At 43.4% G+C, this 71,185-nt stretch overlaps 3 protein-coding genes across 3 annotated transcripts; 2 read left to right on the top strand and 1 right to left on the bottom strand.

Annotated features, from left to right (window-relative positions):
• Positions 1-10,945: 10,945 nt before the first annotated feature.
• Positions 10,946-22,726, bottom strand: rrp15 (ribosomal RNA processing 15 homolog). Its single transcript, XM_084338957.1, has 5 exons — positions 22,602-22,726; positions 18,777-19,108; positions 18,486-18,583; positions 13,202-13,379; positions 10,946-11,847 (listed from the first exon to the last, which is right to left on the bottom strand). Exons 1-5 carry the CDS (start codon positions 22,654-22,656, stop codon positions 11,674-11,676), a joined length of 837 nt encoding a protein of 278 aa, XP_084195083.1. The 5' UTR covers positions 22,657-22,726; the 3' UTR covers positions 10,946-11,673.
• Positions 22,727-29,664: 6,938 nt separating this feature from the next.
• Positions 29,665-33,862, top strand: LOC311247990 (uncharacterized protein; the record flags this gene model as incomplete). The annotated part of the gene is made up of 2 exons (XM_084338959.1): positions 29,665-29,898; positions 32,352-33,862. Exons 1-2 carry the CDS (start codon positions 29,880-29,882, stop codon positions 33,860-33,862), a joined length of 1,530 nt encoding a protein of 509 aa, XP_084195085.1. The 5' UTR covers positions 29,665-29,879.
• A 2,376-nt stretch (positions 33,863-36,238) lies between these two features.
• On the top strand, positions 36,239-59,364 carry LOC311247989 (alpha-N-acetylgalactosaminidase-like). Its single transcript, XM_084338958.1, has 9 exons — positions 36,239-36,359; positions 47,398-47,551; positions 48,703-48,843; positions 49,143-49,354; positions 49,808-49,902; positions 51,185-51,346; positions 52,247-52,444; positions 54,354-54,494; positions 57,263-59,364. The coding sequence occupies exons 2-9, from the start codon at positions 47,400-47,402 to the stop codon at positions 57,713-57,715; spliced, it is 1,554 nt and encodes a 517-aa protein (XP_084195084.1). The 5' UTR covers positions 36,239-36,359; positions 47,398-47,399; the 3' UTR covers positions 57,716-59,364.
• The last annotated feature ends 11,821 nt before the right edge of the window (positions 59,365-71,185 follow it).

Below are 71,185 nucleotides of genomic sequence, written 5' to 3'. Positions count from 1 at the left end.
CGGCTGTGTGCGTCTCTCACTCAGCTGATAAAAACAGCTCTCCTTCTTCTCAATGCAGCAACTGCAGACCCGTTTTTTACGCGCCGCCTTCCCTCCTCCTCCTCATCCCGTCGAGTTGGGGAACTAGTGTTGAGACGCCACCCGCTCGCTGCTCCTCTTGACTTTACGCACGACGACTGTGCCAGTGGAGGTTTATAAAGGACTCTCTTTACCACGTGTTCCCGTCCCCTCGTCTTCAAACTGAGGTTGTGGTCATCGTCACTCTCGGTCGGACCGGGGGGGACCCCTTCTTCTATATTCCAGATTATACGAAGAGACGATTTATTGTAAATGAGTGCTGTGTGTTACTGTGTGCGTGCGTGTGTGTGTGTGTGTGTGTATGGCCCACATTGGCCATGCTGCGCACATTGACGCATGGTCCTAAAGCCAGACGGGTATTATGGTTCCTCCAAAAACGCACACAGGGAAGTATCTCATATATCTCATGTTCTTCTGGCACAGATTTGATCCACATACTCCACATTTGTAGATCTGGTATGTCATAAATGTATAGATGTAAGCAGTACTGTCCTAGAGGCAAATCTTTCCTGTGACAAAATGGCATCCAATGTAATAAAAAAAGTCAACCAACGAACTAGATTCTTGTACCGGATCTCCTCTCTGGTAAACAAGAATACCTTGAAGACTCTAACAGGAGCACTCATTCAAGGGTACTATGACTATGCTTGCACCTCATGGTACCAAAGCACCTCAAAGGCGCTTAAAACAAAATTACAAACATCACAAAACAAACTGGTCAGACTACTACTTGACCTTACCCCCAGAACCCACCTCACCCCTGCCCACTTTGACAACCTAGGATGACTTAGAGTAGACGACAGAGTACAGCAACTTGCAATGGGCCTGGTCTACAAGATACACTATATGACTAAGGTACCCATGTACATGTCAAAATACTTCCCAAAGGTCAGTGAATACCACAACCACTACACCAGAGGAAGCTCAACAAATCATGTTAAACCCAGATTCGGCTCAAACAAGGGACTAAATACGTTTCGCAATTATGCCACATCAATGTGGAACGCCCTACCCAAAGCTGTAAAGGAATGTGAATCCTTACCCACATTCAAAACCGCTCTTAACGAGCACCTACGGGAGACTGCAATTGGAAACTGGCCACCGTAAATGCCCAAAACCCCCACCACCTCCTAAAAGACAGTCTCCTCCCCACCGCATGTATTATTCCCTCCCCGCCGTATGTATATCTCTCTCCCACCCACCCACCCCCTCCTAATGTACAGTCCCCTCCCCATCATATGTATATACTCTGTCAGGATCTAGGGGTAACAGTACTGTATATTTGAATACCGTTTATGTCACAAATGTATCAGTACTAAATACCTATATGTCCCTATGCCATAAATGTCATGTATGTTGTGTATGTCATAAATGTCTATATGAATTGAAAATGGGGGACCCTGATGGAAACAAGACGAAAGTCTTTCTCTGGTCTGCATCCCCTTAACAATTGTGTGTATTGAGCCGTACTGTATTGTACCCATTCTGCAATCTGTTCAATAAAGTTTTCATTCATTCATTCATGTCTATCTGTATGTCGTGAATGTCATGTATGTTATGATGAATTGAAAATGGGGGACCCTGATGTAAACAATACGAAAGTCTTTTTCTGGTCTCTGTTAAATAAAGTTTTCAATCAATCAATGCTATCCTTATCTACATTTCCAGGGAAACCCATCTCTCTCTTTAACTGTAGTATGTTGTATTTTATATATGGAAAATGTCGTTTATGAAATAAAGGGGATACTTTAATTAGAACCAATATACATAATCAGACATATAGGCCTACGCCGTATAGCATCTCTGAGAGCATTATATAGGAATGATTTAGTCTAAAAGCACATACAATGAAACATTACCTTAATACATAACTTGCTCCAGATGACATCACTGTATGAAGCAGGTGGGTGGGGCATAGGGTGGATAATAATAGACCTACATGCGATAGAACATCAGTACAGAATGTATCGAGACAACTCATTTGACAGTTTCACCGTTTGAGGAAGAGCTGGAGAATGAATAGTAAAAAATCTGCCCCGTGAGGCCGTATAAACATTAGCCTGAATTCTGACTGACTGCAAATATCAAAGCAGTAATAACCAGGACGGGCAGAATCACAGACCTCCTCCGCAGACTCTATCTGTGTTGAGCAGGGAGCATAAATAATAATAAGCTATACTGATATGATTTATAGTTAGGTGTGTGTGTGGGGGGGGGTTACACAGTTCCTTTACTTATGTAAATGTGGAATACCCGGATATAAAAAATAAAAGACCTCCATTCAGAATTCTACTTACGTTTTTGATACTGAACGTATAGGCTACTTAAGTGTCACAAGTAAAAGTGCACATACTGTACATACTGTACATGCATTCCAATGCTTGTTGGGACCGTTGACCCCTAAAGGCTATGTTAAAAGTGGCAGGTGGTCCAATAAGGCGGGCTCTGATTATGTCCTCTTGAAGTTGGCAGGCTTAACATTTGAAAAGTACATCATTAAAAAATTAAAAAATTAAAAATCACATCAGGCCTATCCCATGTTTTGTATACAAAGTTTGTATACATAGTTTTAAGCTATAGGCTAAAGGTCTATATCCGCTTCCATTCATTTGTGCTAAGCTATAGGTTAGCTTGCAGCTTTCTACTGAACGCACAGAGAGGAAATTGGTGTCTATCTTTATGTCCCCATAATATTGGCATGTTCCTATAAGGTTATAGGGTTGAGGTAGGGAGTGGGTCTAAACACAATGAGATGTCGGGACTTCATTATCCTTACACCGTCTGTAAAGTATTGGATCATGTAATAAATAACTCAAGACCCTGCCCCTCCACCACCCCCCCCCCCCCTTCCACCACTCCATCTTTTAGTGTCTCCTATCTCTCTCTCTCTCTCTCACACACACACACACACACACACACACACACACACACAGTCCACCTCCCTGCGTATGCCAGGGTGATTTACATCAACACTCCTAAGAAAATCCCAATTTTTTTCATCATTTGCCAAGGCCGTCCCTGCCTTCCCTCTCCCTCTCCCTCTCCGCCTCTACCCAACCAAAGCCAGCCATCCATCAGTGGTGACAGGCCCTCTGAAAACCCTCTGGTGTAAACCAGATGTTGTCACTAAATCAGTACCAACACAGACACATGTATTATAAGGCCGGCAGAGGTGTGGGCGCACGCACGTGCACGCTTGTGTGTGTGTGTGTGTATGTGTGTGTGTGTGGGGGGGGGGGGGATCAGGGTAGCTATGCTGGGGCAGTTACTCCCAACACCTGCTCAGCACAACTGTGAACGCGAGCTCAGTAACATCCACACAGAAAGCCCTCTCCTCCTACCAGAGCTCAGTAACATCCACACAGAAAGCCCTCTCCTCCACCAGAGCTCAGTAACATCCACACAGAAAGCCCTCTCCTCCTACCAGAGCTCAGTAACATCCACACAGAAAGCCCTCTCCTCCACCAGAGCTCAGTAACATCCACACAGAAAGCCCTCTCCTCCTACCTGAGCTCAGTAACATCCACACAGAAAGCCCTCTCCTCCTACCTGAGCTCAGTAACATCCACACAGAAAGCCCTCTCCTCCTACCAGAGCTCAGTAACATCCACACAGAAAGCCCTCTCCTCCTACCAGAGCTCAGTAACATCCACACAGAAAGCCCTCTCCTCCCACCAGAGCTCAGTAACATCCACACAGAAAGCCCTCTCCTCCTACCAGAGCTCAGTAACATCCACACAGAAAGCCCTCTCCTCCACCAGAGCTCAGTAACATCCACACAGAAAGCCCTCTCCTCCTATCAGAGCTCAGTAACATCCACACAGAAAGCCCTCTCCTCCACCAGAGCTCAGTAACATCCACACAGAAAGCCCTCTCCTCCACCAGAGCTCAGTAACATCCACACAGAAAGCCCTCTCCTCCTACCTGAGCTCAGTAACATCCACACAGAAAGCCCTCTCCTCCTACCAGAGCTCAGTAACATCCACACAGAAAGCCCTCTCCTCCTACCAGAGCTCAGTAACATCCACACAGAAAGCCCTCTCCTCCTACCAGAGCTCAGTAACATCCACACAGAAAGCCCTCTCCTCCACCAGAGCTCAGTAACATCCACACAGAAAGCCCTCTCCTCCTACCAGAGCTCAGTAACATCCACACAGAAAGCCCTCTCCTCCTACCAGAGCTCAGTAACATCCACACAGAAAGCCCTCTCCTCCTACCAGAGCTCAGTAACATCCACACAGAAAGCCCTCTCCTCCACCAGAGCTCAGTAACATCCACACAGAAAGCCCTCTCCTCCACCAGAGCTCAGTAACATCCACACAGAAAGCCCTCTCCTCCTACCTGAGCTCAGTAACATCCACACAGAAAGCCCTCTCCTCCACCAGAGCTCAGTAACATCCACACAGAAAGCCCTCTCCTCCACCAGAGCTCAGTAACATCCACACAGAAAGCCCTCTCCTCCTACCAGAGCTCAGTAACATCCACACAGAAAGCCCTCTCCTCCACCAGAAGTGGCTATATTTCATCTAGAAAATGTGTGTGAGTGCACTGTGTACATGTGTCTGTGGGTGCGGGAGAGAGGGGGGGGGGGGGGGGGGGTGTAGAGCCCATCCGCCATGATCCCAGTGACCCTGCAACAGCCTCTCTGGACCTGCTGTAAAGGTGTCCATTCTATTCCACTATATTTATATCCTCACGATTGAGTTTAGGTCTTATTTATTTATGTACTGTATGTATTCAGTGTCATTTGTTTGCAGTGATTGTAGGGCTTTTATTTATTTTCGGACATCACAATGCCGATCGTTGAGGCATGACTATAAATGTAAAACGTTATTTTTTAATAATGATACAAATATTGTCGAATTTATTATTGTAATTATAAATGGACGTCTATACAATCGGCATGAACGCAATCGCCATGATTTCTCCTGAATTAAGTTAGGAACACGGCGCACACCAGTCTGTCCGACTTACGACTGCTTTTCCGCACTTTCCGTAAATCCTGCTCTTAGCTACGAGCAAATCCCAGAGAAGGAACCGTTGGAGAATGCCGAAATCGCCACGAAAAGCTTGTAAGTCGAGTTATGATGAAATTTGCTCGTAACTTTTCAGGTAAGTCTGTTCACGAATGAGGACCATTCTTATTTAACCAAGCAAGTAGACTAAGAACACACAGTCAACGAGAGACGGGTCCATGAGCGTTCTTTGTTCACTCTTGTGTTTGTTGTGTTGCAGCGCAGGGCACTACAGTCGTGGAGGCTCTACTGCTGACAGCCTTATCAACATAGTGCTGCACTTCCTGGTTTAATAACAGTCTTCAGGTGCTCAGAGAGAGAGAGAACTAGATACAGAAAGAGAGTGAGAGACACACACGTTTTTTTGTTTTATTTGCACTACAAAGAGTGTATACTGTATCTGTATGTCATGTATGTCTTAAATGGCATGATTAGATTAGTAGATGATTAGATTAGATTCTTATATCTGTATGTTGTGTATGTCATACTCATAAATGTCATTATGAATTGAAAATGGGGGACCCTGATGTAAACAAGACGGAAGTCTTTCTCTGGTCTGCATCCCCTTAACAATTGTGTGTATTGAGCTGTACTGTACTGTACCCATTCTGCAATCTGTTAAATAAAATGTTCAATCAATCAATCACTATATATTTGTTATTTATTTTTGGTATATTCAAGCATAATTTAATGTTGCCCAGTTGTGGCCTGTTGAGGGGCAATACATAAAAAGTTCCAAAACATCTATTGTTTGTATTTGTATGATCCACTATATAAATATAGTAATTATAATATCTACATACATGGCATTTGATTGGAGGCTAGTCTCACTTTGTCCCACAGCAACATTCAAATAGTTTAGATTTGTGTACGTTGTTTATGTTAAGAATTTACTTGAAAGTAACACAATAGTTACTTTCTGAAGTAACTAGTTACTTTTATAATTTGTAACTGAGTAAGTAATTTAGTTACTTTTTGGAAGAAGTAAATAGTAACTGTAACTAGTTACTTTTTTTAAGTAACTTGCCCAACACTGCCTACTATTGACCTACCGTACTATAGTCCATTCATGCTGAGTGAATCCGTTCCCCCTGCAGGCACATTTGTGTATTCAACTTTTTTGGGGGAATAAACTGATCGAATATTTATCGAATCGAATCATGGTCAAATGAAGATATTTCATGATGCATTGAATCGTTGCCTGAATAATCGTAATCTAATCGAAGTGGGTTCAAATCGTTACACCCCTAAGAACACATTCTTATTTAACCAGACTAGTAAGAACATTCTTATTTAACCAGACTAGTAAGAACATTCTTATTTAACCAGACTAGTAAGAACACATTCTTATTTAACCAGACTAGTAAGAACACATTCTTATTTAACCAGACTAGTAAGAACACATTCTTATTTAACCAGACTAGTAAGAACACATTCTTATTTAACCAGACTAGTAAGAACACATTCTTATTTAACCAGACTAGTAAGAACACATTCTTATTTAACCAGACTAGTAAGAACATTCTTATTTAACCAGACTAGTAAGAACACATTCTTATTTAACCAGACTAGTAAGAACATTCTTATTTAACCAGACTAGTAAGAACATTCTTATTTAACCAGACTAGTAAGAACATTCTTATTTAACCAGACTAGTACGAACACATTCTTATTTAACCAGACTAGTAAGAAGTTAAGAACACATTCTTATTTAACCAGACTAGTAAGAACACATTCTTATTTAACCAGACTAGTAAGAACATTCTTATTTAACCAGACTAGTAAGAACACATTCTTATTTAACCAGACTAGTAGACTAAGAACACATTCTTATTTAACCAGACTAGTAAGAACACATTCTTATTTAACCAGACTAGTAAGAACATTCTTATTTAACCAGACTAGTAAGAACACATTCTTATTTAACCAGACTAGTAAGAACATTCTTATTTAACCAGACTAGTAAGAACACATTCTTATTTAACCAGACTAGTAGACTAAGAACACATTCTTATTTAACCAGACTAGTAAGAACACATTATTATTTAACCAGACTAGTAGACTAAGAACACATTCTTATTTAACCAGACTAGTAAGAACACATTCTTATTTAACCAGACTAGTAAGAACACATTCTTATTTAACCAGGCTAGTAAGAACACATTCTTATTTAACCAGACTAGTAGACTAAGAACACATCTTATTTAACCAGACTAGTAAGAACATTCTTATTTAACCAGACCAGTAAGAACACATTCTTATTTAACCAGACTAGTAAGAACATTCTTATTTAACCAGACTAGTAAGAACACATTCTTATTTAACCAGACTAGTAGACTAAGAACACATTCTTATTTAACCAGACTAGTAAGAACACATTCTTATTTAACCAGACTAGTAAGAACACATTCTTATTTAACCAGACTAGTAGACTAAGAACACATTCTTATTTAACCAGACTAGTAGACTAAGAACACATTCTTATTTAACCAGACTATTAAGAACATTCTTATTTAACCAGACTAGTAAGAACACATTCTTATTTAACCAGACTAGTAGACTAAGAACACATTCTTATTTAACCAGACTACTAAGAACACATTCTTATTTAACCAGACTAGTAAGAACATTCTTATTTAACCAGACTAGTAAGAACATTCTTATTTAACCAGACTAGTAAGAACACATTCTTATTTAACCAGACTAGTAGACTAAGAACACATTCTTATTTAACCAGACTAGTAAGAACACATTCTTATTTAACCAGACTAGTAAGAACACATTCTTATTTAACCAGACTAGTAGACTAAGAACACATTCTTATTTAACCAGACTACTAAGAACACATTCTTATTTAACCAGACTAGTAAGAACATTCTTATTTAACCAGACTAGTAAGAACATTCTTATTTAACCAGACTAGTAAGAACATTCTTATTTAACCAGACTAGTAAGAACACATTCTTATTTAACCAGACTAGTAAGAAGTTAAGAACACATTCTTATTTAACCAGACTAGTAAGAACACATTCTTATTTAACCAGACTAGTAAGAACATTCTTATTTAACCAGACTAGTAAGAACACATTCTTATTTAACCAGACTAGTAGACTAAGAACACATTCTTATTTAACCAGACTAGTAAGAACACATTCTTATTTAACCAGACTAGTAAGAACATTCTTATTTAACCAGACTAGTAAGAACACATTCTTATTTAACCAGACTAGTAAGAACATTCTTATTTAACCAGACTAGTAAGAACACATTCTTATTTAACCAGACTAGTAGACTAAGAACACATTCTTATTTAACCAGACTAGTAAGAACACATTATTATTTAACCAGACTAGTAGACTAAGAACACATTCTTATTTAACCAGACTAGTAAGAACACATTCTTATTTAACCAGACTAGTAAGAACACATTCTTATTTAACCAGGCTAGTAAGAACACATTCTTATTTAACCAGACTAGTAGACTAAGAACACATCTTATTTAACCAGACTAGTAAGAACATTCTTATTTAACCAGACCAGTAAGAACACATTCTTATTTAACCAGACTAGTAAGAACATTCTTATTTAACCAGACTAGTAAGAACACATTCTTATTTAACCAGACTAGTAGACTAAGAACACATTCTTATTTAACCAGACTAGTAAGAACACATTCTTATTTAACCAGACTAGTAAGAACACATTCTTATTTAACCAGACTAGTAGACTAAGAACACATTCTTATTTAACCAGACTAGTAGACTAAGAACACATTCTTATTTAACCAGACTATTAAGAACATTCTTATTTAACCAGACTAGTAAGAACACATTCTTATTTAACCAGACTAGTAGACTAAGAACACATTCTTATTTAACCAGACTACTAAGAACACATTCTTATTTAACCAGACTAGTAAGAACATTCTTATTTAACCAGACTAGTAAGAACATTCTTATTTAACCAGACTAGTAAGAACACATTCTTATTTAACCAGACTAGTAGACTAAGAACACATTCTTATTTAACCAGACTAGTAAGAACACATTCTTATTTAACCAGACTAGTAAGAACACATTCTTATTTAACCAGACTAGTAGACTAAGAACACATTCTTATTTAACCAGACTACTAAGAACACATTCTTATTTAACCAGACTAGTAAGAACATTCTTATTTAACCAGACTAGTAAGAACATTCTTATTTAACCAGACTAGTAAGAACACATTCTTATTTAACCAGACTAGTAGACTAAGAACACATTTATTTACAGCGATCACCTGGGGCACTAGATGCCAGGGGAGGGACACACACACACACAGGAGAACTGCCCGGTACAAACGACAATCTTCGACAGTTGGCCAATGTGCCGCATTAAGTGCCTTGCTCAGAGACACTTCAGCAGGAGTCGTCGTGGCAGGAGGGGAGGACATTATCTTCCTGCCGGTCTGAGGATAGAACCGGTGGTGACCTTCCTATCACAAGCAGCACGCCTCTGGAACCTTCAGGCCCCGCCCCCACTGTGCTACAGGTCAGACAACAGTTGGTGTTCTGTGACCTCTACACAGCAGCCACAACCACACCGCTGTACGTCACACCGGTGTCCTCGGCACCACCACCCAATGTATGAAGAGTGACATAATGCGGTCTAGTCTACTACTGTCGTCGACGTAGACGGTTATGTGAGCCGCCCCTCACATGTTGTTGTCATCGTAACCCCCGGCGTCTCGTCGTGTCTCACTGCGGAACTCGTGAGTCGCTGAAATGTGGCTTTGTTTCCACTGAGACATTATCCCCTGTGGCACCTCGTGTTGTATTTGAGGAATAACAAAGCGTATCCGAGTCAATGAGCGCGGCGCGCCGAGACAATGTCGTCTAAGAGTGTTAACGGCTTCACGGTGGTCTCGGTCACCAGTGGGAGGAGGGGCCAGAGACCGAGAGAGAGAGAGACACAGAGAGAAAGGCAAAGAGAGAGATGGAGAGAGACAGAGATGGAGAGAGAGAGGCAGTGGATGAGATGACATAGGGCCCATTCTCAAGCTGTGTGTCAACAGCGCCAGGAGGAGGCGGGCGGCAGCATTCCATAGTGGCAGGCCACGGTGTTGCCATGACGAATGAGCGGCGCTCTACCACACGGCGCAGACAGGGTCTGGCCCCCGAGACGAGCCGGCAGCATTCTCTCCTCCTCACGGGCGATAAGGAGGCTCTCGGCAAATATTTCCACTCGCCGTACCTACCGGGGCGACGCCGGCCAGACGGGGAGGGAGGGAGAGAGGGGAGAGAGAGGAGGAGAGACAAGAGAAAGAGACGAGTCAGCGGAACCGTCGACGCCACACACATCGCCGTGCCGACCGGGGGGGGGGGCGTTGGGTGGAGGCGAGGTTTTGGGTGGGGGCGGGGGTGTCGTTAAACGGAGAGGTTTGTGTGCAGTATGACAGCTATTCCTACCGTCACACTGACACAGCTGGCCCGCGGCTCGCTCTCCGCCTCCTCACACGTTTCCTCTCTCTCTCTCTCACGGAGGTCACGGAGAGTTTAATGTCACATGACAACATTCCCTGATGGGGAGGGAGTATATAAGACAGGCCTGTCCGGTGGAGCGATAATAACTGGGCTAAAAAATATGATACTACCGCATCGGAGGAGAATATCTCCCAGATACCAAATGGCGACGCGTGGGGAACATGTCATATATACGTCGTCATCATGGCTTTGTCGGTTCATTATTTAGCATCGAGTGCGTCGACCACTTTCCCTCCTTCAGACCAACTGTGTGTCAGTATAATGGGGGCGTTTCATTCTGTTCCCGCTCCTTTTCGTCACAAATCATCATCACAGACTCGGAAAACATCAGAAAAACGTCATTCTCGTCATTTATGAAATACTGAAGAAGAAGAACGCTAGATCCCTTGAACAACAGTGAACAATTTATGATCGATAACTAATAGTTTTTTTGGCCAATGACTCAAAACCAGACGGGGTCCAAGACGTCTGCTGTACAGTAAAAGTAATCCGTCAGACTGAGTAAATATACTGTACACAGAGACTTTGAAACAACATGCTGAGTAAATATACTGTGTACACATATTCTGTACAAATATTCTGTCATTTAAAACACCTAACGTGGCTTCTTCCCTATGAAGGACCCGAGTTAACAAAAAGGTACTTTTTACTTCTGTCGTTTATTTTTAAACCGGTTACAAAATAGGTCTATTTACAGTTTGAATGGACATTCAGCAGAGAGACACACGATCGGAGAGTCCCAACACACCGAAGACAGATCAGTGCCCCACAGTATCGCCACCACGGAGGGACAGGACGTCCACACACACACCCTGGCTCCTCTCCACACCGACGGGTGGATAGACGACAGCAGAGACCTTCCACTCTGGGCCTGTAGTGTCCTCACCTCCTCTTCTCTCGTGGATCAAGAACAACAGGCCAGGTCCACAGCAGGCACACAAAGGTTCCGCACACAGGCTCTCTCTCTCTCTCTCTCTCTCTCTCTGGGGCGAGTCCAGCGACACGTCATACACACACAGTCACGTTGTTATCGTGGACAGGCTCGGTCCGTCTGTCTCAGTCCGAGTCGCTGTCCCCCACGGCCGCCGCCGCCTCTGGTGTCTCCTCCGCGTCGCCGTCCTCCGCGTCGCTCTCCTTGTCCCAGTCCTTCATGGCGGCGCCCATCATGAAGTCGTCTCGGAGCACGCTCCAGGCCGGCTTCTCGTCCTCCTCGCCGGCGCCCGCCTGGCCCTGAGCACGGCGGCACAAACACAAAGGTTCAACCAGGAGGGGTCGAGGGTCGAGGGTTTATAAATAAATAATCTACACGCCTGAATAATGTACACTTTACGTTCAACGTCCACTGAATTGCTGGCCTTTTTAGTAAACCAGTATTCAAGTGTATATAATATAGTCAAAGCTTCTCGACTAGTACCAAAGGACAATAGTGCCACCGTGTGGACGTTTCGTGAAGTTTCTTTTCACTGAAAAGTTTCAAGGATTATGTTCTGTTGGCGTGGAGACGGTGGCAGAACTGGCATTATTATTACTTTAGTCGCCAATCTTTTCATCATCTCTCCCCAACATCTCTCCCCCAACATTGAAACAGCCTAGAGCTCGAACCACACTTAGAAGTACGTCTGTGTCGGTTAAAGGAGTGAAACTCTGGAACAATATACCGGATGAAATAAGTGAGTATTTTTAAGTTTAAAAAGATGTTTAAAAACAGGGTTCTAAAATCTTATAGTAAAATTTAACCTACACTCTGTTTTTCTCTACCATGAAACTCTGGTATTGCAGATGAATTTTTGATTTTCCTACGTTGGCTTATGTTCTTTTCAGGAACAGTTTTTGTTGATTGTTGTTTTTTTTGTTTGTTTGTTTTATCTTGCAAACTTTAACTTGTTTTGTTCTTTTCTGGATCGGTTTTTGTAGATTTTTGATTAATTTTTTTGTTTGTTATATTTTGAAAACTTTAATTGTTTTGAAAAAACATTTGAATTAGGGGTCAAACCTATCCTTTTCGTTTGTTTATTTGTAAAAAAAAAAAAATCGAAAAATTATTTGTTTGTTTATTTATTTGTAAACATTCGAAATAAAATAATTCATTCATTCATCCAAACACACGCCTCGCCACATAACAGCCTCCCTCTCTCTGATTGGGGGGCCAGGGTCGGTCTGGAGCTGGAGGAGCGACCACCGGTATTATTATGAGATTTTATTTGTTTACTTTATGCCTAATCAGGGTTCCTGCCGGTTTCAACAAGTTACATTTAAGACTTTGAACAGAATAAGTAATTTCCTAATCCAATTAATTTTTTCAAGACGATATGTAACCTTCTGAAAAACCGCCCAACGTGCCACACTAGACATATTTAGCAAAACATTAAATATCTTTGGAACCGTTTATGACAAGACTTGCTTTAAAATGTATCTTGATATCAGGACGAATGACTTGAACGTGTCTCAGCGTCGCCCCCCGCAGGCGTCTACCCGGCAGCACAGCGGAAGTTCCAGTATAGAATTAGCTAGAATCTTGAAACACGTTTTGGGAGCTCTGTTTTAGGGAGAGGCTCATTTGCACTGGCTCTGCCAGTCGACTCACCGTCGGCCTCTCCTTCTTCACGGGGACGTCCGTGCCTCTCAGGACGTTGATGAAGTCCTTCTTGGAGATGGAGGACAGCAGCTTGGCCTTCTTCCTCTCGGAGCCGCCCACCTCCTTCACCTTCTCGTCCACTTGCTTCTGGTGTTTCCGCACGGCGTTGAACAGCTGCACCACCCCCCTGAGGGCAAACGCACACAGAGAGAACGCATCATCAGACCTGCACACTTCTGAGGTCGTGGAACTAATGCAGATTCATTTAGCAGCAGAAGCACACGGGCAACGGACTTAAAAAGGACCATACGACCTTTAGGTTCTTTTTTTTTTACTAATCAGCACACATATTCTACATCACCCCGGACCATTTTGCTAAGCATAGCTTAGTTTAGGGGATTTTTTCAATTCTGCTTTATCTTTTTTTCTTCTTTAAATGTGAACATTATGGTGATAATCCAAAGAATTGTATAGAAGAAACCTCCCCGGCATGATCTCTCGATTGTTTTTAACAAACTTTGCATTATGGAATCTGCTGCTGTCAACTCTCAATATGAGGTCCAGAGAGCCGTCACCATCAGTGAAGCAAGCAATCATTCTGCTGAAAAACCAAAACAAACCCATCAGAGAAATAGAAAAACATTCGGTGCGGCCAAATCAGCTGCTTGGTGATTTTTATATATGGATGACAGAATAATTATTTCCCTGGTGAAGAAAAACCCCTTCACAACAGTCGGCCAGATCAGGAACACTCTGCAGGAGGCAGGCGTATCTGTGTCAAAGTCCAAAGTCTAAATTGTTTAATTTCAAATCCATTGTGATGGTGTACAGAGTCAGAATGATTATACTGTATTTTTTTTTTATGTATCAAATATTGCTTTGAAGGTTAACTTCTGCTTTGAGTGAAGCTTAAAAGGAACCATTGTGGTTTAGATAAAAAATATTTTAAATTAATGATGACAACAACAACAAAAAAGAACAAAAAAAAACAAGCACATTCTCTTTTTTGAGTGATCGTGTATGTATAAAATAATGAAATCAATATTTGTATCATTGTTATCAAGGTAAACTTTAATGTGATTATTAATAATGGTTTCCTGCTCATTCATACCTTTTTTTTGGTGATTTACAGTACCTGGTTATACAGTTCCTGCCTGGTTATACAGTACAGTACCTGGTTATACAGTACAGTACTAGGGCTGAACGATTAATCGATTTTAAATTTGGAATGATGCAATTATCACAACAACAAAAATCGCATTTTTTTTTAAACCAGGAAGTCCCATTGAGATACAAGATCGGTTTGGGAGAGGGGGAGGTAAGGGTTTTAGATTGTGTGTTGTGAAGTTTAGACTTCAGAGAGGGAGAGTGAAGTACAGAAAAAAAGGTACCGTTGGGTACCAGTATCGATTCCCAAGTAAAAAGAAACATTTTCAGGCTCGGTGTCCCGAAAAGACCCACCGCGTAGGCCAGATGCAAGCCGCATTTTACAATAAACCTCTGTGGGGCTGCTTAAAAAAAAATATATTATAATCGCAAATTTAATCGCAATCACAATATCTGTCCGAAAAATCACAATTAGAGTATTTCCCAAAATCGTGCAGCCCTATACAGTACCTGGTTATACAGTACCTGGTTATTATATAGTACAGTACCTGGTTATACAGTACAGTACCTGGTTATACAGTATAGTACCTGGTTATACAGTACAGTACCTGGTTATACAGTATAGTACAGTACCTGGTTATACAATACCTGGTTATACAGTACAGTACGTGGTTATATAGTACAGTACCTGGTTATATAGTACTGGTTATACAGTACAGTACCTGGTTATACAGTATAGTACAGTACCTGGTTATACAGTACAGTACGTGGTTATATAGTACAGTACCTGGTTATATAGTACTGGTTATACAGTACAGTACCTGGTTATACAGTATAGTACAGTACCTGGTTATACAGTACAGTACGTGGTTATATAGTACAGTACCTGGTTATACAGTACAGTACTGGTTATACAGTACAGTACCTGGTTATACAGTACAGTATAGGGCTGGGCGATTAATCGATATTATCGATTAATTCGAATGAATGATTTAGGACGATTTTGAAAAATTTAAATCGATTTTCAAAACAAAACAAAAATTAAGAGTCACCTTTTATTTGACAAAAAGTGATGTTTGGTGAAAGTTAGATTTGCACTTTATTAATCCCAATAGGGAAATTCATTCTTGTTTGATGATCAAGAGGCACCTTTTATTTGTTTTAAGTGAAGTTTGGTGATAAAGCAAGTTATTGCACTATTAATCCCAATAGGGACATTCATCTTTGTTTGATCAAGAGTAACCTTTTATATATATATATATATATATTAAGGCTGTCAAAGTTAACGCGGTATTAACGCGTTATCGCCCGATTCTATTAATGCCACACATTTTTTTAAACTCACGATTAAATTTTTTTTTAACTAGACTTCACTCCGGTGTATTATTGATGCTCTCATTGATACTATGTTTGTTTCTGAAGTGTGTGTGTGTGTGTGTGTGTGTGTGTGTGTGTGTGTGTGTGATATATATAGAGAGAGAGGGGGGTGAGATTACTCAGCCCTTGTGGGTGAATGTAACAAGTTCCTAACGTTTTCTTTCCCCTATTATTTCATGCACACTTTATTCATTGTTTTAAATTTGCAATGCATGAGGGTCATCATTTTGTGTTAAATGGCTGCATAAAGCAAGCATTTGTTGACTCATATGTTGACTCATATGTTGATAAGAGTATTCAAACTTGGAACTTGAAAAAGATCTGTTTAAGGTAGAAAAAAGAAAAGAAAAAAAGCGATTAATTTGCGATTAATCGCGAGTTAACTATGGACAATCATGCGATTAAATATTTTAATCGATTGACAGCACTAAATATAATTTAAAAAAAAATTAAGTGAAGATTGGTGAAAGTTAGGTTTGCACTTCAATCCCAATAGGGAAATTCATCTTGGTTTGATATTTTTTTTTTGTCAAATAAAAACAAAGGTTGTTTGAATGATTTCCTTGGCGTTTCTAGTTTTCAAGAGAAAAAAACAGATAAATCGGATTTAAAAATAAAAAATCTCGATGTGATTTATCTAGAAATATCTACAGCAAGAATTTTGGGTCTCAATGAATCCAAATTGACAATGTGGTTAGAAGTGGTGGAGAGAATAAAAGCTAGCATTTAATGGTAGTGTCTGGTTAGGAGCGAAGGATAATGGATGGATTATTCATTTGGGGGGTCCAGGGGGCGGGGGGTGCGAGCAAGAGCATAATGTGTGTAGGGGAATAGATAGCAGGTATTAGGGGTATATCTTTTATAAGACATTTATCCAAACGGTGAGTTAACTGATGTACACTGTTTTACAATGCTTGTATATCTAATTGTGTGTTGTCATGTTTGTTTATGTGTTTGTTTAAAAAATTATAAAAAAATAAAAAATATAAAAAAAATAAAAATAAAAAAATCTGGGATTTTTTTATATTTTTAGGCCATATCGCCCAGCCCTAGTACCTGGTTATATAGTACAGTACCTGGTTGTACAATACAGTACCTGGTAATACAGTACAGTACCTGGTAATACAGTACAGTACCTGGTTATACAATACAGTACCTGGTAATACAGTACAATAGGGAGGTGTAAGGGCGGTTAGGTGGCGTAGCGGAGATTGCGTTCGTCACCAACCCCGGAGCTGTGAGCTGGATTCGCCTGTTCGGGGTTGTCACCAGCTTGGCTGGCCGTTCACACTAATACAATTGGCTGTATTAGAGGGTGGGAGAAGCTGGCGGGGTGGGTCCGGGTCGTTGTAAACAGCGACTCCTACAGTTCAGTCGGGGCGCCTGCTAAGCGCGGATAGGACTTGAGGGGGATAGTGTGATCCTTCCACACGCTACGCCCTCTCAGGGAGGATCCGCGCTGCCAGGTGAAAAGAAGCGGTTGATTGGCTGGACGTGTGTCGGAGGAAGCACGTGATAGCCTCCACTCTCCCAGATGATCTGACTGTGGGGGGTAAGTGCGCAGCGACCAGGAAGGGGATTGGGAATTGGCATACGACTAACATTGGGATGGGAGAAAATCGGAGGAAAATGGAGGGGGAAAAAGATTAAAAAAAAAAAAAAAAAAAAAAAAAACAATAGGGAGGTGTAGTCTGACGTCACTGGTTGTGTCACTGGTTGTTCCACCCGTATAGGGATTTATCATTGGGAAAATGGATTATTGGCTATTGTAACAATTCTCCCGCATGGAAATTGAAAAGCTTAAATTTTTGGACAAAATGAGTTCCCTTCTACCACTAACATTTTGTTTAAGCATTTTTGGTTGAAATAAAGGTAGTTTGGTATAAGGTTTTTAATTTGTTGTTAAAAAAGAACTACACTTACCAGTACAGGCAGTAGAAAGTCGCTCAGTGCTTTTCTTTTTCTTTCGATTACGCGTCATGGCCAGCTGATACCACGCTAGCTAACTAACGTTAATGTTACCTAGCTAAACGTACTAGATGTTAGCAATGTCTACTGTCATGTCCATAAGTTCCCTGGCAGAATACTTTGTTGGTGAGGACAAAAGTATACAAAGAGGAGAGAACCATTTTAAGTTTCGGGAATGCCGGCTAGCAAGCTAGCTAGCTACTAACGTTATGTAAAAAACAATAACGTTATAAACTATTACACAATATGTACAACGAAACAATGATTTACATTAGTATTTACAGTGATTTAATATGCAGCGAAATAACGTTATACGATTTAATATATAAATACAAATAGGTAACGTGGTTTCAAAAATGGTGGTTGGCTTTAGAGATGAATGGTTATGATCGCCAGAGAGATACTAGCCACAGATTCAGGGTCAGTTATTTTCCCATTGTACGAATCGTTAATCTGATCCTAGGTCTGCGACTGAAGCCAGGAGTCTACGCTGTGGTGACGTCAGTCAGCAGCGCCAAAATAGCAGTGTAGTTTCCCAGTGAACTAAAACATAAACTTTGTTATATTGCTACCTTTACGATTAATTGCAAATATTTTCATGTTGAGCTATAGATTGCGGATGAATACGCACAGAAAGGTACACCGTGCAAATGTTCATGCTTTATTTGTTTTAAACTAGACGATTTAGAAACGGGCAATGGGGAAATACATTGCGTTGGACAGAGGGTGGAACACGGAAAAACGGCAATGACGTTAACCTAACCACTACACCTCCCTATACCTGGTTAAACAGTACAGTAACTGGTTACACAGTACAGTAACTGGTAATACAATACAGTACCTGGTAGCAATTCTCTGTAGGTTTCGTTCCATCTCTCTGTCTTTGACCAGGTCGGGTTTGTCTCTGCACATCATCTCCCAGGTCCGCTTCTTGTCAACCTGTTGTCCAGAGGAAAAGAATAACGAAATTACCCCCAAAGTTGTAACAAATCAGAAAGGCTTGTGCAAAATCAGGAGTTAGTATCACTTTTACTCTCTTGTTGTATTGTAGACCTTTAATGTGTATATATATCACAGTGGAATATACAACAGCGCAATATTGACTGCTCCCTTCCCTCCCATACACGTGTACCTGTTTCTTTCTCTCCAGCTGCTCCTGTTTCTCCTTCTCCTTCAGCTTGTCCAGCTGTTTGTTCTTCAGCAGGATGGAGGGTTTACTCTCTGGGGTCTTCTTTCCCAGGATCTTAGCCATGGCTTCCGCCCATCCAGCGTTTTGGTTCCCCTCCTCTCCCTCCTCTCCTCCGTCTTCATCCCCTGCCTCTGCCCCATCATCATCACCAGCTTCCTTGTCTTCTCCATCATCTGATGCTCCTTCGTCATCATCAGTCCCTCCTCCTCCTTCACTCCCTTCATCAGAGTCGCTATGGTTACTGCTGTGTTCCTCTTGGGCCTCTGGCACTTCACCTTCAGACGTTCAGAAAGTCAGTTACTCAAACATTCAGTGTGTGGAGATTGAACGTCCTCTCCGTGTTTGACAGAGTATCCGTAGCAATCTATGTCATATATCCATTGTTACGATTATTATACATACATTTGCTTACACCAAACTACATGCATTCTAGCTTCCCTGCCATTGATTGATTGATTGAAAACTTTATTAACAGATTGCAGAATGGGTACAATACAGTACGGCTCAATACACACAATTGTTAAGGGGATGCAGGCCAGAGAAAGACGTTTGTCTTGTTTACATCAGGGTCCCATTTTCAATTCATCATAACATATATGACATACATGATGACATACAGATAGACAGTACTGCTACATCTATACATTTATGACATACCAGATTTGCAAATACAGTACTGTTTGTGATACAAGAAGAGTGTAAAAAAAGAGAGTATATACATTTGACGAAGATTACAACGTTATGCTGCCTAGTGCCCCGTAGTTTGTGTTGTTGAGTTTAGCAACGCTGATGATAACCTGGCCAGCTATTGTGACCGAACTAGTATATTTATATCAATAATAACACCATTCAAAACGCCGCAAACCTAACGACGTTAAATTGAACAAATTCTTCTTCTTCTTCTATTTGGTGTTTTACGGCGGACGGGCACCAAAATTGGGCCATTTACCGCCACCTACCGACCCGGCGATCGGGCCAGCCTTCCAGTCTCCCCTCTCTAACCACTAGTCTAACTAACTACCTAACCTACAAACACCTTCCTACAACCACACTGTTCACCATCCCTATAAACCTACATCTACATTATACTACATATCCCACTCTCTGACTCACGTATATTTCAACTTTCTATCTAACTTCCAACTCTGACCCTTTCCCTCAGACCCTATCATACACCCCCACATTCCTCAAAACCCCATCACCACCCTCGCCTTATCTCCCCCTCCCCCACTCAGTATTTCCGACATCCCCAACTCCCTAACCCCCATCTCCCTCAAACCTTCTGTGATACCCCGCCCGAATAAAGCACCCTATGCACCTCCTCCCACCCCAGCCCCTCTACTCCCAAATGACTCACTGCTGCCTTCACTACCACCTGAACCTTTGCAGTCCTAGATGTAACCCCGAAAGCACTATTAATCACATCAGCTATAAAAAACACAAGCGCCTTCTTCTCCACTAATATCCTACCAGCCATCTGCCTATCCACCTCACCGACCACTACCTCCCTCGCCTCTCCACCTTGTCCCCCCTCTGCCCTCGCTGCCTGAGCATATGAGAGCCGACCTTCCACTCTCACCTTCTGGACATTCGTCTCCCTCCTCATGACCTCACAATCCCCAGAAGCCACATTGTGCTCCCCACCACAGCTACAACACCTAGGCTTCACCTCCCTGCATTCCCCATACTCATGGTCCCCCCCACACCTCGCACACCTCCTACTTTCCCTACATCCCCGGGCCATATGGCCAAACCGCTGGCAGTTAAAGCACCGCATCGCCCTCGGCATATAAGCCCTCACCGAGTAGCTCACATACCCCAAATTCACTCTTCCAGGCAGCCCCTCCCCCTCAAACTCCAGTAATACTGCCTCACTAGGCTCCTTCTTCCCATCTCTAGTTATTTGCAACCTCCTTACTCTAACTAGCATACCTCCCTAAAGGTTTTCCTTTAATTCTTCCTCACTCAAGCCCTTCGGCACCCCGGCTATCACCCCCTTACTTCCTGCCCCTCTCCGCTCCCCCACCCTACCCACCTCCACCACTGAACAATTCACTACCATCTTCAACCCTTTAGCGTTCTCAGCCTGCCCCTCACTCTTACATGAAACCAACAGGTTCCCATCAGGAAGGACCCTCGCATACCCTATACTCCCCAACTGCTTTTTTAGATCATCAGACAGCACCATCGGATTCAACTCTCTCATCATTTTCTGCTCTGCATCCCCAAACCGAACTACCACCACAATTTTCCTCACTTCTGCACTAACATTTCCGCTACCCTCACCTTCTGACCCACTCGAGCTATCTCCCCTACCCTTCTTCCTCTTTATCCCCTTCCCACTGTCTCTGCTCCTCTTCTCCACCCTTCTCCCCCGCTCTCACCCCCCTCCATACTGTCACCATCTGACTCCCTTCCCCTGTCACGACAGTCCCCGTCCCTATGTACAAGGTACCCATGTACATGTCAAAATACTTCCCAAAGGTCAGTGAATACCACGATCACAACACCAGAGGGAGCTCCACAAATCATGTTAAACCCAGATTCGGCTCAAATAAGGGACTAAACACGTTTCGCAATTATGCCACATCAATGTGGAACGCCCTACCCAAAGCTGTAAAGGAATGTGGATCACTACCCACTTTCAAAACCTCTCTCAAGGGACACCTACGGGAGACTGCAATTCAACACTGGCCCCTGTAAATATCCTAACCCAACCCCCTCCAATGTACAGTCATTTACCTAGTATGGTTTTGTCAATAGTTCAATGTACATTTGTGTTTGTTTGTACAGTGTCTCCTCCCCCCCCCCCTCAATGTACAGTGTTACTTGTTTATACAGTGTGCCCCCCGGCCCCCCCCCCCCCCCAACCACCTCCAATGTAAATTACCCAGTATGGTTGTCAATATCCCAATGTACCCAACCCCCCCCCACCCAACCTCCTCCAATGTACAGTTTCTACGTCAAATGTATATACTCCCTTTTCTTGACTCCTTCTGTATCACAAACAGTACTGTATTTGCAAATCTGGTATGTCATAAATGTATAGATGTAGCAGTACTGACTATCTGTATGTCATGTATGTCATATATGTCTATATGAATTGAAAATGGGGGACCCTGATGGAAACAAGACAAACGTCTTTCTCAGGTCTGCATCCCCTTAACAATTGTATGTATTGAGCCGTACTGTATTGTACCCATTCTGCAATCTGTTAAATAAAGTTTTCATTCATTCATTCATTCATTCATTCATTCATTCATTCATCGACTCCTCCCTCGCTCTCACTACCCTCCCTAGCTCCCGAAAGCAGTTCATCACAGACCAACAAGGCTGCCACATCCATCTCCTCGTCACCGTTATAGCCATCAAACTCGACCCGGCACTTTTTTCCTTCGATCCAGGAAACAACCCCCGAGTAACTCTTGCCGTCCCCCGAAAACACAGCACGACAGCGAGATCCCACCCTAAACGCCGGTACCGCCTCCACATCTCCGCATAACTTTCTGACATCAACTTCCAAACTCCGCGTCATCACCCTCTCGTCCATCCGCCGACACACTTCCTCCCAATTCTCAGACCCTCCCCCGCCACGCTTCGACTACGCTTTCTCTCTCTCTCTCTCTCTCTCTCTCTCTCTCCGAGCGACCGGGTCCAACCCTCCTCCATGCCTTCCTCCTCTCTCCGACGACATCTCAAATGACTCAGCGCCAGCCCTCATCTCTCGCTCAATTGAACAAATTAGAAAATGTATACAGGTTTATTTACCTAATAACTCCTCAGCCGAGCTGCCCACATGTGTCGCTTCTGCCACAGCCGCCATGATTGTTCCAGAAGTACGTGTGAGGGTAACACACAAACGACTCCGTACAGAACGCTCACTGCCGGAATGGACGTTCCGGTGGCTTCCGGTGTTCTGCTCTTCCTCGAATTCTGCTGCCAGCGCTCCTGCGCTTGCGCACGCATGCGCATGACCCACAATCGTTCACTCGTACAATATTCTGCCACCTTGCTGACGAACGTCATGTTGAGTCTTGTTGATATATCTTAAACAATATCTTAAACATATGTTTTTCATTGCACCTTTTGAACTGTATAAGCATGTAAATATTTGCATGTAATTGGCTTTGCAGCTGAATGTATTTGTAGATGATAACATGTCGGTACAGCTGTTGGAGTTCGGAGTGAACTATAGGGTGACGTCACCCAGCTGTCAAAAGATATAGGCGATTCGCGCTACGGCAGCAGTTTTCGAGGAGGTAGTAGAATTCGGCAGAACACCGGATAAAAATCCACTAATAGCAAGGAAACTATAATAATAATAATAATAATAATAATAATAATAATAATAATAATAATAATAATAATAATAATAATAATAATAATAATAATAATACTACTACATTCAATTTGTACCGCACTTTATATTTGTGAAAATCTCAAAGTGCTACAGGAGATAAAGATAAAAAGTTAGATGAATAAAACAATTAAAATGAATAAAACAACCAATGAAATGGAAGAACATACAAATAAAACATTTAAATAATAATAAAATGAATAGAAGTAAAAAATAAAAGTAAAAGAATAATTCAGGCAAAAGCCTTGTTAAAAAGAAATTTTTAGGCCCCTTTTTAAAAGCCTGTGGTGCTCTCAGGAGTCAGGTGGATGGGGAGAGCATTCCACAGGAGTGGAAGGAAGGGTCATCAAGTCAAAACACCAGCGTTCTATGCTCTGCTCGGTGCCAGACTTTGGTGTCAGTTCTATTGAAGCCTGTATTACAATTTTAAATATACAAGCTATCTAAAGGAAATATACATCAACCATATCAAACGTTAGCTAGTTTAGTTAACAATGAAACACATTGCAGATGATTCTGACATTCAAGGTGTGATGAGAGAGAGAATAAAATGCATGAATGAATGAATGAATGAAAACTTTATTTAACAGATTGCAGAATGGGTACAATACAGTACGGCTCAATACATACAATTGTTAAGGGGATGCAGACCTGAGAAAGACGTTTGTCTTGTTTCCATCAGGGTCCCCCATTTTCAATTCATATAGACATATATGACATACATGACATACAGATAGTCAGTACTGCTACATCTATACATTTATGACATACCAGATTTGCAAATACAGTACTGTTTGTGATACAGAAGGAGTCAAGAAAAGGGAGTATATACATTTGACGTAGAAACTGTACATTGGAGGTTGGGTGGGGGGGGTTGGGTACATTGGGATATTGACAACCATACTGGGTAATTTACATTGGAGGTGGTTGGGGGGGGGGGGGGGCCGGGGGGCACACTGTATAAACAAGTAACACTGTACATTGAGGGGGGGGGGAGGAGACACTGTACAAACAAACACAATTGTACATTGAACTATTGACAAAACCATATGGAGGGGGTTGGAATGATTGGGTTAGGATATTTACAGGGGCCAGTGTTGAATTGCAGTCTCCCGTAGGTGTCCCTTGAGAGAGGTTTTGAAAGTGGGTAGTGATCCACATTCCTTTACAGCTTTGGGTAGGGCGTTCCACATTGATGTGGCATAATTGCGAAACGTGTTTAGTCCCTTATTTGAGCCGAATCTGGGTTTGACATGATTTGTGGAGCTCCCTCTGGTGTTGTGATCGTGGTATTCACTGACCTTTGGGAAGTATTTTGACATGTACATGGGTACCTTGGTCGTGTAGTGTATCTTGTAGACCAGGCCCATTGCAAGTTGTTGTACTCTGTCGTCTACTCTAAGCCATCCTAGGTTGTCGAAGTGGGCAGGGGTGAGGTGGGTTCTAGGAGTAAGGTCAAGCAGTAGTCTGACCAGTTTGTTTTGAGATGTTTGTAATTTTGTTTTTAGCGCCTTTGAGGTGCTTTGGTACCATGAGGTGCAAGCATAGTCGTAGTACCCCTGAATGAGTGCTCCTGCCAGAGTCTTCAGGGTGTTCTTGTTTACCAGAGAGGAGATCCGGTACAAGAATCGAGTTCGTTGGTTGACTTTTTTTATTACATTGGATGCCATTTTGTCACAGGAGAGATTAGCCTCTAGGATGGACCCCAGGTAGGTAATTTCATCTTTCCTTGTGACAATATTGTCACCCACTGTAACTGAGAAGCCGTCGGTCTTGCTGAGTTTGTTATTTGAACCGAAGAGAATGGACTCTGTTTTGCCCATGTGTAATGATAGTTTGTTATCAGCGAGCCATATGCAGATTCTGCCTAGTTCCGAGCTGAGGGTTTTTTCAACCTGTAACTTGTTCTTGTCAGAGACCAGCAGGGCTGAGTCGTCCGCAAACAGGAACAAGTTGCAGTCACAAGCTGACGACATGTCATTTGCATAAATTAGGAACAGTAGCGGTCCTAGTATGCTTCCTTGTGGAACACCACAGCTCACTGTGAGGGGGGGGGATAGGGTACCGTTTACCTCCACCATCTGTTCCCTCCCCTCAAGGTAGGATTGCATCCAGCTCACTGATAGACTATCAAAACCAATTGCTTTTAGCTTGTCAATCAGAATGGAGTGATTGACCGTGTCAAAGGCCTTTTGTAGGTCCAGCATGACCATGCCGCAGTATTTGCCTGCGTCCACCTCTTGTTTGATGTGGTCATTCAAATAGAGAAGGCATGTGTCAGTGGAGTGGGATGTTCTGAAGCCAGATTGGAATTCGTAGATTAGATTTTTTTCCGCTAGGTACTTTTCGACCTGTTCGTAGACTATTTTTTCCATGACTTTCGAGATGGAGGTGAGAATAGAAACAGGGCGGTAGTTGCCTGGGTCTAATTTGCTGCCCTTTTTGTGCAGAGGGGTCACCCTCGCAATTTTGAAGTCCTTGGGGACGTGTCCCTGTTTTATGGAGAGGTTTATTATGTGTGTGATGATTGGTGTGATGGCGGCTGCTGAGTCTCTGAGGAATTTGGAGGGGATGTTGTCATGGCCAGTGGCCTTGTTAGGTTGGAGGGCGCTCAGTTTATTGAGTACCTCATCTGTTGTTACCGTTTCCAGCTTGAAGTCGTCCTTGCGGACCCCTAGGTTTTTGTAGAAAGCTACTATGTGTTCTACCCCATAAAGCCCTGAGTGGGAGGGTAGTTTGTTTACCAGTGTTGTGGCTATGTTTGTGAAGAAAATGTTTAAGTAATTGGCTACATCCAGCTTGTCTGTGATGAGCGTGTTGTCAGTTTTTATGTTTATGTTTGAGAATCTGGTTTTAAGTTTTTTACTGCATCCTAGTTGATTATTGAGTAATTTCCAAAGTTCACGTGGTTTGTTTTTGTTTTCCTCAGTTTTGTCATTGATGAAATTCTTTTTTGCAGTTTTGATCATGGAGTTTACGTCGTTTCTTAGTCTGTTTCTTTCTAGTTTGAGTTCAGTCACGTGGGCTTGGAGTTCACTGCTCGTGCTTTTAGTAAGCTTTGACTGACTTTTACGAAACTCAGAGCATTTTTTGTCTCTGGTTTTCATAGCGGCCAGTATTTCGGAGTGCATCCACGGCTCAGCGCGATTTTTTACCCTGGTGGTTCTTAGGGGGGCCATGTCGTTTAGTATTGCTGAGAATTTGGTTTTGAAACCAAGCCATGTTTCGTCAACCAGTGTACCATTGAGTTCATCTGACCAGTCCAGACTCTCCAGTTCAAGGTTGAAGGCCTCGCTAGAGTAGGTTTTGAGGTCTCTAGATGTGACTGTTTTGTGGCAGCCAGCCTTTTGTTTTAGTTTTTTTCGGGTACAGAATATCATATAATGATCACTTAACCCACATGCTATAACCCCTTTATTTGAGATCTTGGACTTGTCGGAGGTCAGAATGAGGTCAATGGTAGTCTGAGTTGATTCACATACACGTGTGGGTTGGGTGATTAGCTGGCTGAGGCCATGCAGATCACAAAACCTACTGAAGGCCTTGAAGACGGGTGCATCTTTTCGTTGCATATCCGTGTTCCAGTCTCCAATAAGAATTTTGTCTACATCCTCAACTCCAGCTAAACACCCATCCATTGTATCATAAAAGCCACTATGATCTGGCGGCCTGTAGACTGTGCCAACCAGTAGGGATTTCGCCCTTTCGAATAGGATTTCCACCCATACAGTTTCAATTGATTTATGATTCAGGTCATTTCTGTTGATGAATTTGGTGTCCTTGTGTATGTACATACAGACACCACCTCCATGTTTGTTCCTATCATTCCTGATTATTGAGTAGTTCTCAATCTCTATCTCTGGATCTTTTACAGAATCGTCGAGCTTAGTTTCTGAGAAGCACAGTATGTTTGCCTTACCATTTATGAATATTTGCTTGATTTCATCCAATTTGTTTTTTAAGCTGTTAATGTTAATGTGAAAAATGTTCAGTCCATTGGCGTTGGTTATTTCATTTATGTTGGCAGGTTCGAAGTATTGTCCGTTTGTAATCTGTTCCTCTGTGTTGTTGTGGGTGGGAAGGGGGGAGGGGGGCGTCGGGTCCCGCGCCGTGTTGGAACAACAAAGAAGGGGGGAGGGGGGTGTCGGGTCCCGCGCCGTGCTGGGACAACAAAGGACTCGTTCCTGGTTGTTTTTGTTGTTAGCTCTGCTAGCTAGCCGGCTATCGGGCGTCGATATGTTGTATGCATGTTGTGTATGTGCGTCTCACGGTCAAACCTACAGAGAATTGCTACCAGGTACTGTATTGTATTACCAGTTACTGTACTGTATAACCTGTTACTGTACTGTTTAACCAGTTACTGTACTGTTTAACCATGGTACTGTATAACCAGGTACTGTACTGTATAACCAGTAACTGTACTGTTTAACCAGGTACTGTACTGTACTACCAGGTACTGTCAAAAATTATATAACAAAGAAACAACAATTCCCTGGTAAACTATAGTGTTATTTTTTTAATGTCAAATATTGTATGCTCACACAAAGGTAATGTTTTTTTTTGTATCCACTTTTTCTCCGTATTTTTCTATTTTTCTCCCATCCCAATTTTTCGCTGTTTCCAATTCTCCCCTCCCCTGTCTTGAACATTGCTCGCATATGCCCCCCACTGGCCGGTTGTAGGGAGGATAGAAGCCTTGCATCACGTGTTCCCTCCAATACACGAGGAGGCAGCCTGTCACATCTTTTCACCTGCCAGCGCGGACTCTCAGTGGCGAGGTGTAACGTGTGGGAGGCTCACACTGCCCCCGCCACTTCCTGTCTCTGCTGTGCAGGTGTCCCCCAACCGACCTGTAGGAGTCGCTGTCCACAACGTCCAGATTACCACCCATCGACTTCCACCCGCTAACTCTGCCAATTGAGTTAGTATGACTGCCGGCCCAAGCCGGAGGCAACGCAGACAGCCGGAGTCGAACCCGGTGTCTCTTGCGTTGGTGACAAGCGCAATGTCCGCTGCGCCACCCAGCCACCTCACACAGAGGTAATGTATGATGGTGAGTTTACACTGAACCTAGGTGTAGGTTCCCCTGAATCATAAAAGGTATAATAACACTTGATATTGACTCAAAGAATAAGCTCAGAATTGGAAAAAATATGACACTATGTCCAGGCGAAACTTTGTCTATGTAGGCTTAGAGGGTTCAAAAGTTTTTTTTTCTCCCATTTCTTCTATTTTTCTCCCATCCCAATTTCCATATCGTCCAATTCAACCCTCCCCTGTCTTCGAACGTTGTTTCTTGCCTCCCACAAGCCGGCTGCAATGTGGACTAAGACATACATAGCACGAGTCCCCTCCGATACTCGAGGTAACAGCCGTCGCATCTTTCCACCTGCGCGGCTCGATCTTTCAGCGTCGGGGGTCTGGGCTTTGGAGGGGCCCCGCCCCCGTCGCTTCTTGATTCTACTGCGCAGGCGCACCAACCGACCTGTAGGAGTCGCTGTCCACAACGCCCGATCCCCACCCTTCAGTTTCCCTCCCCGTAATACGGCCAATGTGTATTACTGTGGACGACCAGCTAAACTGAAAGTTATCTGCATTGTGCAACTTTGTTATTCAGGAAGTTTGTATCAAACACGTAGCTCTTCGTACTGCTCCGTACCCCTGAAGTAGCTCTCAGTTTCAAAAAGGTTGGCGACCGCTACTCTAGGGCACACCATATCATTTACATCAGTTCATGGAGCTGTAATTAACACAGCACAAGGATTCAATATCCCGATGACATCACTAGTGGCCATATTCAAAATAATTGATTCTCAATAACCGTCGAGCGAAAATTAATGTGTGTGTACTCTGTTTAGAGTTTTGGGATTTGTGTGAAATTATGTACAGAATAAATCAACATTGTGCCCCTTTAATTAACATCAGATATGAATCAATATCACATTCAGTTGGCTTTAATCAGCTTCAAAACATGTTTTATTGGCTTCGGGGGGAAAAGGGTCATGAAAATGTTAATTATCCAAATAAAATAGGTTGTATAGTGTAAATAAGTATACAACCCCCCCCCCCCCCCTCATTAATTATAATATAATAATAATTATTATACAAATTGCAATATACACAGGAATAATTAAACACACATTTCCAATACATTTAATGGACATTCTGCCTAACAGAAAAAAGCATTTCATGCAAAGTATTCTGTATTTCTGTATGACAACCGATAAAGAAACTTGAACTTGAACTGGAACTATTAGTAACCACACACACTTTGAGAAAGTGGAACAGCAATAGTTCACCGACCCGCCCTCCAAACCTGCTCCCGGCACAGAGCCAATGGGAGTGTAGCAGGTGTAGTGATGACAGGATGAAACCCGCAAGGCAGGGAAGGGAGGGGCCAGTGTATAGATGACAGATAGTGGAGGAACACTGATACTCAGTGACACGCATGTTAATGCTCTTGTGATGCCAGTGATCCTAGAGATTGACTCTATCAGATCACCTGCATGGAGGCTAGAATGAGGCAGAACAGGTAACGGTCGGGTGTGTTCACCGTTCAGATAGATAGGACTGCAGGACAAGAAGAGACACATGTTCACCAACACCACCAGACTCACTACAGAGCCACCTGCCACACAACTGGAGGACACAGAACTTGGGAGTTGTCTGTCTCTTGTCCCCTACGGAACATGGCACGCTCCAAACTGAGTAAGTGCACCTGTCACCTTTGTAAACCTTCCACTTTCATTTAATTAATGAATCCGGTGCTGAGACAGTCAGGAGGTAGATGGAATTCATGAATCCGGTGCTGAGACAGTCAGGAGGTAGATGGAATTCATTCATTCAGTGCTGAGACAGTCAGGATGTAGATGGAATTCATTCATTCAGTGCTGAGACAGTCAGGATGTAGATGGAATTCATTCATTCAGTGCTGAGACAGTCAGGATGTAGATGTAATTAATTCATTCAGTGCTGAGACAGTCAGGATGTAGATGGAATTAATTCATTCAGTGCTGTGAGACACGTGGTGTAGATTTAATTCATTCAGTGCTGTGAAACACAGTCAGGATGGAGAGTGGGTGTTTTTTCTTTGCTTTTCTTGCAAGCTCTGTGTTGCACAATGCAAACACTTGACAGTGTACACATTTGCACTGACTTCTTTTAGATATGGAGAGCTGTAGGCCTATACATGATGTATTTGCATTTGCTTTATGGACAATGGCATTTAATAAATGATCCCAAGTGATCTCTTCCATGCCTTTACTCTGGTTTACTGGGACATATTTTTTCAGGCTGACTAATGTTGAAGCCACGTGAAACGTGACCAGGTCAAACGGTTTATTGTTTATTGTTTTTTTTTTTTTTTATCCACTTTTTCTCCCATTTTCTATATTTTCTCCCATCCCAATTTCGTATCATCCAATTCAACCCTCCCCTGTCACGAACGCTGTTTCTTTCCTCCCACAAGCCGGCTGTAATGTGGACTAAGTCATACATAGCACGAGTCCCCTCCGGTACTTGAGGTAACAGCAGTCGCATCTTTTCACCTGCGCAGCTTGATCTCTCAGTGGCGAGGAGTAACGCGTGGGAGGCTCACGCTGCCCCCGACACTTCCTGATTCTACTGCGCAGGCGCACCAACCGACCTGTAGGAGTCGCTGTCCATAACGCCCGATCCCCACCCATCAGTTTCCCACTCCCTAATACTGCCAATGTGTATTAGTACGGACGACCAGCTAAACTGAAAGCAAATGTGGAGCGCTGGGCTCGAACAGGCGAGCCCAGCGTCTCCAGCATTTCGTGGCGAGCGCCTTGCCCACTACGCCACGTAGCCGCCCTAGTTTATTGTTTAAAAGGATCCCTATTAGCTGTCACCTAGGTGGCGAGCTAGTCTTCCTGGGGTCCACACAGAAAGACAACAGAAAACACAAAACATAACAACATGAGATACATAATGACAATCACAATTAACAATGATAATCTAAAAACAGTGAAACATTGTAGACATCATTATCAACATCAGAATATTTTTCTCACATATTTAAGTAGTGCATTCTCAGGTGGTATTTTGAAAGAGACACTTTACTATTCAATTTACTTATGTTCAGTGGGGCAGTTATTCCAATGATTGATGGCACGATAATAAACAACAGTCCTCTTTATTAAAGCATTTGATTTTGGACGTGGTGGTAACATAATCTGTCCATCATCGGCTGACCTAAGAATGAACCCGACTGCGTCTGACAATTTGTTTGTATACGAAAACAGGTTGAGACGAAAAGACAGTGTTCCTGAACAATTTAACTGTGTTGAAAACCAGCCTCAAACGGTGGCCCCGAGCCGTCTCTCTGCAGCAGGTCGAACTTGAACAGCCAGTCTGGCGACTCGCTGGCTTTAGAAACATTACACTTGAAACATTACACGGTGGCTTATCTTCTCCACATTCCACTGTATAGTAAACACACTGCCACGGGTTCAAGAAGGTGGGCGGGGACCCCAACCCTAACCCTGACTTTCACTCATTCTGTGAAAGTGAAAATAACAAAATTAAATAATAATAATAATAATAATAATAATAATAATAATAATAATAATAATAATAATAATAATAATAATAATAATAATAATAATAATAATAATAATAATAATAGATTAAAAAGTATTTTAAAATGTTCAAGACCGTTTCCTTGAATTTGTGTAACTTGTTTGTTTACTTATTTGCTCAAATATTACGAGTCAAAATTTGAATTTGATTTATTCATTTTCCAGTATTTTTGAAGGTCAGTAACTTAAATACTTTGCTAACGTAGCTACAGTATAAACACGGTGCAAAATGTAACACTTCTGAACAAGACGAAAGACTAAAGTCTTTCTCTGGTCTGCATCCCCTTAACAATTGTATGTATTGAGCCGTACTGTATTGTACCCATTCTGCAATCTGTTAATAAAGTTTTCAATCAATCAATCAACATCTTGTGTAGGCTTGTCAATCTGAGGACCATGGCCAAACAGCAAGAAGTACACATTTAATTTCCCCCAGGCTATAAATAACATTTCAGACTGACAAATCCACACAAAGACATACAAAGACTAGACTAGACCAATTAATTAATTTCCATTTTAATTTCACAAATAGTTAACACTTTCCCTTCCCTGTTCCAGAGCCCAGGAGCCCTCTAGTGGAGGCGGTGCTGGGGTTCGCCCTGGGCGCCCTGGCAGGCTGTGTGCTGGGAGCCACGGAGGACCCAGTGGACCAGGTGATGTCAGCGATGACATCAGACGGCCCCATGAAGCCGGTGATGGACGAGGTCAGGACCGTGGGCGCCCTGGGGCTGGGCACCCTGGTGGGGGCCACCGCGCTGACCGCAGCGATGAGCTCCACGGTGGCCGGGGTGATCCTGGCCGCGGCCATGGCCTCCGTGTTCATCGCCACCAGGAGCTGCGGCACGTCACGGACAGAACTGGTGGGCGTGTGGGTATCGGCCGGAGTGGCCGGCGCGTTGGGCACCACGCTCAGCGGTGCCACCCTGGGATTCATCACGGAGAAGATCGTGACGACGTATGGCATGGTGGCACTCCTCTGGGCCTTGAGCATATTCACCGTGCTCAAGCCGGCTCTGCACTTCCTGTTCAAGCTCCTCTGGACACAAGGAGGAGAGGCGTTCTGCGGCCAGGGGGGCGAAGGAGCTCTGGCCAGGGAGAGAGAGCGGAGAGAGACAGAGACCAGCAGAGAGACGCAGCGGAGAGAGAGAGTGGCTGCCGTGGAGATGGAAGAAAGGATCCTGACCTTGGAGAACGGAGGGAGAGCAGACGGACTGGAGCAGAGGAGTGCCTGGGAGGCCCAGCGTGAGCAGCGGGAGGAGATGGAGAGGGAGAGGAGAGAGAGAGAAGAGGCAGAGATGGAACAAAGAACCATCCAAGACTGGATTAACAGCGTGCTGGTAAAATATGTGGACTTCCTGGCATTTTCGGGGGTACCCATGACAATCATAGCCATAGTTACGTCGGTGTTCGGAGTGTGTGGGTACGGGGGCCACCAATCTGTGTTCGTGGCACTTTTGTCTCTGGTCACGGTCATGGGGTATCTGTTATTGAAAGCCGCCGACTTTAAGTTCTGGATGTTGGCAGGGTGCATGGGCATGTTGGCCACGTTCGTCATCGCCGTGCTCACCTTGCACGCCGGGCAAGAGGTCATCACCACCTCCATGAAGAGGCCGGCGGAGGAGAAGCCGTCCAGGGAAACCATCACCGCTCGCATGAACCACAAGTCCGCCCTGGAGGCCTTGAGCGCAGCGTTCTTCGTGGCGAAGCTGTGCCAATTGGGTTTAGGGGCCACGGTAGGGGGGCCCCTGGTCAGGCGAGGGGCTGGCGAGGGGAGGGTCATAGTGGGGGCGGCGGGGGTGGCGGCAGCTTTGCTAACCGTGGTGGAGGTGTTAGCTCCTCTATTGGGGGAAGGGGGCACTGCGGGGGCCTTGTTGGGGGTGGTGGGGGCAGCGGGGGTATCGGTGGGGGCAGCAGCGGCGATGGCAGGACGCTGGTCGTCGTGGGCGGGTACCTTGGGCACCGTAACGGGGTTGGTTGTAGGAGCCCTCTGTATGGGGAAATGGCACTTTGTCAACATTGGGTTACAGTTGCCAGTGGCCTTTGTCTTCGCTATGACTAATCCATTCTAACTCTGTCTGTTTATTAGCACAGTGGTTCCCAAACTTTTTGTTTATGTGGACCACTAATTGTTATAAAAAAAATTAAAATTAAAATTAAATGAACATCAAACGTATATAAAGTAAAGACCGGAGATGGGACATGCGCTTGCGCGCGCACACACACACACACACACACACACACACACACACACTGTGGGAAAGGAGGCCCATGGGGACAATAAAGACTAATGTCCTGTAGTGTATGAGTGTCAGTTACAAATGGTTCACATGGCGGGTGACAGGTATCATGCCAGGTACTGATGATGTGGTAGGGCCTGTTTTCATGACATCTTCTACTAGGCCACACTGGACTTCTGAACTATATGACTCTGTGTTCGGTTAACCAAAACATGTGATAGAATATTGATATGCCTTATCCCTACTATATTATACAGTATGTATATATATATATATGTAACGGTTGTGACAACGTCACCTCAAACTTCGATGCCCCGAGTGCAGGGCGTCGAACGCCGGTCGCCTGTTATTTTTCTACAACGGAGTTCGGCGATTTGCGAATCTGATTGGCCAGTGTCATTTCTGGTCATGTGACGCGTACGCCCAATCGTGGGACCGCAAGTTTCTACACTGGTTAGGCTTAGGCGCTCGTTCAAAGTCGGTTAAGGTTAGAGTTTGTCTTAGAGCGTGACGATAGAACGCCTGCCCTGATTCCGACGGTTAAGCTTAGGCACTCTTTCGAAGTTGGTTAAGGTTAGGGTTAGGGTTAGGGTTAGGCGATAGAACGCCAGGTGCTTTGCAGGCTGTTCGACGCGGAAATGGGCAAAGACACAGCTCGTCAGGCTATTGGGCGCACATGTCACATGACCAGAAACGTCAGTGGCCAATCAGATTCGCAAATCGCCGAACTCCGCTGTAGAAAATATAGACACCGCGGGCAGCAACACAGACCGCTATACCAAGAGGTGAATTCACTTCTGAGTAATGGGTCTATGCGTCTTTTTTTTTTGAGGTTGTGAGAGTGAGTTTAACCCATAGCACCGCTACTCACCCCAGCCCTTCTTGACTGCGCTTCACGATACCATCCGTTATATATATATATATATACACACACAGACTATTATAGTAGTATACTACACTATCAAGACAGGCATGCCCCACATATTGTACCTTATTGAGACTGTGCTGGTGACCATGGTGGTGTCATTAAAATGTGTTTCCTAAAGCTCCCAGGACAGTGAGTTACTGATTCAGACTGCCGGGTCCAGCAGGGTCGTCTGGTGGTCAGACAGACGGATCTGTAATCACAGGGTCACAGGTTTGATCCCTGCAACAGCCCACCACATGTCCATTCACGTCAAAGTGTCATTGAGACCTCTAGTGAAATGCCTACACAATGTGGGTCAGGGGGACATGAAAACAATAAATACATTTTATGCAAATAATAAGGTGACTGAGTGCTCTGAAAATTCCAAATAGATAAATCAATAACAAAAAAGTGAGCCTACAATGAAAATGTATAGTCAGAAGTGAGCAAGAAAGAATGCATGTAGTTCTACAGTTCAAATGATATAAACATACTGTATTACAGAGACAATTAAATATATTATATTTAATATAATATAATATTTTTTTATTAAACACATTTAAAGCATACAAACATCACTCAAAATAGATTACGAAAAGAACAGAAAGAAAACACCTGCTGTATGGCTCAGATCAGATAGCATGAACCATAGATATGATATGAACTATGAAGACTACCATGTCTTGTTATCACGTGACACAGAACAGTCACATGACAACACCGGGTTACCTCAGACGTTGGTGCCAGTTATATTTAAGCCTATATAGGCTATATTAAAACTATACAAGCTATCTGAGGAAATATACATCAACCAATATAATTATCAAACGTTAGCTAGCTAACAATGCAATACATTGCTGATTATTCTGACATCCGAGGTAATTAATCAATGTACAGTTTCTACGTCAAATGTATATACTGTTTTTAGACGCTTTTTGTATCACAAACAGTACTGTATTTGTAAATCTGGTATAAATAAATGTATAGATGTAGCAGACGTCTCGAAGTCAACTTCCTGTCTTTTTTACTTTCTGTCTTTGGGGGAAAGAAACATGCACTTAGAATCACCAGAAAGGCTTTCGAAATAGTGAAATGCCATGTTGGTCTCAATATTTTCAAAACAAATTATATGAAAAGGTTATGAAATGAACAAGAATGTGATAAAACATGTAATAAAAACGGAGCTCAACGCATACGTGATCAGTAGAAATCCGTTTGTTTCCCCCATCCATACCAAGATGGCGGCGGTCTCGTGACGTCAGAGTGTCTTCGAGAAATTCTCGAAGACACTTCCGGGTTACCTTATCAGGAAGAGACAGATCGATACTATTACTGCTTGGGGAAGGCAGGGACATTGATTACGAACATTTATTACAATCTGGATGTCTGCACTTCAGCTGCGGGCGGCCTGCGGGTGAACAGGTGAGAACATACAGATTTATAGACCACTGTCTGCACTTCCGCGTTACATTGAGCTCATCATGGGAGAGAGCGCGGGGGAGAACATGAATGAATGTGGTTATATATATAAGATTGATTGATTGATTGATCGAAAACTTTATTAACAGATTGCAGAATGTACAGTACATACAATTGATGCAGACCAGAGAAAGACGTTCGTCTTGTTTACACCCGGGGCCCCCATTTTCAATTCATCAGGACATATGACATAGATAACATTCAGCCACTACTAGATAATAATAATAATAATAATAATAATAATAATAATAATAATAATAATAATAATAATAATAATAATAATAATAATAATAAACTTTATTTGTAGCACCTTTCATACAGAAACTGCAGCTCAAAGTGCTTCACAACAGAAAAAAGACAGGCATAAAATGAGCACATAAAGTGCAGACATATGAAATCACAGTTTTTCACATTAGGATCCAACATCCCAACAGGCCACCTAGTTTATGGTTTGATTCAGTTTTAAATAAACAATAAAAAGATAAAATAGACAGAGTAAAATAGTGCAATAGTGCAGTGCAATAAAATTGTAGAATAGAATAGAGTTTGGCAAGCTATAACACTGAAGAAGGAATACATATTTCCGAAACATGTTTGTTTCAGGCTGCCATTAAATTTTGAACCTGAGAGTGCTGGTCTGGCTTCACTGCTTCTTTTATATAATACTTAATGGGATTTCAGCACCCAGTGTCGTATCTTGAGAGCGCGGTCTAACTTGACATTAGAATAGAATAGAGTAAAATATATATATATTTTACAGTGCAATAAAATAGTTCTGGATTGCTGTTCAACAGTTCAAAGTCGTCTTTACCTTCTCTGTTTGACCCTTTGAACCTCCCACCCAGGGCAAACCTCCCTCTCAGGGCGCAGTTCCCCCTCTCAGTCAGGGTGCAGTTCTAGGCCAGTGAGTCCTACACAGTTTTTTTTTAAATTTATTGATCTTTTTCCCCCTCCATTTTCCTCTGATTTTCTCCCATCCCAATGTTTCAAGTTTCAAGTTTCTTTAATAGTTGTCATACAGAAGTACAGAATACTTTCATACAAAATGCTTCTTACTGTTTCGCTCCGGAGACTGTGCTAAGACAAGATAGTATCAAATAACATCAAATAACATAGTATAGCATGTAATTTAGAAGAAGAAAATGAGGTCACAGTGTTCGGTATAGACATATGTACAATGTTCTGAGTTACCATATAATATACAATACTATGCAGTGTACTAATGTACAGTACTATATAGTGCAAAGCAGAAATGGGATGAGGTACAATTTAGGTACAATTTACAGTAAGGTGTACGAGTTGTAGTGCAATCCTTCATCAATAAATATAAATATAAAGTGTGGGGAGTGGGTGCTACAGTGTGTTTGTTTAAAGTGGGTGTGTGCTATAAAGTGTGTGGAGTGGGTGCTACAGTGTGTTTGTTTAAAGTGAGTGTGTGCGTGTGGATGTGTGTGCTATGTGCGTTTTGGTGGTTGTTGTTGTGTAGTGTTCATTGTTCGTTTAGCAGCCTGATGGCCTGGGGATAGAAGCTTCTTCTGAGTCTTTCTGTGCTCGCCTTGAGACTCCGGTATCGCTTGCCTGACCGCAGCAGTTCAAAGAGGCAGTTGTTCGGGTGACTGGAGTCTTTAATGATTCTCTTAGCCTTGCCCTTGCAACGCTTGTTGTAAATGTTCTGGAGGGTGGGGAGCCCCCCTCCAATTGTGCGTTCGGCTGAACGTGTCACTCTTTGTAGTCTGCTTCGGTCTTGTGCAGTGCTATTCCCAAACCAGGAGGTGATGTTGCCAGTCAAGATGCTCTCTATTGTACATGAGTAGAAGTTCTTAAGGATCTTCTGACTGACTTGGAACTTCCTTAGGCGCCTGAGGAAGTAGAGGCGTTGTCGTGCCTTCTTCACAACACTGTCAATGTGTGTGGTCCATGTCAAGTCCTCGGATATGTAGGCTCCGAGGTACTTAAAGCTGTTGACTCTCTCAACCGGTGCCCCGTCGATGCTGAGGGGGCTGTAGTCCCTGACCCCCGACCTCCTGAAGTCCACAATCATCTCCTTTGTTTTGCTGACGTTCAGGGAGAGGCTGTTTTCCTGGCACCATCCCGCCAGGACCTTGACCTCTTCCAGGTAGGCCCTCTCGTCGTTGGCAGAGATCAGGCCCACCACCACTGTGTCGTCAGCAAATTTGATGATTGTATTGCTACTCCGCTGAGCCACACAGTCGTGTGTGTACAGGGAGTAGAGGAGGGGACTCAGAACACAGCCCTGGGGGGCCCCTATGTTGAGGGTGATGGATGAGGAGGTGCAGTTGCCTGCTCTCACCACCTGGGGTCTGCCAGTCAGGAAGTCCAAGACCCACTGGCAGAGGTCATAGTTCAAGCCCAGGTCCCTGAGCTTGGCTATGAGTATGGAGGGGACTATGGTATTGAATGCCGAGCTGTAGTCGATGAATAGCATTCTCACATAGTTCCCCTGCCTCTTGTCCAGGTGTGATGCTGCTGTGTGCAGCACATGGGCTATGGCGTCCTCCGTGGACCTGTTGGGGCGGTATGCAAATTGCAGGGGGTCCATGTTGATGGGGAGGGAGGAGCAGATGTAGCCCTTTACTAGCTTCTCAAAGCACTTCATGGCTATGGAGGTGAGAGCTACAGGGCGGTAGTCGTTGAGGCAAGCAGGCTTGGATTTTTTGGGTACAGGGATAATAGTGGACTTCTTCAGGCAGGTGGGGATGACAGCCTGTTCTAAGGACAGGTTAAATATGTCAGTGAATACTGGGGCCAGTTGGTCGGCACAGACTTTTAGGACGCGGCCGGGGATGCCGTCCGGACCTGCTGCCTTCCTGATATTCACTTTTTTAAAGGTCCGCCTCACCTGAATGAATGAATGAATGAATGAATGAAAACTTTATTTAACAGATTGCAGAATGGGTACAATACAGTACGGCTCAATACATACAATTGTTAAGGGGATGCAGACCTGAGAAAGACGTTTGTCTTGTTTCCATCAGGGTCCCCCATTTTCAATTCATATAGACATATATGACATACATGACATACAGATAGTCAGTACTGCTACATCTATACATTTATGACATACCAGATTTGCAAATACAGTACTTTTTGTGATACAGAAGGAGTCAAGAAAAGGGAGTATATACATTTGACGTAGAAACTGTACATTGGAGGAGGTTGGGTGGGGGGGGTTGGGTACATTGGGATATTGACAACCATACTGGGTAATTTACATTGGAGGTGGTTGGGGGGGGGGGGGGGGGCGGGGGGCACACTGTATAAACAAGTAACACTGTACATTGAGGGGGGGGGGGGGGAGACACTGTACAAACAAACACAATTGTACATTGAACTATTGACAAAACCATACTAGGTAAATGACTGTACATTGGAGGGGGTTGGGTTAGGATATTTACAGGGGCCAGTGTTGAATTGCAGTCTCCCGTAGGTGTCCCTTGAGAGAGGTTTTGAAAGTGGGTAGTGATCCACATTCCTTTACAGCTTTGGGTAGGGCGTTCCACATTGATGTGGCATAATTGCGAAACGTGTTTAGTCCCTTATTTGAGCCGAATCTGGGTTTAACATGATTTGTGGAGCTCCCTCTGGTGTTGTGATCGTGGTATTCACTGACCTTTGGGAAGTATTTTGACATGTACATGGGTACCTTGGTCGTGTAGTGTATCTTGTAGACCAGGCCCATTGCAAGTTGTTGTACTCTGTCGTCTACTCTAAGCCATCCTAGGTTGTCAAAGTGGGCAGGGGTGAGGTGGGTTCTAGGAGTAAGGTCAAGCAGTAGTCTGACCAGTTTGTTTTGAGATGTTTGTAATTTTGTTTTTAGCGCCTTTGAGGTGCTTTGGTACCATGAGGTGCAAGCATAGTCGTAGTACCCCTGAATGAGTGCTCCTGCCAGAGTCTTCAGGGTGTTCTTGTTTACCAGAGAGGAGATCCGGTACAAGAATCGAGTTCGTTGGTTGACTTTTTTTATTACATTGGATGCCATTTTGTCACAGGAGAGATTAGCCTCTAGGATGGAACCCAGGTAGGTAATTTCATCTTTCCTTGTGACAATATTGTCACCCACTGTAACTGAGAAGCCGTCGGTCTTGCTGAGTTTGTTATTTGAACCGAAGAGAATGGACTCTGTTTTGCCCATGTGTAATGTAAAAACCTCATGCTCTGTTACCCTGAACACTGCGTCTCCATCAGCAGCCGACCCCCCCCCCCCCATTGCCGTGGCTTGTGGGCTGGTGTTGTTATTACCAGCATCAAACCTCGCATAGAAGGTATTGAGGTCATTTGCTAAGGAGATGTCACTGTTCAGTTTGAGGGAGGCGCCTTTGTAGTCTGTCATCGTTTTGAGCCCCTGCCACATAGCTCTAGAGTCAGCTTGTTCAAACTGGAGTTCAATTTTATCCCTGTAGCGCCGTTTGGCCTCTGTCACTGTCCTCCTTACGTTGTGTCGCACCACCTTGTGGTCATTCATGTTGCCTGCCACTAGGCCGTCGTTGTATGCTTTGGTGCGCTCTCTCAGAGCTTCACGGACGGATTTGTCTACCCAGGGTTTTTGATTTGGGTAAACTCTCATTTTGGTAGTGGGGATTGTTTCTTCCACCAAAGTACAAACATAGTCCAGCACTGCCTCCGTGTAGACATTAATGTTATCTGTGTCGCGGAACACGTTCCAGTCTGTGCAGTCAAACGCAGCCTGGAGCGTCTCCTCTGACGTCAAATCCCATTTCTGCACCTCTCGCGAGACTACAGGAGTACTTTTGATTCTCTGTTTGTACTTTGGTGAAAGAAAAATGGACGCGTGATCTGATTTACCAAAGCCACTATCAGAATGAGCCTTGTAGCCACCTTTAAATTGCGTGTAACAGTGATCTAGGATGTTACCGCCTCTGGTGTTGCAAGTCACATGCTGATAGAAGTCAGGTAATACCTTTCTCAGATTGGCGCTATTGAAATCACCCAGCACTAAAATGGCGGCGTTAACGTTCGCCGCTTGTATTCTATTTACCTCGTCGTGGAGTCTGGAGAGCGCGACGTTGTTACTCGCTTGCGGTGGAATATACACTCCGATCAGGACGATCGCCGTTAACTCCCTCGGGAGGAAGAAAGGACGACACTTGATGGTTATATATTCCAGGTCTGGGCAGCAGTGGTTGGATAATTCCTTCACGTTAGTTGGATCGCTCCAATTGTTGTTAAACATGAAGGCGATACCTCCTCCACGTTGTTTGCCGGACTCTGCTGTACGATCCTTGCGGTGGATGAAGAAGTGTTCGGCTGGTTGAATTGCGTGATCTGGGACGTCCGGCGACAGCCACGTCTCGGTGAAGCAGAGAACGTTACAATCTCTAACGTCTCTTTGGTATTGAATCCTTGCTCGGATATCGTCCAGTTTATTGTCAATTGATTGTACATTGGCTAGCAATATACTGGGTAATGGTGTTCGGTGGCGTCTGGATCTCAGCCTGTTACGGATCCCAGCTCTCTTCCCACGCCGTCTGGTTCCTTTGTTCCTGGGATCAGGCTCTGGTCCCATTTTCCTGAGAATCTCCTCAGGCCATTGTTGCGGTTCGGAAAGCTGGTCCAGTGAGTAATCCAATCGGTAAGTTTCCCGTAATCCGATGTCTATAAGTGACTGACGGTCATACACATTAAATGCACCTACTGTTGGTACAGACAAAACTCTTAAAACTATAAATATTAACAAAAGTAAGCACAGTCTCGACGGAGCGAACAGAAAGGCAGCCGTATGTTAGTCGTATGCCAATTCCCAATCCCTTCCTGGTCGCTGCGCACTTACCCCCCACAGTCAGATCATCTGGGAGAGTGGAGGCTATCACGTGCTTCCTCCGACACACGTCCAGCCAATCAACCGCTTCTTTTCACCTGGCAGCGCGGATCCTCCCTGAGAGGGCGTAGAGTGTGGAAGGATCACACTATCCCACTCAGGTCCTATCCGCGCTTAGCAGGCGCCCCGACCGAACTGTAGGAGTCGCTGTTTACAACGACCCGGACCCACCCCGCCAGCTTCTCCCACCCTAGTGTGAACGGCCAGCCAAGCTGGTGACAACCCCGGAGCTGTGAGCTGGATTCGAACAGGCGAATCCAGCTCACAGCTTCGGGGTTGGTGACGAACGCAATCTCCGCTACGCCAGGTCCTACACAGTTTTAAAGCCTGACAGTCTCTTGTTTGATACCCACACAGTTTAATACCTGACAGTTTTGAGCCTGTAATAAAAAGCAATAGACAGTAAAATAATAAAGTGCAATAAAATAGTAGAATAGAATAGATAGTAAAATTATACAAAGTAAGATAGTGCTACAGTACAATCAACAGCGGAGTGTATTAGAAGGCTATGGTGAAGAGGTACGTTTTTAGCTTATTTATTAAGAGATCTAGCTTCCCTAATGTCCATAGGTAGTGTGTTCCATAACTTTGGTGCATAGTTTGCAAAGGCTGCATCCCCGATTTCCCTTAGACTGTGGCTTGGAACCTTCAATAGACCAGTAGTAGATGATTGCAATGTTCTAGGAGGCACATAGTTGACTAGAGAATTTGCAATGTAGCTTGGTCCTGTTCCATTTAGTGCTTTATATATAAGGAGGAGGACCTTGAAATCAATTCTAAATGTTACGGAAGCCAGTGTAGGTTAGCTAATACTGGACTGATGTGGTCTCTCCTCTTGGTTCTAGTTAGTAGCCTAGCTGCCGAGTTTTGAATGAGTTGGAGTCGTTCTGTGTTTTTTTTGGGAGGCCAGTGATGACATACAGATAGACAGTACTGCTACATCTATACACATACCAGATTTACAAACACAGTACTGTTTGTGATACAAAAAGAGTTTAAAAAAAAGAGTATATACATTTGACGTAGAAACTGTACATTGGAGGAGGTTGGGTAGGTGGGGTGGGGTGGAACTGTACATTGGAGGTGGTTGAGTAGGGGGGGGGGTTGGGTAGGCGGGGTGGGGTGGGGAACACTGTACAACTATACAAGCAAAACTGTACATTGGAATATTGACAACCATACTTGGTAATTTACTGTACATTGGAGGGGGTTGGGTTAGGACATTTACAGGGGCCAGTTTCGAATTGCAGTCTCCCGTAGGTGTTCTTTGAGAGTGTTTTTGAAAGTGGCCCAGTGGGTAGTGATTCACATTCCTTTACAGCTGTGGGTAGGGCGTTCCACATTGATGTGGCATAATTGCGAAACGTGTTTAGTCCCTCGTTTGAGCCGAATCTGGGTTTAACATGATTTGTGGAGCTCCCTCTGGTGTTGTGATCGTGGTATTCACTGACCTTTGGGAAGTATTTTGACATGTACATGGGTACCTTGGTCGTGTAGTGTATCTTGTAGACCAGGCCCATTGCAAGTTGCTGTACTCTGTCGTCTACTCTAAGCCATCCTAGGTTGTCAAAGTGGGCAGGGGTGAGGTGGGTTCTGGGGGTAAGGTCAAGCAGTAGTCTGACCAGTTTGTTTTGAGATGTTTGTATAATTTTGTTTTTAGCGCCTTTGAGGTGCTTTGGTACCATGAGGTGCAAGCATAGTCGAGTATGTGGATAAACCTATGGGTTGGATATCGGTAGGTACAGTATGAATACAGTGTGGTAGGCGGGGCTTTTATCTGTGGACCGTGTTGAACCTCTGTTATCTTAATCCTACGCAGTTGCTACACTATCCTCTCAACAATTAACTTTTAAAGGTGCTATAGATAACAATTGTATATGTAATTATTTTTTTTATAATACATCCACAGAGCTTTTAGAAAGGTGTGTAATAAAGGTATTGCTTTTATTGATTCATTAATGTATAATACATTTAAAAATGCAGGTCCAAAATTATTGTTGTTGTTTACATGTGTGCAGGTATCCCCTCCCTATACTTTCCATTTCCCCACATGGAATGCACCTTATTGGATAAATGACATGCTGGTGCTCTAGTGCGACATCTAGAAAAAGTAACCATAGGAAAATTTGCTTGCATTACATCTACTGAGCTTTACAAAACTGTCATGGAATGTAACTCTTTCACTTCCTGTATTGACCCTATACCCACAGCATTTTTTAAGCGAATATTCAAGAGTATTGCTGCAAGTCATGTCCTAAATATTATAAATACATCGCTTCTGACAGGTATTTTCCCAGACGCATTCACAACAGCTGTCGTAAGACCCTTACTAAAGAAACCCAAACTAGACAGTAATGTATTAACCAACTATAGGCCAATATCCAACCTCCGGCTCCAATTCATCAGCAAGATACTTAAAAAAAAAATCTCAATACAAATAAACTCCCTTTTCAAAGAAAACAACATGATGGAGGAATTTCAATCAGGCTTCAGAACGCACCATAGCACTGAAACTGCTCTTACAAAAATAATTAGTGACCTCAGAATAAACTCTGATGCAAACAAAGTCTCAATTCTCGTCCTATTAGATCTAAGCGCAGCGTTTGACACGATCGACCATGATATTAGGGCTGGGCGATATAACGATAACGATAAATATCGCGATATATTTTAATAATCGATATCGAATATCGAAATAAAAAAAAAATCGAAAAATCGTTTTTTTTTTTTTTTTTTTATAATTTTTTTTTAACCTGCAACAGGGCAGTTTTAAAACCAGAGACAGTGGACAGACTTGTCTTTCTTGCCTGCAACTTAAAATAATGGCTTTGCTTGTCCAAATGACAATACTGACCAAATTCAGATTTATTTTTCTCTTGTCCATTTATTTTGTTTGCTTTCTAATTTAAAATACATTTTGAAACCGTCTGTACACAGTAGGCTATGTGTGCTAGCAGAACTAGACTCCAGTCACGAGTCACAGTGCACATGTGCAGTGGTTTGTCCACCAAAAAAGCGCCAAAAGATCGAAAATAAACTAGCATAAATAATAAACTGGAGCCACAGCCAGCAGAGAAGCCGGTTTACTTTAGCTTTTAAACCAGCTGCAGCCTGAGAACTGGAGTGTGAGGGGATGTAACACTAAAGATGGCGGCAATGACAAAGAATTGCTGCAAAATAAACATACATATGTTGTTTAAATTTTTTTTTTTTTTTTTTTTTTTTATACTTATAACAATTCGATAATTATCGATATCGAGAAATAAAATAAAATTATCATATCGTTATCGCGATATGATTTTTTTCCATATCGCCCAGCCCTACATGATATCCTAATAAATCACCTAGAAAAGTTAGTTGGTCTTTCTGACTATATGTATTAAACTGGTTCAGAACATATATCAAAGGGAGAAAATATTACGTCAGGCTTGGAGATCATTCTTCTGAGAAACATGACACCTACTTCGGAGTTCCACAGGGGAGCTGCCTTGGTCCATTATTATTCTCACTATACATGCTGCCACTCGGAGACATCATTAGAAAACACAATGTATGTTTCCATAGTTACGCAGATGACACACAATTGTACATCTACGCTGAATCAAATGATCACACAGCTATAAACTGTCTCTTAGCTATAAACTGTCTCTTAGCAATAAACAAATGGATGACGAACAACTTCCTAAAATTAAATGAGGGCAAAACTGAAATCCTACTAGTCTGTCCTATAACAAAAAGAGAAATGTTACAGAGCAATATGGGGCAACTTACTCCTTGGATCAAACCCGAAGTTACAAGTCTTGGTGTTATAATAGACTCTGACCTAAGCTTTAAATCACACATCAACAAGGTGACAAAAACATCATTTTTCCACCTTAGAAACATACGGCTAAGGTACAGCCGTTTATAAATCAAAAAGACGCTGAAAAACTGATCCATGTCTTTATCTCAAGCCGACTTGACTACTGTAATTGCACTCCTCACTGGCCTCCCAAAAAAAAAACACAGAACGACTCCAACTCATTAAAAACTCGGCAGCTATGCTACTAACTAGAACCAAGAGGAGAGACCACATCAGTCCAGTATTAGCTAACCTACACTGGCTTCCGGTAACATTTAGAATTGATTTCAAGGCCCTCCTCTTTATATATAAAGCACTAAATGGAACAGGACCAAGCTACATTGCAAATTCTCTAGTCAACTATGTGCCTCCTAGAACATTGCGATCATCTACTACTGGTCTATTGAAGGTTCCAAGCCACAGTCTAAGGGAAATCGGGGATGCAGCCTTTGCCAACTATCCACCAAAGTTATGGAACACACTACCTAATACCTATAGACATTAGGGAAGCTAGATCTCTTAATATTTTCAAAAATAAGCTAAAAACATACCTCTTCACCATAGCCTTCTAATACACTCAGCTGTTGATTGTACTGTAGCACTATCTTACTTTGCATAATTTTACTATCTATTCTATTCTACTATTTTATTGCACTTTATTATTTTACTGTCTATTGCTTTTTATTACAGGTTCTGAACTGTCGGGTATTAAACTGTGTGGGTATCAAACAAGAGACTGTCAGGCTTTGAAACTGTGTAGGACCCAGGCCTAGAACTGCACCCTGAGAGAGGGAACTGCACCCTGAGAGGGAGGTTTGCCCTGGGGGGGAGGTTCAAAGGGTCAAAGTGGGTATAAAACAGGAGGGAAGACTGTCAAGTTTTAAACTGTGGATACCAAACAGAGAAGGTAAAGACGACTTTGAACTGTTGAACAGTAATCCAGAACTATTTTATTGCACTGTAAAATATATATATATATATTTTACTCTATTCTATTCTACAATTTTATTGCACTGCACTATTGCACTATTTTACTCTGTCTATTTTATCTTTTTATTATTGTCTATTTAAAACTAAATCAAACCCTAAACAAGGTGGCCTGTTGGGATGTTGGATCCTAATGTGAAAAACTGTGATTTATTTTTTTCTGCTGTGAAGCACTTTGAGCTGCAGTTTCTGTATGAAAGGTGCTATACAAATAAAGTTTATTATTATTATTATCTAGTGGCTGAATGTTATCTAGATTCTATAGCACCTTTTAATAAACTGTTCTTTCCTCTCAGACATGAATGTGTTTGCAGTAAACCTGCTGCTGACCCTAAGCTGTGCTGTGGCCCTGGACAATGGCCTGCTGAGGACTCCTCCTATGGGATGGATGGCCTGGGAACGCTTCCGCTGCAATGTGAACTGTATAGAAGACCCCAAGAACTGTATCAGGTACTTCTTAATTATTATACATTAAAGTCTGTACAGAACATGGGATTACATTGTACTTGTGTTGTGTGTGTGTGTCCTGTTTCAGATTGTATACGTGTTGTTATGTTGACATAATATGATATAAACCAATATATAAAGAATAACTGTAGCTCAGAACTAGGGGTGCACGATATAGATTCTTTGACCCCGATATCGATAACTTTCTGCTCCTCAAGGTCGATACCGATAAACAATATATAATATATATATATATATTTATTGTATTATAATTTTTTTTATTTATGTATATTCCTGTAGTGTTGACCTAACCAGATTTATCATGACATGAGCGTTACTACTATGAACAAAACAACGCCAAGAGAACAGTTTTGACTCTTCAAAATAAAGTGACTATATTTATTTTTCCAAATAAATATAATTTGAGTCAATCACAAAATTCACAATCCGTCAATGTCATTAACAATGTGTTTCCCTGAACAATGAGTGAACTAAAAACCAACAGGTATTGTGCTTTGCCAGTATAGGGATGGGTACCGTTCACATTTGAACCGATACGGTACCGGTACAGGTACCTGTGAATCGATACCGGTACCCAACGGTACCTTTTTTCGGTACTTTAGTCTGTAAAAATGTAATCTACCTACAGCAGTTGTAAAAAAAAAAATCCAAACTTCAAATAACCACATTTTCGACCGTTTTCGGCTTGCCATTGCTCCGACTGCTTTGTTGTTGAATCAAGTCAAATCCTAAGTAAGCATATATTGTGCGTGTGAACGTTGACATGAAAAGAAAAAAGTGTAAAAAATAAAAGTGTAAAAAAAATATATACATTTAAAAAAACAAACAAAAATTCCGGAGCTATCAATAATTTTATTGGGTTTATCGGGATGTTGTTATACTGACCCCAGTGGGAAGTGAACCCCTACCCTTGGCTGTGTTAGTACCATTCTCTACCCATTGATTTACAGGACCAGCGTCTCCAGGGAAATGATGGATCGCTGGCAGTAGCAGGGGTAGTTTTTCATAAATTGAAGGATTAATCTACCTGATGATAATTATACTATGTATCCCTCTATGTATCACCTCTATATACTGTGTGTGGCTAGTATTGTGTAAATGACAGGGCTGGCCTGGCCCCCATGTCCCCACAGTGAGGCGCTGTTCAGGGACATGGCTGACAGACTGGCGGAGGACGGCTGGAGGGAACTGGGATATGAATATGTGATCATAGACGACTGCTGGATGTCCATGCTGAGAGACAAAGATGGCCGGCTGCAGCCAGATCCCTTCAGGTTGCTCTCTTTTTAAAGGGATATTTCACTTTCCTATCATTTATTTGTATTGTTTTAGAAATGCAACCTTTAAAAGTCCGTTTGTAATTCCCCCAAAAATGTAAGAAATTTACCAAAGATCTGACCCAGGTCTCTACATAAAATGACTGCATATTGTTAAAAAAAAACAACAACACTGTAATCAAGTTTCGTTTTTTGGTAGTGTTAAATTCCACAAGAGTATTTAATGTTATATCCTCTGTGTTCTAGATACGATAGTTTGTGAAAGCTGTGACTATGAGTGATCTTTGTCTTTCTAGGTTTCCAGGTGGCATAGCCAAGCTGGCGAGCTATGTCCACAACCGTGGCCTGAAGCTGGGCATCTATGCAGACATTGGGACGGGCACCTGTATGGGCTACCCTGGAACCACACTGGAGAAGATAGAGCTCGACGCACAGACCTTCGCTAGCTGGGATGTAGATTACCTCAAGTTTGATGGTTGTAACTCGAGTCCCATAGAACAAATGCAGGGTAAGAGTTTCTATAGTAACAGATGGTAAACTATAGGAACACCACTCATCTAATCCACTGCCTAGTTTGTAAATTATACTTTAGTGAGACCGGGGGAATAATACATGTGGAAATGTGGCGTACGCTGCTGCTGCAACAGCCTGTCGACTTCAGGGGAAGAAACGCATTTCAAAACGAGATTAAACTACAAAATAAAAAGATTTGGAAAAAAATAAAAACAAAAACAAATGTGTTCCATAGACGGCAGGAAACGATAATAAATGTTTTAAGATTTTTTTTTTAAATGTTACAAAAAAGTATGGTACCTTTTTTAAACGTGAACGTGCATTGAAGTCAATGAATTCTAAAACGGTTCCATAATATATTCTACGTGGTGAGGAATGTAAAGGATTTCATCTTGTGTATGTAAATAGATGAATTACTGCAGTATGTCTGTATATATCTGTCACACAGGCTACCCTCGCATGTCCAAGGCGTTGAATGCGACGGGCAGACCTATAGCCTACTCCTGCAGTTGGCCTGCCTATGTAGGTGGACTTCCCCCAAACGTGAGTATCTCTGGGTTGAAGCCTGGAATAATAGCAGCTTGATGGTCTGATCTTATTAAATGGCCTTTTTTCCAGTGGTTTGCATTGTTTTCTAGCAACGACGTGGGGTTGTACAGTACCAACACTGACTGGGTGTGAAATTCTCATTCGGGCGCATTCCTCCAGTTCAGCTGAGACGAGATCCTCCCCGACTAAACCAAGCCATTCTGAATTTACGTCAATCTGTGACGTGTAAGAATAGTGATCTGCGTAACCTCGGCTCCTTCTGTGGTTGTAGCAGGGGCGCAATTAATGGGGGGGGGGCGCACGTCCCCTGCATGTTTTCAGAAGGCAGTTATTGTCCCCTGCACTTTTTTACCGTCCAAAAATAAACAGAGACGTGACGCGGCACTAGGACCACACGGAAAAAAACGTCTGCTTGTTCCCTCTCTGGGTACTTGGCGAGGGACGAGTCACATTTTTGTGTGCTGCACGTGCCAAGTACCCACCTGGCTACCTGTCTTTGCATAACAATAGCTCTGGTCGTCAGGTGTGTTCAAATACATAGGACGGAACACACTGAGCTCCCTGCCCCCTCCCCTCAAAGTTTGGTGTGAACGATGGTCTGTGTGATTGCCATGAAATGCAACATTTTCGCCGGACCAAGCTCATTAAAACACAGTGCAACTAGGTACGAAATCACCAACGCACCACCGACCACGCCCCCAAATGTGTCCCCCTCCACCGTTGGAAACAAAATGACGCCCCCTTGGGTTTTAGCCACCGCCCACACAATCAACAATTCAAGGAAGTTAGTGTAACATTGAAGTAATGACCAAAAACGGAGCGAGTGGAAATAATGCGGAAGCGGTTTCCCTGTCAGACACTTGCACTTCCCCAAAAGAGAGAAAGAGAGAGTGAGGGAGAGAGAGAGGGACAGACGGATCTCTTCTCTCTCTCTCTCGCTCTCGCTCTCTCTCTCCCCCCCCCCCCCTAAAGTTATCTGCCAGTGCAGGTGGGTGACTGTCACTCAAAGTTGCATTGTGAGTATGGGCGGAGCCTGCAGCCAAAACCAGCTTGGAATCTGGCAGAGGGCAGAAACTAAGTGGTGCACCAAAAAAGTACTTGATTAAAAATACAAAACAATGAATTTTATTGAAAAAATAAAACCTCACAGATGTGTTCCATAGACTCACAGGAATAGTGTCAAATTGACCAAATAGTGAACAAAAATAAATGGCAAAATAGTTCCCATTTTAAATGTTCTGCTTCATATCAGCTTACTTTGTTTTGTTCCAAACAGGTGAATTACTCTCTGCTGGGCGACATCTGTCATCTGTGGAGGAACTATGACGACATCCAGGACTCGTGGGACAGCGTGAAGAACATCGCTGACTGGTTCTTTACCCATCAGGACGAGCTGCAGCCAGCGGCCGGGCCCGGGAGATGGAACGACCCCGACATGGTCCGTCTGTAGAACTGTTAACGATGCACTATGTGTGGTTTTTGGGAGAGACATTTCAAATTCAGAAAAGTGAAGAAAAAAAGTAGGGATGTTCGATATTCGATACTTTTTTACAGATACCGATATTGTCCAACTCTTAATTTCCGATACCGATATCAACCGATATATGCAGGGTTTCCCCGCCCAAAAAACTGAATAATTTCAGGTAATTAACATTACATATCTCTTGTTGTGGAATTAACATAATATTATGCATACTTTTGACAATAAATAAAATCAGAATTTGTTCTTACTTGCTTGCCTGGGTAAATAAAGGTTATAGAAATGTAAAAAAAAAAAAAAAAATGTTTAAACCGATACCGATATTTTCCGATATCACATTTTAATGCCAATATCGGCCGATAATATCGGACATCCCTAAAAAAAAGCTCTGGTAAATGTTCTGAAATAATAAAAAGAAAATCCTCAGAGGAAATTAGGTCCTTGGTACACTGTTCAAGATGGAAACGCTCAAATGTTACTGTTGTTATTTACAATGGTAAATGGTAAATACAATGGTCCTGCAAGTTTTCTTTTTTTATTTAGAGCTAATACAATTTAAATTATATCCGTTGTCTAGTCTTAGTACTTGTATCAATAGCTCAGTCAAACCGCTAAAGATATATAGACGGGGCAACCCGTTAGTTTATGTTTGGATTACGAATTGGACCTTTTTAAACGGTGCCTCATCCAATCAAGTTGTCGGCGCCACTATCCCCGAAACCACCTTCATCTCTTATTTTCTCTTAGCTCATCTTTTCTCCTATTCCTCCCAAGATATGAGATATCTTGTTCTCGTATCGACAACGTCACCACCGTTCCTCTCTGTCTCACAGCGCTCTCTATATCTCCCCCCGTCAGCTGATCATAGGAAACTTCGGCCTCAGCCCCGACCAGGCCCGCTCTCAGATGGCTCTGTGGGCCGTCATGGCGGCTCCGCTCATCATGTCCAACGACCTTCGAGACCTGAGCAACGACGCCAGGGCCGTGCTGCAGAACAAGATGGCCATCTCCATCAACCAGGACCCCCGGGGCGCGCAGGGCAGGCGACTGCTGCAGGTGTGACCACCACGTCGTTAGTTAGTCTCTGACTGGAGGGGAATGTATAACCTGTAAAACTTTGAATAAGAGAGAACCTTACCCCCAAATATTTGCATGCTGCCGCTGGATGCCTGTTATTTTTCTACAACGGAGTTCGGCGATTTGCGGATCTGATTGGCCAGTGTCATTTCTGGTCATGTGACATGTACGCCCAATCGCGGGACCGCAAGTTTCTACACTGGTTAGGCTTATAGGCGCTCGTTCGAAGTCGGTTAAGGTTAGAGTTTGTCTTAGAGCAGGGCGATAGAACGCCTGCCCTGATTCCGACGGTTAAGCTTAGGCACTCTTTCGAAGTTGGTTATGGTTAGGGTTAGGCGATAGAACGGCAGGTGCTTTGCAGGCTGTTCGACGCGGAAATGGGCAAAGACACAGCTCGTCACGCTATTGGGCACACATGTCACATGCACAGAAACGTCAGTGGCCAATCAGATTCTCAAATCGCCGAACTCCGTTGTAGAAAAATAGGACGCCCCCTGGATGTATCACTTTGGTATTTCTTAATGTCTCTGTGTGTCTTCTTGTCCCACAGGAGAGCAGTCATATTGAGGTGTTGTCTCTTAATGTCTCTGTGTGTCTTCTTGTCCCACAGGAGAGCAGTCATATTGAGGTGTTGTCTCTTAATGTCTCTGTGTGTGTCTTGTCCCACAGGAGAGCAGTCATATTGAGGTGTTGTCTCTTAATGTCTCTGTGTGTCTTGTTGTCCCACAGGAGAGCAGTCATATTGAGGTGTTGTCTCTTAATGTCTCTGTGTGTCTTGTTGTCCCACAGGAGAGCAGTCATATTGAGGTGTTGTTTCTTAATGTCTCTGTGTGTCTTGTCCCACAGGAGAGCAGTCATATTGAGGTGTTGTCTCTTAGTGTCTCCGTGTGTCTTGTCCCACAGGAGAGCAGTCATATTGAGGTGTTGTCTCTTAATGTCTCTGTGTCTCTTGTCCCACAGGAGAGCAGTCATATTGAGGTGTTGTCTCTTAATGTCTCTGTGTCTCTTGTCCCACAGGAGAGCAGTCATATTGAGGTGTTGTCTCTCAGTGTCTCTGTGTGTCTTGTCCCACAGGAGAGCAGTCATATTGAGGTGTTGTCTCTTAATGTCTCTGTGTGTCTCTTGTCCTACAGGAGAGCAGTCATATTGAGGTGTTGTCTCTCAATGTCTCTGTGTGTCTTGTCCTACAGGAGAGCAGTCATATTGAGGTGTTGTCTCTCAATGTCTCTGTGTGTCTTGTCCTACAGGAGAGCAGTCATATTGAGGTGTTGTCTCTCAATGTCTCTGTGTGTCTTGTCCCACAGGAGAGCAGTCATATTGAGGTGTTGTCTCTTAATGTCTCTGTGTGTCTTGTCCCACAGGAGAGCAGTCATATTGAGGTGTTGTCTCTTAATGTCTCTGTGTGTCTTGTCCCACAGGAGAGCAGTCATATTGAGGTGTTGTCTCTTAATGTCTCTGTGTGTCTTGTTGTCCCACAGGAGAGCAGTCATATTGAGGTGTTGTCTCTTAATGTCTCTGTGTGTCTCTTGTCCCACAGGAGAGCAGTCATATTGAGGTGTTGTCTCTTAATGTCTCTGTGTGTGTCTTGTCCCACAGGAGAGCAGTCATATTGAGGTGTTGTCTCTTAATGTCTCTGTGTGTCTTGTCCCACAGGAGAGCAGTCATATTGAGGTGTTGTCTCTTAATGTCTCTGTGTGTCTTGTTGTCCCACAGGAGAGCAGTCATATTGAGGTGTTGTCTCTTAATGTCTCTGTGTGTCTCTTGTCCCACAGGAGAGCAGTCATATTGAGGTGTTGTCTCTTAATGTCTCTGTGTGTCTCTTGTCCCACAGGAGAGCAGTCATATTGAGGTGTTGTCTCTTAATGTCTCTGTGTGTCTTGTCCCACAGGAGAGCAGTCATATTGAGGTGTATTGGAGACCGTTGTCTCATTCAGCCAGTGCTCTGGTCTTTCATAGCCATCGTCAGGACATGCCCTACCTCTACCACACCTCACTGGCCAAGCTCAACTATGAAGCTGGAGGTTATGAGGTCTGTACCATCTCTCAGGGCCAGTCCTGTGTAATATTTTACGAACTTACTGGGATATAATATTTAGCAATATTTCCACATGTGTAAAGTTTTATTTTATTTTTTTTATATCTTTTTCCCCCCTCCTTTTTCCGATTTTTCTCCCATCCCACTGTTAGTCGTTATGCCAATTCCCAACCCCCTTCCTGGTTGTTGCGCACTCCCCCCTACTGTTGGTCCGGGAGGCCGGAGACTGTCACATGCTTTCCTCTGACGCATGTGCAGCCAGCCGGCAGCCAGCCTGGCAGCGCAGATTCTCACCGGGAGAGTGTAACGTGTGGGAGGCCGCACTACCTCCCTCCAGATCCTACCCTCGCTGTGCAGGCGCCCGACCGAACTGTAGGGGTCACTGTCCACAACGCCCAGGACCCACCCATCAGCTTTCCCACCCCTAACACTGCCAATTGTGTTAGTATGAACGACCAGCCAAGCTGATAGCAACGCAGAGAGCTGGACTCGAACCCAGCGTCTCCAGCGTTGATGGCGAGCGCCTTGCCCACTACACCACATAGCCGCCCCACATGTGTAAATGTTGAAAGTTGACTAACTATTGTGCCATGTACTTAAAACACAAAATATGCATGCACACTGTTTCTAATGAGTCATCATAAACACTTTTGAAGTGGAAATGAGTTTGATGCTGTGTATTTTGCTTGATAAATGAGGCTTGATACATTTCCACAAAGATATTACATTGGGAATTATGTCTGAGCTACCGGTAGGGCCTATGGATAATATGGGCCCTCAAAAAACATAATTGGAAGAATCAAAGTATATATTATTACTTACTATTGTGTGCAGGTTTTGCAGGTTGGATTCTGCTGGATTGGTGTATAGCTTAATTTACCTTGTTTATATAATTAAGTGGTTTTATCCATCTTCTATGCTCTCTTGATTTGAGATGTAAAACAAACAAATGGCCAGTTTGGCCAGAAACAAAAACAATGGCTAATTTAATAAATTGATAGTGAAAATGTTTTAACTCTGTGACAGACCACCTTATAACTAAGACATTATTTGTGGCAGATGCACAATAATAAACTGTAAACGAGTAGTTTTTTCTACTTTCCATTATTATATATAAATGTGTAGCGGAATCTAATTAATTAATGATTTGACATAGGCCTACTTTTTATTCTCATAATTATTACCCCATCCTCCCAGACGTAGGACACATCACACTATTACTGGATTGAATGTTTGCACTGAACATTATACCTTTGTCTTTTTTTATTATTATTTTTTTTATTATCTTTTTCCTCCTTCTTTTTTCCGTTTTTCTCCCATCCCAATGTTAGTCGTTATGCCAATTCCCAATCCCCTTCCTGGTCGTTGCGCACTCTACCCCCTACCGTCGGTCTGGGAGGGCGGAGACTATCACATGCTTCCTCCGACGCATGTGTATCCAGCCCACCGCTTCTTTCCACCTGGCAGCGCGGACTCTCACTGGGGGAGTGTAACGTGTGGAAGGTCACACTACCTCTCCCAGATCCTTCCCTTGCTGTGCAGGCACCCCGACCGAACTGTAGGAGTCGCTGTTTTTACAACGACCAAGACCCACCCTCGCCGGGTTTCCCACCCGCTAAACACTGCCAATTGTGTTAGTATGGACGGTCGACCAACCCGGAAGCACCACAGCTGGATTCGAATACTTTTTTTTTTTTATCCACTTTTTCTCCCATTTTTTATTTTTTTTTTCTATATTTTCTCCCATCCCAATTTCGTATCATCCAATTCAACCCTCCCCTGTCACGAACGCTGTTTCTTGCCTCCCACAAGCCGGCTGCAATGTGGACTAAGTCATACATAGCACAAGTCCCCTCTGGTACTTGAGGTAACAGCAGTCGCATCTTTTCACCTGCGCAGCTCGATCTCTCAGTGGCGAGGAGTAACGCGTGGGAGGCTCACGCTGCCCCCGACACTTCCTGATTCTACTGCGCAGGCGCACCAACCGACCTGTAGGAGTCACTGTCCACAACGCCCGATCCCCACCCATCAGTTTCCCACCCCCTAATACGGCCAATGTGTATTAGTATGGACGACCAGCTAAACTGAAAGCAATGTGGAGCGCTGGGCTCGAACAGGCAAGCCCAGCGTCTCCGTCATTTGTGGTGAGCGCCTTGCCCACTACGCCACGTAGCCGCCCAGCTGGATAAATGTTTTGAATGTATAGCTCCATGATGACTCACGTGGTCCCTGCGGGCGTCCAGGTGCCCGCGGGCACCGTGTTGGCCACCTCTGGTCTAGAGGCCATCCATCTTCTCACCGACGATGTTGCCATTCATTTAATGTATTAACCCTCTTTACTAAAAGAGAAATGGTACAAATGGTGCAATGTTTTGACCTGAGACCTCATTGGCCTTTTTATGTGAAGAACATATATAAAAATAACACATTTTCATTAAGTACACACTGTGCACCCCCCCCCCCCGCACCCCCGCCCATACAGGGCCTCTGAAATTGTAGGGGAAAACAAGTAACCAGCACTTTTATTGATAGAAGTGATCAGATGTAAATGGAAAGTATTATGCAGTCTAGATTGCTTGTAATTAAAAGTTATATAAATAAAGATAAAGCTAAGAATTTTTACACGAATTGTTATTATATGGCTTTATTGTTTTTAAAATCCCAATAATGTCGTGGGGGTCCACCTGAGTTAAGACCATAATATAATATATTGATGTTCCAAGATTCCACTTGTTTTTAAATAGTTGTCGTGTCATTTCCAGGCGTACGACGTGTTCTCTGGGAAGACTGTGACCGGTCTGACCCAAGCCACGCCGTTCACCGTCTCCGTCAACCCCTCTGGTGTCGTCATGTGGTACGTCTACCCAACAACACCCCCCCGGGACACGGGGAGACACCCCGACACCCCCCGGGACACGGGGAGATACCCCGACACCCCCCGGGACACGGGGAGACACCCCGACACCCCCCGGGACACGGGGAGACACCCCGACACCCCCCGGGACACGGGGAGATACCCCGACACCCCCCGGGACACGGGGAGATACCCCGACACCCCCCGGGACACGGGGAGATACCCCGACACCCCCCGGGACACGGGGAGATACCCCGACACCCCCCGGGACACGGGGAGATACCCCGACACCCGCAAGAAGTACAGGGTACCTGCTCTTCACCTTCAGGAGGCCAAAGTGGAACCATCTTCTCTGTTGTGAATGAATGTGTAAGTAAGGGATAATGTATAGCTACGAGGTCATTGTCGCAAAATAATTGACCGACACAGAGTTTAAAATACCGAGCCGCTTCGGCGAGGTGTTTTAAACGTCAGTGAAGGTCAATTATTTTGCGACAATGACCGAGTAAAGCTATACATTATCCCGCTTATTACATGGCTAACTTACTAACAATATACCTAATTCATTTGACAAATCGCAGTTGTTCTGTGGCTCTGTCAGCCCAAATAAAGTGATTATTATTATCGCGGGCAGCCTCTGTTCTGGCTCCGCTGTAATCTACACACACTCCGCTGTCAGTGCAGCCGCGGCAGGTGTGTCTGATTTGCTGCACTGATGTGGGCTTGATTGCGAACAGCTGCGCACATCGGTCATTATTGTCCCACAGCGGTCATTATTGAAAAATAATGACCGCTGTCGGGGGGCTATTGACCAATCACAAGCAAGCATTTCGGCGAATGTGAAAACGCCATGTAATAATGTGTAATAATTACCTTTTAAATATTAGATCTGCCCCAACCCTATAGTGATTATTATGTGGACTCACTAACTGTAAAGTAAAGGGAGACACGTCCTCTTAAAGGTGCACTGCTGCGGCCCCCCCTAGTGGCGGCACCGCATACAGCACTACGGTGCAACAACACGGCCGACCCGGGTTCGACTCCCGGACCAGGGCCCTCATTCATCAACGTGTTCTACGCACAGATCTGTGCTTACCCTGTGCGTACGATCATTTCTAAGCAAAGAGTGGGATTCATCAATTTCGATTTGAACTTGACTCCGTGCTTACATCTACGCACAGGTCGGACCTGGCGTACCTCGCGCCCAGTGGTAGAATATCGTTACTACGCATAAGCACTCCTCAGTCCTGCATTAGTTTCAAGGCGGAAATAAGCTTCCGTGCATTAGTGTTCAACTTCTGTATGACCCGTAATTCATTATAGTTCATTGTAAAATAGCGACAGTAGTGTAATTATAACGGGCTCACACGCGAACAAGAGGTTGGCCTGCTTGTTTGGCACGGGGGGGCAGACGCAAAACACCAACCTCCAAACGCGATTAGATATTGTTTCAAATAAAAAGCAAATTATTTTGTGTGTCATGTTTCCAAATAAGATTGGTCACGAAATGCTTTCTACTTCAATTTGTTGGTTAGAATAGATGACCTCCGTTGAAACTTCACTGAGACTAACAGTCTATTTGTGAGCTCCCGCACAGATGTGATGATAATAATAATAATAACAATAATAATAATAGCTTCATTTTATATAGCGCCTTTCAAGAGACCCAAGGTCGCTTTACATAGATAGGGGGGGGGGGGAAATAACAAAGTAACAAACATAGTGGACAGACACACAACATATATATATGATGATGGAATTCATTCAAGATCCTCTCCACCCTCGGGTCTTTGCCACCGCGGCACGGTCCATCGTGATATTGGAGATGGATCGACCAATAGACTGTTACTGTAGCTTCGCCACCAGTGTGGAGACGCTAGGATTTGCGTGTTCGAATCCAGCTCTCCACATTGTTTTCAGTTTAGCTGGTCGTCCGTACTAATACACATTGGCCGTATTACGGGGAGGGAAAACTGAAGGGTGGGGATCGAACGTTGTGAACAAGCGACTCCTACAAGTCGGTTGGTGCGCCTGCGCAGTAGAATCAGGAAGTGTCGGGGGCAGCGTGAGCCTCCCACGCGTTACTCCTCGACACTGAGAGATCGAGCTGCGCAGGTGAAAAGATGCGACTGCTGTTACCTCAAGTACCGGAGGGGACTTGTGCTATGTATGACTTAGTCCACATTGCAGCCGGCTTGTGGGAGGCAAGAAACAGCGTTCGTGACAGGGGAGGGTTGAATTGGATGATACGAAATTGGGATGGGAGAAAATATAGAAAAAATGGGAGAAAAAGTGGATAAAAAAAAAAAAAAAAGACTGTTACTGTAGCTGTCAAAGCTCCATCACAAATGCAGTTGTGTGAATAGAAAGGGATTCCACTCAGTCAATGTTGCGATGCACATTTGCCTGATACATGTTATTGCTGGATGCCGGGAGGAAGGCGATGCTGAATGTTTTCAATTCATTAAATAAAACGGATACTTTTTGCAAGGGTTTACTGACTGTCATACAAATGATCAACCAACTACATACTGTAACTTTTCAGTGCACGTTCTTATTTACATTGTGACAACAGCCTTGTGAGTTCCCGCAGTGACCCGCACACAGACATGATGGAATTCAAGTTCATGTTTGTATTGATCACATATAGGCAGGCTACACATGGCGTACCTGCTACATCATACATGGCAGTAAGATTCATTGTTCTTGTATAGCTCTCGTATTATTGTTTATGTAGGCTACCCAATACTGACATCAAAATGGATTGTAGTATGCCTCTAGAAATCATATGCAGCAGGTAGAAAATTGACGGGAGATCCATCGCGATTTGGAATCAAATTGAGGAGAACTTTAATCCCGGGGTATTAATCAAACAACACGGGAAAAGGCAGTCATATTCCAGCGCGGTCTTTATTAGCCGACAACAAAATAGATGCCTCTAAAAATCATATAGCCAATCGAACACAACTAATAAAGGCATTCATATTACAGCACGGTTATAATGACACACAACCAACGCCAAACAGTGGTCAACGAACGGTCTTTATTAGTATTTTGAGCTGTCCAGGCAGAATTGCAGCAATGGTCTTAGGGAGCCGTTGATATCTGACATCACCGTTTACAAATCCGCCTTTTATTTATCCCATAATACGCGATAGTGTCTTCTTGGTTCGACAGCAGTGAATTCTCCGTGGAGTTTCTCAGAGTCCCGCTCGGGTCAGTCCATTATTTCACATCCCATGGGGGGTGTTTCCTCACTTTCATGACCATATATGGATAATCATGCACGAGCATTGACGGTAGAACAAAGTTCTACGGAGGAGCGTAGAGCCTGCGTACGCACCGTGTGATGAATCCCGACTTCCCTGTGCGTACACTAGTTCTACATTCCGTGCTTACGTGTGGAAATAGAACATATTCTACGTCCACGTTGATGAATGAGGGCCCATTGGTGTCTTCCCCGGTCTATCTCCCATTTCTCCCCTCTCTCTCTCCTCTCTCTCTCTCTCTCTCTCTCTCTCTCTCTCTCTCTTCTCTCTCTCTCTCTTCTCTCTCTTCTCTCTCTTCTCTTCTCTCTCTCTTCTCTCTCTTCTCTCTCTTCTCTCCTCTCTCTCTCTCTCTCTCTCTCTCTCTCTCTCTCTCTCTCTCTCTCTCTCTCTCTCTTCTCTCTCTTCTCTCTCTTCTCTCTCTCCTTCTCTCTCTCTCTCTCTCTCTCTCTCTCTCTCTCTCTCTCTCTCTCTCTCTCTCTCTCTCTCTCTCTCTACCGGACTGCCCGGTAGCAAAAATCAATAAAAACGTACAAAAACATAACTTGTCCGAACATTTAAAGGTGCACTGCTATGTCGTTTTTGAAAGGCAGAGAAGTCAAAATAAATAAATACACAAATAAAAAATGTATGGTATATTTTCATAACTGAATAAGCAAACTGTCCTCGTGGAGTTAATCTGTGTCGTCCCTGGAACCCTGTTTGACACCGTGTTCCGTGTTAAGTCCTGAAACCCCACGTACCATTCACTGCAAAGCGTTTTGAGTCGTCACGCAAACATTTCCCGATGAATATAGGAGTCAACTTCTTGACGTGTTTCACACGTTTTGTCCACTCCACTGGCATGGTGCGTTATTATTATTATTCACATGCTGCTGCTTTTAATGTGATTGCGTTCTCTCTCACGGTTTCAGTCTGTGGTGAAACGTCTTTTCTCCATCATGTAATGAAGCCATTTTTTTTTTTATTAGAAACTATAATTTTTTTTAAATATTGCTTCCAAAAGACAACAAAAAGGCCCATAGAATCAGATGAAGTGGCCCACAGGAAAAAGCCCTCTTCATAGAAAATGAGTTTCCCTAGCCTGACTAGTGGCGACCGCCACCACCGGGGGGCAGTGCAGTCTAGAAGGAGTTCCTCCGAGCCTCTCTTCATCTCACCCACCACCACGAGACACGACAAGACATGGACGTTATTAAGATGAGCTGCATCCACCTTGAGCCCGGGGGGCGGGCGGGCGGGCGACGCAAGGTCGTGGTCCTGATTAGGTGAAGACGTGTGTTGTGTTTGTTGGGTCGAGATAATCTGGTGTAAGAGAGGAGGCGACGAGGGCTGAGTCCTCTAAATCAATACGGAGGATAAGTCACATAGTAGATTGGTTGTTGTAAGCTTTTAGGCTTAACTTATTCTTAAGACACAGATATATCGCTAGCTTTATTTCTACAAAGGTGACTCGTACTGTACGGATGGCCATGTGCTCGTCTTCCAGGGTGTATTTGGACGTACAGAAATATGGGGCAGCAGCGGGGGCCTTTAGAAGGTAGAGGAACGGGCTTGTTGTCACCGGAAGGTCACCAGTTTCAAATCCCCTGGACCAACAGGGGGAATCTAGCCGGGGGGGGGGGGGGGGGGGGGGGGCGGGGTGAGTGTGAATTATGAACCTTGCATGTTCTTGGTATCTGATTCTAGGGACATCTATGGATCTCAGGGAATGTATTACCAGTGTCAGAAATACTGTGTCTGTTACTAGGCTTGAGTAAATTGGTAATGAACCAAATGAGAATAGCAATTAAATTTTTTTATCTTTGACTGAATAACACCATGCTCAAATTGACCAGACCTGAAAAATCTAAGCAAATTAATAGATGGAAGATGATTAAACAAACAGAAGGTTTTGTAGATACAGTACTGAATTCTGCCATCCGGACACATGCAATTTGAAATTATGGTTATAGAATATAGAATATCAGGCATAAAATGGTTGTGCGATTAAAATGCAATTAATTAGATTAATTAATTACAAATGCTGTTTTAATCGCCTGACAGCACTAATATGAATACTTATTTATTTATTTATTTATTTATGTATTATTATAATCATAATGATAATGTCAATAAAAAATAACTACGATACTATAGTGACTATAACCCACACTGTGCACCCCCTACACATTTATATTACACAACGTGGTGTTTGGGTCCGCTGGAAATAAGTCAATATGTTCCAAAAGAAACAAAGGTTTACCTTCACTGTCTGCACTGCACTGTCTGTTTCAAGATAAACACGACTTATTCCATTCATGTCTTGATTATACAGACATGACATCACATTTTATCAAAAAACCAGTAGCACGACATATATGCTGTCTAGATTGGTTTTAATAGAGATAATGTTAATTTTTTTTTTACTTTAATTGTTTATCGTTTTAAAATCCCAACTATTTTGACCTGCAAAACACTGGGTGAGTAACAAAAACATGAATACCACAAAAGGGTTGATATTAATAATTAGACATGTGCTAATCAGTTGCCAACAGCAGGTATATTGTAGCCCCCCCCCCCGAATGGCCCACTTTCTCAATCCACCTTTTGTGACCATGACCAGTTGTTGAGGAGTAGCTAATGTTTATTTGATCAAAATAGTGGCGCCACCATGAGGCACTACATTGGTGAAAATTGGATCAGGAAATACGCTAATTTGAATATTGAATCTTTGGCCTGATGGTGGTGCTAAAGGAAATAGGCTTCTTGCTCTATGGGTCATGAATATGAATATGCACAGGAAATGTGAAAGGATTTCAATGAAAGGTATTCAAGCACGGTTGCCTCACAGCAAGAAGGTCCTGGGTTCAGACCCCAGCAGGAGGTCTTTCTGTGTGGATGTGCATGTTTCTCCCGTGTCTCCTCTGGGTACTCCGGTTTCCTCTCACACCAAAAGACATGCATGCTAGGTTTACTGCCATTGCCCTTGACCAGGGGTGTAAAAAGTACCCAGAAATGATACTTAAGTGAAAGTATGGGTACCGTCTCAAAGTCTTACTCAAGTAAAAGTCAGAGTATCTGGCTAAAAACACACTTGAGTAAAAGTTTCTACTTTTAAATGTACTTAAGGGGTCTTTTTTTATGCTTTAATCGTCACCAACGGCATATGTTGTGGAGTAACGTTACACACATATGTTGCGATCGGGGTGAAGACATGCAGGATTGATATCATATAGCCCTTACCTTCACTAGGATGTACCCAAAAAAGAATATTCCAATGATCTGATCGCGAGTCCCAGTATTGTCGATCGTGTTGCCAACATAATCCACCACCACACATCATGCATCGGGAGCATTTGACGCGTCTCAATCCGATCGTTATAACCGCTCCATTCGCCCGACAAAGAAAAGTGAGCCCGGTGACATTTGACCATTGCACAGGCCAAGATACAAGGTTTCAAAGGGTGCTCGATACCGCCATCTAGCTGGATGCGGCCGATATTGCACTTTGGCGATTTCAGACTCATTCCCTATGGTAACACCGAGGTCCCCGGATGAATAATGAATAAAAATATCGAAGAAAAGGAAAAACTATCAAATAACATATATATATACGTGGTTGGCGTTCAACGGTTGTCGGCCCAAACACGTATATAAACATTGTTGGCGGGGATTGAGTCATGTCTTACATACCTTGTAATTCTATTTGGGTGTTTGTTTGGTGTGTGGTTTAATTATTTCCCTTACCTCTGTGATATATATATATATTGTCTGTGTCCAAGGCGTATATGGATTATTCCTTTTTGATTTATTTTATTTTTAAATATAATAAAAAAAAAAAAAAATGATGTCCCCTTTTCCCTGTTCCCCTTGGAGAGGCCCCTCTATCCTCTCGCCAGGCCGTCACTGTAGAACTGAGAATTTGTTCTCAATTGACCTGCCTGGTTAATAAAGAAATATATATAAACAAAAATGTCTTCAGACACAGTAAACTACGTCTTTGTTTTGTTTTGTATAAATCAACATCAACTGCATAACTGCATTAATAATAATAATAATAATAATAATAATAATAATAATAATAATAATATCTTAAATTGATATAGCGCTTAACAGCTAAGGGAGGGGGACAGGGAACAACGTAACAACAAAATAATAATCAAAAGGAAAGAAAGAAAGAAAACAAAAGAATAAAGGGGAAATCAGGGGAAGTCATTTACAAATTTGGCCCCCGGCCCCCCCATCCATATGACCTGTTTGGCCCCTCGGCCCCCCCTCCCTGTCACACAGGTTGCACACGCCCCTGAAACGTTACCGTGAGTGTGTTCATCCACCGGCATCCTGGTGGTTCTCTGTGGCCCTCTATACCCCGGCCTTCCGTGGTCCTCCTCTGGCCTCCAAACTCCTCTGAGCCTCCAGGGGAAGCGGCTCTCGTCCGCCCACGTATTTCCCACGGCTTCCCCCTTGGGTCAGCCAGGGGTCGCTGAGGGTCAGTGCCTCTCTGCCTCTCTGCCAGCTGATATCACTCACGGATGAGTCCACCAGGAGGAACGCTGTGCATGCTGGGAGATACACACGTGTGTGTGCCCTTAGATCGCACCCGGCCGCATACACATTTTTACAACACCTCTCGCCTGTTCTACGCGTCACAGAGAAACGCTCACATTGAAGACTTCACGCATAAAACACTACCATATGTACGGTAACGGAGACCCAGCGGCCGGCTTGGTGTCTAATCTCTTATGGATGCGTGTGCAGGAGATGGCAGGGCCTGTGTGTTCCCCACTCTCCTCCCTCATTTTGTGTCTGGCAGACAGTAGAGGTCACTACATGTCTACTTCTTACTTTTAGTGTCTGTAACTTGTCACGTGACTCCTGATGGACGATATACATCCACTGCCAACCAGACATGCCCACACACACACACCCCACCACTAAGACCAGTGATTGTATCTCGGAATCCATCAGCTATCGTCTTATTTTTTTTCTTTTTACTGACTACTATTTAGCCTCTGGGGGGCAACAGCCAATGTGGAGCTGCTTGCTGGCTGCTGATTCCTAAGATCCGTGCCAAGACCCCTTGCCTTGACCAAGACTTCCTCTGTTTTACAATCCGATTAGCAACCAACTCCTCAAACTCTTTTCAAAGGCAATTGTGTAAAAATCCGTCTTTGAAAGCATTTTGAAAGCCGGAACATTTCTCCACATGATACACAGACATCAATACTTTCTGTGTAGGCGCTTTAGATCCGCGGGGGACATTTCATTCAATGCGTTCCGCCTCTTTCTCTCCTCCCACACGGACTGTTTACCTGCATGCAACCAAAAGATTTTCCTGTAGATAGAAACCACCGTTTGCCTTTGAAGTGCCTCCCCGCTCAAACATGATTGGCCAATACGACTCGCACTACAAACAGAAACCGGAATTCTTCCGATACCAAACTCTTGTCCCTTGCCTACAGATTCAGTTTTTTTTATATTGCATTTTTTAGTAATTGCATATTAAAGGTGCTATAGATAACATTCAACCACTATGTGTCGCGCTAGAGCACCAGCATGTCACGCATTCAATCAGGTGCATTCCACGTGGGGAAATTGGAAGTAGGGAGGAGATAGAGTACATGCCTGCAACATGTAACATGCAACATGTAAACAACAACATTCCTTTTGGACCCGCCAATTTTTTTTTAAATGATAACTTCACTAATCAATCATCTATTTTATTTACATTTTATTTTATTCTGCACCTTTCTAAAAGCTCTGTGGATGTATTTTTTTTAATGATTACTCTACATAAAGATTTTATCTATAGCACATTTAACGTTATTTATATAACTTTTATTTATATAGCCCCTTACACTTTTAGTGCCAGCCACGACATATGTCGTTATTTCGCCCTGACCGCTGAATGCCGACGAGGCTAATTGTCGTTTTTTTTTTAATTTATTAGCGATCTGAATTCATATTTCATCAACCGAGTCTCCCGTTGGTACAGCAGCCCCTCTAGGAGCTCCGATGGGAAAATACCGCCCCCTATCGTCTATCCCTGTGTAACTGCAGGTCATTCGATTAGACTGGTGGATGTGTGGGGGGGGGGGGCCTACTGGCTCCACTATGCTGGCGAGCCGTCTGATGAATGAGTGATCGCGAGATGGAAAGCAGCCTGGAATATATATTTACAGCAGCCAATAATCAATCAATAAACACGATCGATATTTGGAATGGCGATCAGGAATTGGAATAATCTTTTTGGAGAACATCTGATCTAAGGTAAGGAGTCTATGTTACCAGTTTTAGGATAATCAGAGCTGTTTTCACTGAGATAAGTATGTGTATGTGTGTGTGTGTGTGTGTGTGCTGTTGAGGAAATAAGAGAATCGATTTCTCAGCTCGCTTCTATAGCGTGCATAAGTACACATATACTATCGATAATCTAGCATTTATTTGAAAACGATTCATGAATAGGCCGACAAATGACAACGTGTCTAGTGTATTCGAGAATATTCCAGTAAATGCTGTTTATGAGGGAATCTTTCTATTTTCCTGAAATTTTCGAGAAAACGATAGTTTTTCGAAATGCTATAAAAAGGATATGAACCAATTAAAAAACAATCCGTTTCGACAATGTTGACTGCAAACAAGTCATTGATAAGCGACGGGCAGATTAGACACATAGCCATAATTTAAAATATAGATTATGCGTTTTTAACGCTATCATTGAAGTGGATGCTGGCACTCAAGGACATTAATCAACGTTAACACTTTCTCTGCCACGCTTATATCCATCAATGTTTGATCTCTGCCACCACTTTAAGTCTATGGAGATGTTCACCTTCTTTGCAGGGCTATAACTTTTTAAATTGTATTGCTAAATTGACATTACTATGGCCCATTCAACATCGATTATCTATCGTTCAGGATGTAGGAACGTTTTACTTTTTCATTCACACATTCATATGAAAATACCGTCTAGAGTATAAATATGTTTTTATCGTTTTCTGCAGTATTTCCCAGAACGTGGGATATAGGCACAAATGCATACATTAGATCAGGGGTTCCCAAACTTTTCAGGCCAGGGCCCAGAAAATAAGGCGTCAGAGAGCCGCGGCCCAATGCACATCGTCAGGCTTTTTTTTTCTTTTTTTTTGCCAGGCGACCGATTTTTTAAGCCAAATATCACTTCAATCCTATTAAGTTAGTTATTCATTTATATGTGCTATTTATGAGAGGGCTAACTTGTTGCAAAATAATAACGATAATAATAATAGCCTCATTAAAATACTATTGTTGCTTCGGTTGTTTTCAGCGTTTTATGTGCATAATCTGTTATTTAGTTTGAAATGTTCGTTGAAATAAGTAGATTTTTCGTTTTTGTTTATTTATTAAGTTAATATAAAACCATATAGTCACATTTTAGAATACAATAGAATAGAATTTTAGAATACAACTAGAAACACTGTCCTGGCCTGCTTCTAAGTTCAGTGGCCTGACAAAAAAAAAAAAAAAAAATTTATTTATTTTTTAAATTTTTTTTAAATCATCTCGCGGCCCACCCGTGGCTGCTCGCGGCCCAACTTTGGGTCGCGACCCCGACTTTGGGAACCACTGCATTAGATAATCAAATGCAGTTTGTTGCCGATCCACGCTATATAAAAAATTTCAACTGTACATGGTCCTAAACGTTATGACTGATCATGCGCGGGTGAACGGAGGGGGGGGGGGGGGACGGACGGTCGTTTATAATTCCGTGATAGTCGTTAAATGCTTCATGTAGTATGGGTGATATATAGATCAGAGCAGTTTGTATGGTTAATAATAAAGAAAAACGCTGAAACTCACGGCAGCTTCTCGTAGCGTTGGGCGATGAGAGTGGAGCAAACAGATCCCAGTTATGTGATGTGGATCGAGGCGATCCAGTTCCGGTTTGTATAATACTAATATACGCCCAAATCATGTGGATTATTGAGTTATGGCAACGATCCATATCCACGGTGTGTGTCTTGAGTCCGGCGACGATAAACGAGTGACCGGACGGAATTAGGAGACGGACCGAGCAACAAAGGGGGATATCCGGTTTGGCAACCTCGCCGATCAGCCACCAGGTGGCAGTATTGAAGCGTTACAGAGTTGTGCTGAGTCCCGCAGCATCAGATAATCCTCCGTGAGTGAAATATGAATACCATGGCGAAAATATGAAATATGATCAGAATAACATCGTACGCCGTGATCTGGCAGAATTCGCATGAACTTGAAACCCGTCTTAAGCCGTTTCCGGCGGGGAATGTGTTAATGGCCGGCACTGAAAGTGTTAAATGACTGACAAAGGTGATTTACATACAAAGGTAGTGAAATAACAAGGAAAACATGCACATACAATATACTGAGATAAAAACAACAAACAACAGGAGAACACGGCAGTTTATACACAAACGCCTGGGAGAAGAGCTATCTTTGTGGGTTTTTTTTTTATGAAACTGATGTTGCCTTTTTGATATATTCAGGAAGGGTATTTCCACATTGTTGGGGGCCCAAGACCACAAAGGCTTGATCACCCTTTGATTTTTAATCTAGACCAAGGGACGGCCCAAAGCCCCTGGCCAGAGGACCCGAGGGGTTCAGATTTTGTCAACAAGCCAGAATGTAACATAGGATGAAACTAAATGCAATAACAGACTCCAGGTTGTGCCATATCACGGTTATTAGCGCTGTAAGCCGACGCCGTACAGTATTTCCCTCTCATATGGTAGTGCTTAAATGTACTTGGAGCCAGTGGAGCCTCCGATAAATACGTACAGTCTGTATTTGTCAATTGGTGTATCTGTGTTTATACAACATTTGTTTCAGACCACGCATGCGGTATGCAAGACCTAAGTGTGAAATATAGCCATGTGCTTGATGCAACTTTTGATACTTAAAAGGAACATTCCAACGTTTTAGGCAATACATTTTTTTTTCTTTTTACATCTTCAGACAAGAAGATTGATATTTCACCTCTGTGTGCCCAGTAGCCCCCAGAGAGTGGTCCAGGTTTATTAATCTATCAGAATATAATTTTTTTTTTATTTAAGTAAAGGACTTGTGTACTTTGTCCACTATTGTCTCCACAAATATCCTATATAGTTTGGCAGGAAGTGACATCAGCGGGTCAGGGGGTTGGAGGACCACTGTGCTACACGTGACAGTCGACGCCCACGCTGCCCCCTAGGCTGCTGGAGCCTGTATTACACTTGTCAAACAGGAACCGCACAGCGCCCATGTCTCAGGTCGCACAGAGGAAGTCACGCTGGTGTCCTTGTGTCTTTTTTTGTATATGTTTATTATTCCGAATAGATCTACACGGGCTTATAGCCTATAATACGTGACATCTGAAGCAGGCACCACTGCTGTTGTATATAGAGATATGAAGACAATTTTAACTGGGTATAGGAAGGCAGTAATAATAAACACTCAAACAGCTATTGCCAGACAATTACAACAGCAGTGGTGCCTGCTTCAAATGTCACGTATTATAGGCTATAAGCCCGTGTAGATCTATTCGGAATAATAAACATATACAAAACATGACACGCTGTCATCCTATCTCCGATAGAGCGGCTGGTCTGAGTTGAACGAACACATCGGGAGGAGAATGAATGAATGAATGAACCTGATGTAAACAAGACAAAAGTCTTTCTCTGGTCTGCATCGAAGCAGACACCACTTGTCTGGTAATAGCTGTTTCGAGTGTTGATTATTGGGTTGTTGTCGTCGCAGACTCACTGCATGTTCAATTTGCGGCTCTGTCTTCATATCTCACGGCCGGCAGTCAAGTCCATGCCTTGCGCGCGTCAACACACAGGGCAGCGGCAGCAGCAGCGGTGGATAGGGCGGCGCGTCACGTGGGGGTCGCGGCCAATCAGAGGAACCCGGAAACCGAAATCCGTTGCGGAAAGTATACACGCGTCCTTGCCCCGCGGTGGGCCGATGGACACCCCCCAGGAGAGACAACACCCCCCCCAGGAGAGACAACACCCCCCCCAGGAGAGACAACACCCCCCCCAGGAGAGACAACACCCCCCCCAGGAGAGACAACACCCCCCCCAGGAGAGACAACACCCCCCCCAGGAGAGACAACACCCCCCCCAGGAGAGACAACACCCCCCCCCAGGAGAGACAACCCCCCCCCAGGAGAGACAACACCCCCCCCCAGGAGAGACAACCCCCCCCCAGGAGAGACAACACCCCCCCACAGGAGAGACATCACCCCCCAGGAGAGACAACACCCCCCCCAGGAGAGACAACACCCCCCCCCCAGGAGAGACAACAACCCCCCCCAGGAGAGACATCACCCCCCAGGAGAGACAACACCCCCCCCAGGAGAGACATCACCCCCCAGGAGAGACAACACCCCCCCAGGAGAGACAACACCCCCCCCAGGAGAGACAACACCCCCCCAGGAGAGACAACAACCCCCCCCAGGAGAGACAACACCCCCCCAGGAGAGACAACACCCCCCCAGGAGAGACAACACCCCCCAGGAGAGACAACACCCCCCCCAGGAGAGACAACACCCCCCAGGAGAGACAACACCCCCCCAGGAGAGA

Source organism: Notolepis coatsorum (genome assembly GCF_963971535.1).
Source record: "Notolepis coatsorum genome assembly, contig: SCAFFOLD_307, whole genome shotgun sequence".
Lineage (NCBI taxonomy): Eukaryota > Metazoa > Chordata > Actinopteri > Aulopiformes > Paralepididae > Notolepis > Notolepis coatsorum.
The sequence above is the reverse complement of the archived record's forward strand: the minus strand, read 5'-3'. Positions and strand labels throughout refer to the sequence as shown.

Coding starts and splice junctions, on each gene's coding strand:
- rrp15 (XM_084338957.1), bottom strand. CDS start 22,656: ATGGCGGCTGTGGCAGAAGCGACACATGTGGGCAGCTCGGCTGAGGAG. Junction 13,380..18,485: donor CTACAGAGAATTGCTACCAG/GTACTGTATTGT, acceptor GTTTGCCCTCAG/GGGGGTGGTGCAGCTGTTCA. Junction 11,848..13,201: donor TGAAGAAGGAGAGGCCGACG/GTGAGTCGACTG, acceptor CGCCGTGCTCAG/GGCCAGGCGGGCGCCGGCGA.
- LOC311247989 (XM_084338958.1), top strand. CDS start 47,400: ATGAATGTGTTTGCAGTAAACCTGCTGCTGACCCTAAGCTGTGCTGTG. Junction 47,552..48,702: donor GACCCCAAGAACTGTATCAG/GTACTTCTTAAT, acceptor ATGTCCCCACAG/TGAGGCGCTGTTCAGGGACA. Junction 49,355..49,807: donor TCCCATAGAACAAATGCAGG/GTAAGAGTTTCT, acceptor TCTGTCACACAG/GCTACCCTCGCATGTCCAAG.